At 39.0% G+C, this 72089-nt stretch overlaps 5 protein-coding genes across 5 annotated transcripts; 4 read left to right on the forward strand and 1 right to left on the reverse strand.

The window, feature by feature from the left end:
- Nucleotides 1-17478: 17478 nt before the first annotated feature.
- Nucleotides 17479-22869, forward strand: LOC139128397 (uncharacterized). Its single transcript, XM_070694173.1, has 6 exons — nucleotides 17479-17908; nucleotides 18021-18099; nucleotides 18719-18817; nucleotides 19643-19720; nucleotides 20900-20968; nucleotides 21233-22869. Exons 1-6 carry the CDS (start codon nucleotides 17868-17870, stop codon nucleotides 21320-21322), a joined length of 456 nt encoding a protein of 151 aa, XP_070550274.1. The 5' UTR covers nucleotides 17479-17867; the 3' UTR covers nucleotides 21323-22869.
- On the forward strand, nucleotides 22250-25390 carry LOC139128404 (uncharacterized). The gene is made up of 2 exons (XM_070694180.1): nucleotides 22250-22511; nucleotides 22965-25390. The coding sequence occupies exons 1-2, from the start codon at nucleotides 22250-22252 to the stop codon at nucleotides 25388-25390; spliced, it is 2688 nt and encodes an 895-aa protein (XP_070550281.1).
- Nucleotides 25391-28934: 3544 nt separating this feature from the next.
- LOC139128405 (uncharacterized) lies at nucleotides 28935-30149 on the forward strand. The gene has a single exon (XM_070694181.1). It carries the CDS (start codon nucleotides 28935-28937, stop codon nucleotides 30147-30149), a length of 1215 nt encoding a protein of 404 aa, XP_070550282.1.
- A 1751-nt stretch (nucleotides 30150-31900) lies between these two features.
- LOC139128406 (uncharacterized protein F54H12.2-like) lies at nucleotides 31901-32689 on the forward strand. Its single transcript, XM_070694182.1, has one exon. It carries the CDS (start codon nucleotides 31901-31903, stop codon nucleotides 32687-32689), a length of 789 nt encoding a protein of 262 aa, XP_070550283.1.
- An 854-nt stretch (nucleotides 32690-33543) lies between these two features.
- On the reverse strand, nucleotides 33544-34666 carry LOC139128410 (mRNA (2'-O-methyladenosine-N(6)-)-methyltransferase-like). The gene is made up of 2 exons (XM_070694185.1): nucleotides 34370-34666; nucleotides 33544-34097 (listed from the first exon to the last, which is right to left on the reverse strand). The coding sequence occupies exons 1-2, from the start codon at nucleotides 34659-34661 to the stop codon at nucleotides 33613-33615; spliced, it is 777 nt and encodes a 258-aa protein (XP_070550286.1). The 5' UTR covers nucleotides 34662-34666; the 3' UTR covers nucleotides 33544-33612.
- Nucleotides 34667-72089: the final 37423 nt, after the last annotated feature.

The following is a 72089-nucleotide window of genomic DNA, read 5'->3' on the forward strand; positions in this document are numbered from 1 at the left end:
ACATACTTATATCAGATGGAAATCTGAGGATTTGCGATTACATCAGGTTGACAACCCCCCCCCCCACACACACACACACACAAGAGCAATGAATTAAAATTACTCTTTACAAAGCATGCGGACAAATTTGTTGGTTCCACACATGTCACTTACTCTTTACAAAGCATGACAAATTAGTTGGTTCCACACATGTCACTACAAATACAACACTAACGTTCATTGGAAAGGGACAATTTGAAGCCGCCTATTAAAGCTCGTGCCCGTGTGCAGTGATATGTTCGTCGGTAACGCTGTGAATGAAACATGGGAGAATAATATATTGGTTTTAAGACTAGTTAGTTTATTGACTCCTGTCTTGTGTTTAAAATTTTCACAATTTACAGAAGTCAAATGGTCCCCTGTAGATATTGCCTATGCCATTGAAATATTGTTACAGAAATCTTGAAATATTATTTCTTGGGTCAGAAAAGGGAAGGAAAACTTTAGTGCAATGAGGTGTAAAGTAGATCTATGTAGTGCATGCTTATATCATATGTACTGGAAAAAAAACACATAAGAATTGCTTGTGGTAAAAACATTTGCGTGCCTATGGCAGCATGCCAGCAAAGAATACATGAGAATGAAGTTTCCAAAATTTTGCTCATTTCAACTGCATTGTGACATTTTTTTCACTTTTGTCTGTTGTTACATTTTTTTCTCAAGCCATTACAGGATCAATCTTTTTCCCCCTTCTATTTCACCTGGTGACAATTTTTTTTCTCAAAATCCTCCATACCCCCTTCAGAAATCAAATGGTTCTCCCCTAAGGGTGGCCCTGACCTACTACAGGCCAGTGGATTGTCTTCCTTGGTAGAACTGATATCTCTGCCGCCAAAGAAATAGATTCGCCGATACCCGGTGATTATCGCCTATGGAGGCCATCATTCTTCATACCAAAAATACATAACAGCGGCAAAAGTACAATAACTGTCAACTTCATAATTATGAAACATATTGAAATACACACTGAAAAGTTTACAACGTAAAAAATCGGGCCAGACCGAGAAACAAGATGGCATCTGTTTCGATTCTTCAACTTGGATTTTGTCCTTTATTGTTCGCATGCGCAGAAGACAGCTTTAGCAAAAGTGAGTAAAAATCAACTAAATATACAGTAAAAATGGATAAAAGTATTATTTAAAGATAATACAAGGCACTCATTACCAAACTTTATCATTTCTGATGGTATTTCAACTATACGAACACCCATACCAAACATCAAAATGGCTAAATCGGTGGTTTTGATAACAAATTGAATATACTAGTATACACAAAAAAGCTAAAAACGTGACTTTAAAATGATTCAATTAAAAAAGAAAAAAGATCGTTTGAGATATGTGCCCGACTGAGCATCAGACCAAATTTTAGAAAAAGTTACTGGAACTTTTCTGAGATACTGCCGTCCACGGCATACAGTGTACTATAGAGGGCATTACGCCGCACCGTCACATTAGGACTTTGGAACCAACAGTAGAAACCTGCATACCAAATTTCAAAGCTATCAGAGGAGCATTTTGGAAAAAACACATGCCTTGACCAAAAATGGCAAAAACTGCCCCAAAAATACAAAATCAGTGTTTGATCTAGGACTTCAAAAATAGGGGCCATCGTGGGCCCACTCCCTTGAAAAAGGGGGCCATTGGCAAAAAGGGGGCCATGCTGGGCCCCTTGCATTTTTAAAGAGGGCCCTTGTTGATCCCAACCAGCGGATAAAAGTGGTCCCCCAGAATTATTAATCAAATTCTAATTGCAATTAATTGTTTTTAAAAGGCTTATAATGGACAGATTGGGTTGCCAGGCAACATTTGCAAAGACAGATTCCACTGTGCTAAAGGAATTGACAAAAAGGTGCAGTAGCTGCAACTGTTGATATTTTTCTTTCTGTGTGTCATTCAACAACGGCAGTTTTCTATTGAGCTTGAAGTTATTTCACTAGCATTCAGTTTGTCAACTACGTTTTAGTTATTCACGTTTTAGTTGTAAAGTAAACCCTTATTGTTCACAATTTAATTTGGATTCAATTGTCAACAATACCACTGCTAGAAATAGAGTGGATACACAGACTTTGTTGACAAACTTGATTTTTTAAGAAAAACATTTTGATACTCAGAATAAAAACACTGAAAGCAGCCTATTAAAAGTGACAGCTACTGTCCCTTTAATCAAATAATATGAAGTTACTGCAGTGACTGGCAGTTCACCCGCAAGAAGGATCTCTTCAAAAAGACAGACGTACAGGTGAGTCAACATTTAATAACACACTTTTATTCGTTTTTTTTTTCTTCAATTTTGACCATTTTCTCAACTCAATATATGTACTGATGATTATGCATATGTTTTATTGCAGACATGTACCATCAGCTACCATTCATCATGTCCATAGTACAGCCAGTGCCATTGTGACAGCCACTTCACCTGAGAGAAGAAAATATGATTTTTTTATTGAGCTGTAAACACGAAATGCCAAATCTGATTTTAATAAAAATTTCACCCTAACATGTACCATTTCTGAATCAATTTCAAGTAAATAGTAAAGGAATAAAATAAAAAGAGGGGGTAAAATAAATTAAAAAATAAACTATTAAAAATGTTAAATACTAGATTTTGGTATCCAGAGAAATAATAAACTTAGATTTGAGAGTGTGTCCTTTATCTTATATTTCTTCAAAATTTCAAGTTAAGAGTAAAGGACTAAAATAAAATTGGGGGTTCACGTAAATAAGTTGAAAAAAATAATTATCAAACCTGTAAAATACTAGATTTACGTATACTAGAGAAAAATTAAACTGAGACAAAAACACTCACTCTCTTCTCTATTTGTTTGATGACAGAAATATGAAATATCTAAACCGTTTTTGTACGACTGGAAACCCCACGTGGCTACCACGCTGGTATGCGAATCACTACCAAACGAATAAATAAACAAGTGACTTGTCCTCGGAAACTTGCAGCCAGTTTACAAACATAACCATTCCCTACCACTCGGATATTTTGATCACCCCAAGAAATGTCAGAAATTAGCGTCCACGACACCATGCACTGAATACCAGTCCAGGCCACTCCATCATGTAAAATAGTTATACCGTATAAGCATTGCTTGCTATTTGATCATAACGTGCTACAGTCTAAGCTTACATATGGTAGCCTTACATATCGAAGTCAAAGGTAAAATTCCCAAAATTGTATTCACCTGCGGGGTGCGGTTGTGTTGCGAACCGGCAGCATCGGTCTGCGTGTCAGTTTCTGACACTTCCATCGTTGTACCTCCTTCATCGTTGGGCGTGGGTGAGGAGACAACCTGACAGCTTTACAGATATAGCCACGGCACATTAACCATCGTACCCCTGGCATCGTACCGCTGGCATAGCTACGCATGGCCTTCTGCCCACGTCCTGTCAAAGACGTCATGCCAACTTACGTCATTGTCGCAAAAAGTCGTGATTGAATATATACCACGTTACGGTAAATCCTTGTGTTGTCGTAGAGCAGGGGCGTAGAACTTAGTGGCCTGGCAGAAACAAACTACCAGGCGCCGGTCTTGAAATATTGCGCCCGAAATGGCGCCATGGCCTGTGAAAATAGCGCCATAGCTGATTTTTTTTGCGCAAAATGAGCAATGGCGCACTCTAGATCAAACACTGCAAAATGGTAGATATCATCATAGTTTGAATATATCACATTTTGCTCACCCCTATACACCTTTATACCAAATATCAATGCTGTCAGACAAGTGTTTTGTTGAAACAATTTTTTTAACCAAATCTGACAAAAATTGCCTTAAAAATATAAATTTGCATTTTTCTGCACAATGTCCCTAGAGACCTGTGTATCAAATATCAAAGCTATATGACCTGTAGTTTTGAAGAAGAAGATTTTTAAAATTTTTTTGACCAAAAATGACAAAAATACAGATATTCAAAATTTCATGATGATTTGAACAAATGTAGATGTATTGGAGGCAGATGTTTTTGAGGCAGAACTTCAGAGATTTAAAGGCAAATTTCACGTAGGCTAATTTATACATGTGTCAGCTTCTGGGTCACTCACTCCAGAAAAGCCATTCTCCCCACTTACTCCTGCGATTTTACAAAACAAACAAAAATAGTGTCAGAAGTTGTATTTTAGGGCATCACATCATTGTATTTTGAATCATGGGGAAAAACGCCAAGCTTTGCACTTTCATCACTGATATGGTAGAAACCATCTTCTGATGGGTATGGCTTTTTCATTCACATTCAACTTTTTAACAGTGTTCACTACAGATTATTTCCAAGGCCACTAAGTTTATGACTATATAATGAGCCGAAATAAAATACTAAATTTCTTTGACTGCTGTCATTGTATTAGCGCTTTATGTAGCAAGTGCAATTTCCCTTGGTGAAGTTCTTCAAACTATATAGGCCAAACTCTGTAGTCATTACATACACAAATTATAAATAAGCTGACATATGAATGCAAACTATCTTTCTCTTATACAACATAATTGTCTTATTAATGTACATTGTAAGTTTCATTAACTATTTTCAGGGTCCTTTAAGTCTTTTATATTCCCATTGGGGAAAGTTAGTTAAATATGCAAATGACAAGTTTTGTCATTTCGGTAATGTCGGTCCTGATATATCCTGATAACAAAAGTTTGCTAAATATGCAAATTAGGAATAAGTGTATCTTAAACTGCTAAAACAACTTATAATTGTTTTATCATTGTATCTCATAAAAATATAGCAAGTTTCGTAGCAATATTTTAACGAGTATCAAAGCTATCTGACAAGTAGTTATTTAGTAAAAGATGTTTTGACCAAATATGGCAATACTAATTATATAAGCTCTTTTTGATATTTATATAAATACCAAATCTGAGCTAAAAACGCCCTTATGTTGCCACTTAACACTGTTATAGGGGTCAACTATAGGGTTTTGTAGGCTTTGCTGTCTGATCCAATAGTCAATTATGAGAATTTCCAGTCCACCACTGGTTTTCAGTGGTCCACAACATGGTTTATTTCCAATGTTATTTCATGCTTACTTCTGCCTATGGTACCATGCATATGTGATATGGTCCCATATACAGGATGAGTGCAAAAGGAAAGGGATAGAATAAAACTGAAATGCAGTGAATACCATATTTCCACAATTTCTCTTCATAGAAAAGCAATAAATAGTGGATACATACTGTTCCTTGCCTTTTTTCAAGCATTTCAGACCTTTACTAATTGGTTGAACATCTAACACTTTACCTTTGGGATTAGTCTCCTGTTCATGTAGGAGAGCATCACATGCTGCAGAACAATATTCAGCAAATTTCTTATGACATTCAGAAATTTTGCCATTCTTTGCACTTTCAATGAGACACTTCTTCAATTTCTGAGCAACTTCCTGGCGATTGGGATATTTCTTGATGACATTCACTACAGCCTTTCTCCACTCCTCTGTGTCTGCATCTGATTGATGAAGTCCAACACGGACAATAACATGTTCAGCAAGTGAAGGAAAGTGTTCCTGCAGGAATTCAGCAAATCCACAGTTGCTTGTAATGACTGAAGGAATGCCAGCAGTACAAGCCATAAGAGGAGTTATGCCAACAGGATCAGTATTTGGTCCATGTATGAAGATGTGGCTTTGCTGCACAAGGTTACTCAAGTCACTCACTGACCCTGTATGGACATTGTTGATCTCCAAGCTTTGCGCATGGTTAGCAAGTTTATGAAAGTTGCAGAATTCTTGAAACTGGTCACAATGACACTCAGCAACAAACTTCCATTTGGAAGTTAAGTCCATAATGTCATAGCAGGAAGTGGAAACTCTCCGAATAGCATCTGCACTGCCTTATATTCATCACAATACTTTCTTAGCGACTTGCCAACATAGGACAAAAAATCAACATTCTTTCCAATGGGTCTGTCTTCAAAGTGTATGCTGCATATGCTTTCATCAACAAATGGCAAGTATCTCATATGGAGTTCTCTTTTGGTAACTTTGTTGCTGAAATACCTCCATACTTTTGGCCCTACTGATAGTACAAGACTTGCACCCTCAGCAAGTTCCAGCATATTTCTTTCAAGTTCATGAGCTGTTTGTGGATTTGATATCACATCTGGTGGGATGGTATGGAAGACTGGTACAAACTGGGCTACTTTGAAGATTTCTCTATGTATGCTTTTTGCTGCATTTGCAGTAGTATGATAGGGATCTGCAGTTACATGGCCTATAATAACTCCAATATTTAACCTGCTAATATGAGGGTATATTGATTGGTGCAGCATTAACCAGTCTATTGAGGGATCCTTGTTCACAAGTTGATCAACTTCCTTCGGGGTTACCAATGTTATTCCATGTTTCTCAGCATCAGCTTTGTCTTCCTTAGAGGCTTGCAGCACCATGAAGTACACATCCAAGCCATGTTTCCTGAGGACACAGGCACTTTCCCTTTGAACCAGAGTCACTTGCAAATCCCCATGCCTTGGTAACCATTCTGTTGCAACCACAAGTGCTGCCATTTCACTCAACTGCAAATCCTGAAATTGAAAAAAACAAATGCATCTGTTTGTAAACATCAACTTATAAGTCATAAAAATATAGTGTCAATGATACTGGGTTCCCAAATTATAAATCAAACCTAGTCTTAAACTGGTCCGCATTTTCAACAGAAACACTGTTACAATAAGAGACAAACTTTGAATATCTTCTTAGGGCAAAGTCAATATACATGTAGAAGTTATTTTGTGATAAATATGAAATATGAAGCCTAATGTTTTTGCTTAAAAGAAAATCTGTCAACCAACTTCAATACCAGAGCTAGGATTAGAAAAATGCACCTTGGACTTCACATGTTACAATGAAGGACTCACATAGTTCAGATCAATATGAACCACATGCACAGCAAATGCAATTTCTGTGTTAAGAGGGAGGAAGTTGGCTGTATTTCTATCACTGTGTGCAAAAACCGCACTACATGATTTTATATCACAATAGCTCACTACATAGTTTTATGTTCACAAAATATCACATTATATATTGTTTACGAGTGCCAGGCCTGTGTGGCCAGAGCACTACAGCAGCATTCTTTGACATACATGTGCTTTAGTGCATGTGTAAATAAAGTAACAATTATTTAGGATATAGTGATTTCATGCATTTTATTCTTTTGGTAGCGCCAGTGTCGAGTTCGTAGAATTACTGTGACAGAAAGGAAAAGATTGCAGGTATGATCGCATTTGTCAGATTACAAAGATTACATGTGTTACCCAATCATTACAATTTATAGCAATTTCATAGCTACCGGTATATAATTACCGATTGTAGGTGTGCTGATACACAATGAGGCTTGGTTGGATTTTTTTCATTTCTAAACTTTTGTTCAGAGGGGAGGGGGTTGTAGCCAAACGCATTTTATAGTATTTACTATGCACATGTTTAATTATGCAAGTCCATATAAGGCATATAGTATTTAGCATTTTCAGAGACTAAAAGTGAACTAAGGGCATACCTGTGTGATGGTAAATACAAGTCACCTGTATTATTTGAAGATTGTCTTGTATTTAAGCTCTAGTTTATTACAAAATATTCTGTGCCAAGTGCAGTTGCATTGTGCACGGTGTTTAGTTTGGTTGATGCACTTCAAATTTGCATGATAGTTTTGGTTGCAAAATTTGATACTTTTCAGTTCATCCATTTGTCATTTAATTTTCTCTAGACACGCAGAAAAAGTTGTTATAAATAACAAGATTCTTATGGTCAGGCAGTAAACAGTAGCAACACTAGAGCAGTGCAGTCTTATATGCATGTGTATAAGTGGCAATGGTGTGCAGTCAATGAGTCAGTCTGGTCAATGAGTCTTTCTAGCTGGTAATTCTATGGTGAGTGTATGTATGTAGACCACATGTGTACAGTGTGTGACAGAGAGACAGCTAGAGAAACGTATAGGCGAGCGGCAGGCACACCTATTTTTCACACTTAATGTACCCACCTTACATACGGCCACATCATACGTCATTTGAAAGCTTATTATCTCTACTTCAAGAAAATTGACGATGTGGAGCTGCCAAGTAGGGCCATAACCCCCTAATTTGCATAATTCACACCGGTATCCAATTTGCATAATGTGACATAAAATTAGAAATTTCATTGTTAACTACTGTAAACATACTTTAAACTATCGAGTGATATATCAAATTAAGGTATTTGCATGTAAAATACAAAATGGATATTCCAAGAGATGTTTAAATTGATTTCACTGAAATATTTCTATATCTATTGTGAAAAATTTATTTTCTACTTTTGAATAACAATATTTTAAAACTTTTAACAAATGCAGCCACATCATACAGCCACATCATACATCATTTGAAAGCTTATTATCTCTACTTTATGAAAATGGACAATGTTGAGCTGTCAAATAGGGCCATACCCCCTAATTTGCATAATTTACACGGGTATACAATTTGCATAAATGCGATGTAAAATCAGAAATTAATTGTTAACTACTCTAAACATACTTTTAAACTATCGAGTGATATATCAAATGAAATGTTTTGCATGTAGAATTCAACTTTGATATCCAAAGAGATATTTAAATTGATTTCACTGAAATATTTTCATATTTATATTGAAAAAATATTTTCCCCTTTTGAATAACAATATCATACAACCACATCATACAGCCACATCATACGTCATTTGAAAGCTGATTATCTATACTTCAAGAAAATTGACAATGTTGAGCTGTCAAGTACGGCAGTAGCTCCTAATTTCCATAAATCACATGGGTACGCAAAATACAAAAATGTGATATGAAATTAGGAAATTATTAACTACTCTAAGCATACTTTAAACTATCGAGTGATATATCAAATGAAAGCTATTTGCATGTAGAATACAAAATAGATACCCAAAGAGATATTAAAATGATTTTATTGAAATTTTTTCATAATTATATCGAAAAATATATTTTCTCCTTTTGAATAACGATATTTTAATAATTTTAACACGTACAACTACATCATACAGCCACATTATAGGTCACTTGAAAGCCTATTACCTCTGCTTCACGAAAATTGACGATATGCAGCTGCAAAATAGAGCCGTGATTCTTTAATTTGCATAATGCACGTGGGTACCTAATTTGCATGAGTCAGATATAAAATTATAAAAATCCATTGTTATGTACTCTTCACTTGCTTTTAAACAATCGGTGATCTCGAATGAAAGGTATTGGCATGTAGAATAGAGCTATGAATTCCAAACACGTATCTAAAATATTCTTATTGAATATTTTTATTTAAATCGCGAATATCTTGACTTATTTCTAATATTCATAAAATCGTGCAGTAAATACGAATAATGCCCACATTATGCAAAATAAGAATAAAATATACACAAAATAAGAATAATTCAGCAACACACAAAACAAATATCGCTCTGACTGAGATTTAGAGACAATGTATGATTTTTATTGGAACCCAACTCGAGCTTAATAAATTCACATCAAACATAAAAAATGCATCCTACTCTGAAATTTTCGAAAGCTCTTCTCAAACAATCACATCTTTAGACCTCATTATCTGTGAAGGTCGTCGATGCAACAAATTAACATTCTCGACTTAAGAACACACGCACAAAACCAACAGATACCAGATTCCAGTTCATGCAATCAAACAGCAACATTCAAGGATTTGTTAAAGGCAAAACATTACAATACATTAGAACATTTGCCACAACAACACGATACAAAATACAAGATTTTTCGAGATAAAAGTAATGAAGTAAAATAAAAAGTAAAAGTAATTTAGATCTTGTTGATTATTATTAACTTTAGAACAATGGATGACATTTAATTGTTATTCGATTTTCATTGAATTGCCTTCGAAACCTTGGAATCGCAAAAAGTAAAAGGGAACCAAAATATTTTCAGGTCCCCTATAGGCAGATCAAAACTTTCAAGTGCTCCTCTACTATCCCTCAAATTTTCGATTCCACCACGAATTCCTCCGCCCCTCACCACCATTATTTGTGAACGCAGCCTAATCACATACATATGAAATAGAAATATAAGCGTTACACTTATGCCAAACAAAACCTACAACAGCTCGATCTCCGAATCACATGAGCATCCACAAACACAACCAGACCGAAACGGTAGACATTCTAGCTTCCTTACTTGAACAAACTTAACTTCAGTGAAACAACGTGGTCCAGCAACGTTTCACCAACGAAAATGAATTTTAAGTGACTGATGAAGACAACTCTTTTCTCGAAAGGTAGCATCAAAGGATCGCAGTGTCACAGTAGTCTTTCAACTCCAGTGCGGCGTCAGGGCAGGATACGTAGATTAGGGGTACGTCTCGCCATGGCAAATCAACACTTTACACAAAACAGCCAAACATAACACACACAAAATTCAAACAACCATAAAATATGAACGATGTGTGGAGTTTGCTTTCTCTTATTACCTGTCACCAGTTGTGTCTGCTGCCAAATAATCTCCCATGCACAAGGCAGCTATAACTGTGGCAACCCTTTCACTCATGACAAAACTGTTTAAGAAGAGGATGACGAATTTGTAGAATTACTAGATGTACTGGAAATGCATGACACTGTATCGCCATGAATGACTTGGATTATGAATATGCCATAACTTTGACTACAGCTTACTCTCACACATTGTTTCGGCTACATAGTTACTTTTCAACAACTACAATAGTGTCGTTCATGGGGATCTTTCTTTATGTTTGGACTTGATAGTAATTAGCGAATTTTCCCGATACATCTTACGAAAAAATGTCGGCGTTAAAATCATTAACCATATATGATTATATATATATATATATATATATATATATATATATATATATATATATATATATATATATATATATATATATATATATATATATATATATATATATATATATATATATATATATATATATATATATATATATATATATATATATATATATATATATATATATATATCATTAAAAGGTATTCATATGCTGTGAGTGAGTATATTATACTCCATACAAAGTGCATGTTTGAAGAAACACTCTCTGACCTATAAAAACTTGACATCGGTATCGATAATAATGCAGACAAGACGAGGTATTCATATGTTTTGAAACATACATTAAACAAACAAAATATTCATTTCCAGACCTCATTTTCAGCTGTTTGTTCTCCGTGTTCTATGCACTTTTTGCATATCATAATGAATGTGGTTGCATTGATACTGCTGTTAAAATTTTTAAAATACCGTTATTCAAAAGGGGAAAATATAACTTTTTTCACTACAAATATGAAAATATTTCAGTAAAAACCACTTCAAGTTTGTATATCTCTTTGAATGTCAATTTTGTTTTAACATGCAAATACTTTTCATTTCATATATCACATGATAGCTTAGAAGTATGTCTAGAATAGTTAATGAGTTTTCTAATTTTATATTGCAGCTATGCAAATTGCTTACTGTGTAAATCATACAAATTTAGGGATACGGCCTTACTTGATAGTTCAACATTGTCTATTTTCTTGAATTAGAGATAATAAGCTTTAAAATGACGTATGATGTGTCTGTATGATGTGGCTGTATGTGATGAAATATTTATAATATTGTTATTGAAAAGGCGAAAATATTTTCCCATATGAATATGAAAATATTGCAGTGAAATCAATTTAAATATCTCTTTCGATATCCATTTCGTATTCTACATGCAAAACCTTTCATGTGATATATCACTCGCTGGTGTAAAAGTATGTTTAGAGTAGTTAATAATGAATTTCTAAATTTATAGTACATTTATGCAAATTGGATACCCTTGTAAATTATGCAAATTAGGGCTAGGGCCGTACTTGACAGTTCAACATTGTCGATTTTCTTATAGTAGAGATAATAAGCTTTCAAATGATGTATGATGTAGCTTATGTTGTAGCTGTATTTGTAAACATTTTAAAATATTGTTATTTAAGAGAGGAAAATATTATTTTCAATATAAATATGAAATATTTCAGTGAAATCAATTTAAATTTGTCTTTGGATATCAAAGTTGTATTCTACATGGAAATACCTTTAATTTGATATATCACTCGATAGTTTAAAAGTATGTTTACAGTAGTTAACAGTGAATTTTCTAATTTTATATCGCACTTATGCAAATTTGGTACCCGTATTAATTATGCAAATTAGGGGTTATGGCCCTACTTGGCAGCTTCACATCGTCAATATTCTTAAAGTAGAGATAATAAGCTTTCAAATGACGTATGATGTGGCCGTATGTAAGGTGGGTACATTAAACTCCTAAAATAAGGCCTTTTTGTGGATTCGCCGCTCGCCTAGTATTTGATGAATGGCAGCTTCAGTCATCGTTGAGTATATGTAACACCAATTTCTTCTCGAATCAACAACAGGAGAGTGCCTATACCGTAGAGACTGCAGCCTTGCATGTATCCTCTTTCATCAGTGAGTAGTGTTTTGAATAAAGGACTTTGTTTCATTCGTGAATCTTGTACGCAGTCAATGTTTTATAACAGGCAGTGAGACGTTGACCAAACGAGCACCACACTCTCAAAAACCGCGGACAAAAACGACAATCGCGCTGTGTTAAAAAAATCGCCGCGCTGTGTTAAAAAAATGTCAGCGCTGTGTAAAAATCACCGCACTCTGTTAAAAAAATGTCTGCGCTGTGTAAAAATCACCACGTTCTGTTAAATAAATGTCCGCGCTGTGTAAATCGTCACGCTGTGTTAAAAAAATGTCCACGCTGTGTAAAAATCGCCGCGCTTTGTTAGAAAAAGTCTGCTCAGTGAAAAAATCACTGTGCTCTGTTACAAAAATCTCTATAAATATATGTATTGTACCGGTACTTCAGGAAGAGGTAAAAGGGGGAGGGACTTTTTCCATTTAAAATCTTCTACTAAAAGGGGCAGTCTTAAATCCCTGGTTGTTGCATTGGTGGTTGTTGACATTGTCTGATTATGTGAATGTCGTGCATTCTCCTTTGTATTCTTCAATCTGCTCAGAGATAAAGTTGATAAAAAAACCTGCACCTTTAACAAGGTCATATAAAACAGCAAATTTCTTGGGATGCTTTAGACTTGGTTCAAGTCGGTGAGTTGCTCTTGTGTCTCTTCTATTTCGTACGAACCTAATTCGGAATTGGGTAGCCTAGGCCAGGTTTTCCCTGCGATTGAATGTGTTACCTTTGAGTCTGCGCAGTATGATGAGTTAGTTTCTGCGTGATTCACGGAGTCTGTGATTCCGGGTGAAACTCCCCGATCCCCTGTATAGCGTTCACCCGACTCATCGCGTCCACTCCACTCACGCGCGTGTTTCACATGAAAGCAAAAGACAAATCATTGCGTTCAAAACACTCAAACATTCACAAATCACAGACTTGAACCATGTCTAGGGATGCTTGGAAACCAAAGTGCTAACAGCAAGCAATCCGAAATGATTTTTTCTGCATATTGTTTAAATATTCAAAAAAGGCTGAGCTATTCTCAAATGAACACACTGTGTGACATTGACCTGCGTGTTGAAGCATCTACACAGGAACATCTTCAGTCTGTGAAACTCACGCAAAATCTCCACTGCCAAGCGTGCAGCAACTTTGAAAAATAGGTCAATGACACTGTAGCTCCCATCCTGGACTATTTAGTGTTTGTTCTCTGGTCAGATATTTGAACATGTGTGAAAGGGATAAAGTGCATGAAGTGAAAATACTTAAATGAAATGTACTGGAGACAGTGAAATATGTTTAATGTATTTATTCAGAATATAATATGGAAAAAATACAGAATTAGAAATATTGAATACTGTGATACAACCATTAACTCAACAAGTCATTGACAATGACATTGTCCCCACTTGTAATAGGAGCATTAGTGTTGATGGGGCAGGGAAATGTGGTCATTAAGAAGTATCACTGGAGTGTATATGTTGAGATCTATGGGCACATAAGTCTATGTCGGTGTTCCCAATTTGAAACACATGAGGTATGTCTAAGTTATGGTTCTAAATCGGCAAAAAGATCAGACCTCTAGCAGTATTGCCAGCCAAAAATACATATGCGCATAATAAATGAGGTACAAGATGTGACATCTTAAGGTCTAATATCCTATCAAAATTGGAGGGTATAGAACTTGTGGTTACTGAGATATGCATATATATGTATAAACAAGGTAAAAGGTCATCGAGGTCACATGACATTTTGAAAAAAAAATTATATTGCTAACAAATCCCTATATGCCAAAAAAATCAGACCTCTAGCTCTATTCGCTTGCCCAGAATTAGCGTGTGTTGTCATAAGGTCTCCCATCCTACTAAATACAAAGAATATAGCACTTGTGGTTACTTATTTATTGACATAAACATATATTTTAGGTAAAAGGTCATCAAGGTCACATGACACTTGGTCAAAAAATTCTCTCCTATATTTACCCCTATATACAACAAATCAGACATCCAGCTCTATTGGCTTGCTCTGAATGAGAGATGTGCATAATTAATGAGGTACAGTATGTGGTGTCATAAGGTGTCCAATCATACCAAATATGAAGGGTGTAGCACTTGTGGTTACTGAGTTATGGACAAATATGTATATTTGAGGTCAAAGGTCATTTGGTCAAAATATCCGAGATATCTGCGTGAACGGATGGACTCACGGATTGACGAACCGACGGACATGACCCAATCTAATAGCCCACTGGACTTCATCCGTGGGGACTAAAAATTGTGTCACTGCATCCTTTTTGCAATATGAATACGATGAGAAACTAAATTTTTATTTTTGTGGCCTTATACATGGGAGTCTATGGAGATCTGCCTTATACATGGGAGTCTATGGACGTGTAAACTAAAAATATGCAAATTTCACCACGATTTGCCCAAATTTGGGAAAGGTCACTCCTATGCACTTCCATACCAAGTTTTAAATCAATCAGACTTGTGGTTTCAGAGAAAAGATTTTTTGACCAAAAATGGGAGAAAATTACAAAAAAATTCATGAAAAATAGCAAGTCCAAGATACTGACCCAAGATGTGCACAATCATTTCAGGTCAGCCCAAAGTACTTACATGCTAATTTTTCATGTAATCTGCTCAGTGGTTAATGAGTTTTTTTCAATTTTGACTGTTTTACATTTTTTTCACTTAATTTGCATATTTTTGGCAATGACAACTTCATTTGAACAAAATCTCATCTACAGCCCATCATCCATGTACACACCAAATATCAAGATGAAATGTAAAGCGGTTTTGGAGTTTTTGATGTTGACGGACAGACATACAGACATACAGACATACATACATACAGTTTCCTAGCCTATAAGAATAGCTTCCATTGCCATATATACATATGGCTATGGGAGCTAAAAATCACTGGCCCAAACCGCTCTCAGGGGGCCTATAACATTTTATTGAAAAAATAAAAAACACACCACTTCAACATCCTAACATCAAACTTTTTGTGCCTTTTAATTTATTGAAAGGAAAGCAAATGATGATGACTATCAAAACCAAATTAAAGTTTGGGCAACTGATCTCAGTGCCATAAATATATGAAATCAGTGAAATGTTAAACACAAACACATAAACATTTGTATTTCTTAAAACAGCTTTCAAAACAAATATTTCAAACATTGAGAAAACGAGCACAAGCTAGGGCTTGAAGTTGAAATATGTCCCACCATGAAAAAATCTAAGCGTCCAGAACTCCAATCAGGGATGGATAATGTTTAGCACTAAACACAGGATCACACGCAAATCCAGTCACTACAATAGTTGACTCTTTCAAAATGATTCTGGCTTCTCTCCTCTTTGAGGGAAGATGACTATCATCAAATCCAAGAAAGGGAATACAAAAAATTTGGGCAAGTGATGAAAAGAAAATACCGAAGTGTCGAAACCCGCATTAAAAGACGAATCACAAAAAATTAATCTTTACAGGCGACCAAGGCAAATGGCCATCAAGTTCAAATTACAATGAAGGCGCAAATTTGCACAATGTTTAAATATCGGCCATTTACTTTCTAGTTTTGAAGTTTAGCAGTTTAAACACTATCGATTCACCGGTGTCTCGCCATGTATTCCACACAAAATAAATGCAATGATCCTTTTATTCACCATATCGTAATATTAAACAAACTTGGTAGAGCCGATGTGTGGAGTTGCCCTCATTTTCCTTTATATCCGACTCTTATTTCTATATTAGACGATACCATACTTGTCAGATTGCGGGTAAATATTAGATGTATATCTGGGATTTCACTATACCTTACAGATCTGGCCCCGCTGTCTGGCCAAGCCCGATTTCCGTAGTCCGACTCTAACTTAAATTATACGAGCCTGGACTTGTCTAAAACTGTGGGTAAATATCCTATATTGGAGATTTCACCAACTCACATATATGACCAAACAATTCTAATTTCGATATTGTGTTGTCTAGTAGCTAAATGTCAGATAAAAGTGGCCATGTCACGGTGGCGATTTTTACACAGCGCGGACATTTTTTAACAGAGCGTGGCGATTTTTACACAGCGCGCGGCGATTTTTACTCAAAGCGGTAATTATTCTAACACAGCGCGGAGATTTTTACACAGCGCAGACATTTTTCTAACACAGCGCGGCGAGTTTTTTAACACAGCGCGGCGATTGTCGTTTTCGTCCGTGGTACTCAAAATGTTCAGTACAAACCCGGAATAATTTTAAAGACGAGGTGAGCGTACAGTGATTGAGAAGAGACTAAACGTGGCGCAAGGTTAGATGATATTCAAGATGACTCATTTGAAATGGAAGGGGCATAGCTAGCGGAATATATCGAGTAACATCAAACCGATGCTAGATATTATCAGAGGACATCATCACCTTTCCGCCAAAACGACGTTCATCACTGGAGCAGCTAGCAGCTAAGAATTCATCGTCAAAGCTGATCTCTTCGGCCGGGTACGCCAACGGCTTGAGATACCTTGAAATAGGCTTTCGACACTGTCAGCAGTAGTATATGGAGATGTTCCACCAGCTAAGTAGACGATGGCTTTTTGAGGAATGACAAGGACCTACGAGTATTTTTGTTTTCACACCTTGCAGAATATATTCACTGTGCTTAGACTTTTAATAAAGCAATATTGAAGTCTAATCATTTCGCTCAATGATATGCCTATTGTATGAAAGAAAGGATAGAGTGCAAGCATCTTGCTTCACACCACGTCAAACGTATTCTTTTGCTAAAATCTAGTCTAACATGAAATTTCCACCTTCCAAACCCTTATTCTCCCAGTATCACTTAGTCCATATTCTCTCATCCTCACATAAATTTAAACTAAGAACTCGGAAACTTCATTACACAAAAGTAAACCCTAAACCAATCTTGTTTCCATTATCAATCTGTCAGAGATGGCAGATGCAATAACTTGCCAAAATTGTTGTGTCATAAATTATTATTATGAGTTGACGATAGTAGTTATGGCCGTTGGATAGTCCACACATCTCGCAAAATGCGAGAGTTCAAAGTCTCGCGAGACTTGTGGACTATAAATTTGGGAGTTGGTCCATGCATAGATGGGCCCCCCGAGGAACCTCCTGAACCCCAAGGACCCCCTGGCTCAGTGAGAATATACAACGTCAACGTACCCCACTCTGATTGGTTTATGCAAATGAGGCAAGACTATAAGAAGCAGGGCAATGCCAGGGCCACTGTCGCATTTCTGTGTGTCAGCCTCGGGTGATGCAGCACTGATCACTGTTGGATCCATTCTCCGTTGGTGGGGCTCCTCCATCAACCTTACCATGGATGATAAGGAGTGGGATGATTTGTGTTTGACCAATTCTGAGTTGGATGAGGTGTTTGGATGGGCTGACCAGTACTATGGTTATACCGTAAGTGATACATTTTTTTTTTTAAATTTTTTTCTAAATTTTCTTACCGTCCATCATATGTATGTATATCTCATATCGTTTCTGAGTGTTGTTTTTTTTTTTACCTCTACAGAATGCGTCAACTTTGCAGCCATGCTATGGTACAGCCAATGGTCAACCCCTGTATGCTCCACAGAATGACGATCCTTAATGTGAGTACCTTTATAATGATTTGAAGCAAGTACGTGTCTCCCCCCCCCCCCCCGCCGCCGCCCCGTACCCCATCCGTTTCAAAAACAAGTTAGCGATAGTCACCCGAGAGGGGAAAAAATGACATTCTCAGTTGCTCAGAGGTTGGATAGCACGTACACAGCTCATGACATGTCTCAGTGGTGCATGACTGTGCTGTCTGTAACAGTTCACGCCGATGACCTGTTTGTGTTACTTGCTACGTGATCACAACAGTCAAAGATTTCCTATGCGTAGTGTCAGGCTAGCTAGGCTAGGCAGGTCTGACCTATTGGAGTAATTAGGTCATGTACTTGGGTCGTGATCAAAAGATGTTGAAACAGTGTAGCAAATTTTTTGATTGACAGTCTCAGATTGCTGTGTGAGTCAAATGGAATTTTTTTTTACCTTTTGCTATAAATAACCGGCGACCGGCCGGCCGCAGGGCAGTAGAATGTATGGGGAAAAAAAACAAAACAAAACAACAACAACAATAAAACACTCACAGTGAGTTTGAAAGCCGTAGGCAGTTGTAAAAAATAAAATCATCACTTCTCGGGGAATGTACGTCTTTATGTGTTTTTTATTTCCCTTTCTCTGCAGAATGAGTCGACTTTGCAGCTCCCCCGAGAAACAACTCCCGTTCAATGCGAACAGACACAACCGGTACCGGGATCGCCGCGAAATTGTGATCCTGATCCTGTAAGTAATAAGTTATGATTTAATATTTGTCATTGGCTCTGTGATATTTTTTTTTCTTCCACTTGAAAAAAAAAAATTATATTGTTCATTGGAGAGGGAAAACAGGAATCAAAGTCAACATTACCGATGTTGGAATTTCTCCGCAGTAACTAATAGGCCGTCACAGTTTACGTCACTGTTCTCTCATTAATATGCAAAAATAAATATTTGTCCGCATTTTTTGATTACGCTTTTGAAAATTACGCATGTAAGAACGACGAAAAACATCTCAGTGGGCGACTGCTAGTGTAACAGTGAATACTAAAAAACATATTCACGACTCAGAGTACAAGCTGCAAAAACAGCCACGCATGCAACATTGATAAATTTGTCCGCATTTCAAGCTGCGTGTCCGATGTCGCGCGCGTACAGCTATATTTAGTAACAAACCTGTAACCGTGAACACGCTATTTCGAAACATGTAAACAATACGTGACATGTCTGCAAGGTGCATGAACTTTCTGCCGGTGCTAGTTTGTGTCATTAGCTTGGTGCGTGATCAATGCAATCGACGGACAATGTAACAATTTCTTTTTTGATTGACAGTCAGAGCTTGTGCTGGGTGAAAATGTTTGCGCGCCCTTTGTTGTATAGTCTGCTAACTGCTCTCCGCCACCCTAACCTACCGAGCAGCAAAGAAAAAAAAAAACGGATGTAAACAAATAAATGATAAAAAGGTCAAAGTGAACTTTGAAACCTGTAATTGAAAAATGACCTAAATCAATGATCACCCCCCCCCCCCGGATAAGTGTGTAATACATATTTTTTGTGTTCTTTTCTCTGCAGGATGGGCTGACTTCACAGCTCCACAGAGCAACTCAAAATCGGCAACCCATGTCTCATCGGCCGTACGGGAACTGTGATGTGAGTAATATTTACGATGTACTATTTGTCATGAGACTTATGATGTACTATTTGGCTGAGATTTCCCCCGTTCAAAAAGAAAAAAAAATTAGTTGTTCACTAAAGAGAGAAAGAATGAAATTTAAAAATCGCTGAGGCCACAGCCATTGCCTTGCTCAGAACATGTAAACAATAGGTGACTTGCAAGGTGCATGCACTTTCTGGCCGTGTGCGTGATCAATGCAGTCGACTGAATAAGGTCAACGATCTTTCCTTTCTACTCGCCACAACCTTTTGCAGTAATTGGGTCATGTTCTTCAGTCGTGCACCCGTAATCAAAAGGTAAAGGAACATTGTAGCATTTTTGATTTGATTGACAGTCAGGGTCAGAGGTCGTGTGCGTGAAAAGGAAAATTCCACCTATTGTTCTACTGCCAACTGCACAAGCAAGCTGTCTGCTGGTTCGTCGGCTTGAGTCTGACCTGAGAGCTGACAAATCTAGGGGAAACCCCCTCGCATGTAAACAAACAATCAAACTAAATGAAAAGATTGGCGTGAGATATAAACCAGCAATTTACGGAAAGGGGAAAATGATTACTTTATGCGATGTGGAGAAAGGGAGGTTTAATCGACAAACTGAATACATTTTGAAGAAAGAAAAAAAAACTGAGTGTGTATTATTTGGCGATTAATTTTTTGCATTGGAAGGGGTCATGTAAATGCAATCGTGATATCCGGCCAATTGTACTGAGGAGGTTTATAGCTTTGTGACATTATTTTTTTTTGTTGATTTGTGCAATCAAAGTATAGCCTCTACCACTATAAAATTTTAATGAATTTGCATTCACTTCTGAATCAGTAAAGTAAATGATGCATCGATGCAGGACTTTGCAAAATTGACAAACACAGATGTACAATTCTTCAGTCTGTGAGCCACTGTGCTGAATATGAAGATATACAGATTTATATAGGCAGTGCACAGTATACAAGAGTGTATAGTGCCAACAGTTCTGGCCAGTATTTTGTATTGAACTCAGCTTGTATATTTAGTGTTTTATGAAACACAACACAACCCCCCTCCCGCCCCTTTGAATGGAATATTTTTTTTTTATATTTTCCCAAACTTTTCTCTGTGTTAAAAATAAGAATATGGGTTGTTTTACTGTTTAAATATTTATTTGTTGATTTTATTCTTATCAGGACAACACTGCCTCTGAGAGTGATCATGATGATGAAGGAAGGGAAAAAGATCATCATAATGAATATTATGTAAGTGTACAATATTTCCACATTTTATTTTTTTTATTTTTTTTTTATTTTTAGGTAATACATAGCAAATACTCAGTTAACTTCATATATGATAAGAGGTCAACATGTATTTGTCTTTGACACAAAAAAGTAAAAGCAAGCACACACATATATTTTGATTTATCATGATGACATTTATTTTTTTCTAGGTTATGATTAGTATTATTTTCATTATGGTATTTCTGTGGGAGTAAATGAAGCAATTTTTTTGTCCCTTCATTTTAGGCAAAGAGCACAGCAACCAAAGAAGCAATATATCAGGCTGAGAAAAAATGTAATGATGGTGAAGAGTACATGGGATTTTCCTTGGGGTGAAGAAATTGGGGATAGTGAAGAAAACAGCCACAGCAATGTGAACTCAGATCCGTCACGCGGTAGTAGTAGTAGTAGTAGTAGTAGTAGTAGTAGTAGTAGTAGTAGTAGTGAAGAAAACAGCTGTAGCAATTTGAACTCAGATTCTTCACACGATAGTAGTAGTAGTAGTAGCTGTAGTAGTTATGACAGTAATTATTTAGGCACTCAAAGTTTCAATGACAAATTAAAAACTCTAATCAATCAATATACTCCCCATTCCCCCTTAAATACTGATGATAGTGTAAATTCAAAGGATTCTCCCACCCCCATGAATACCCAAGAATTCAATGCAAAATGGCAGATTCTTATTGCAAATAGCCGTTGCCCTCCTTCCTCTCAAAGTTCCACCACCACTACATCATCATCATCATCATCTCCATCACATCCAATAAGTCAAATTGGTCAGGGGTCAATAGATGACATGCCACCAGATGACTCGTCAGCAGATGAAGACGTCGGGGCTGAGTACTATCAAATCACTCGCGTCCGAGAACGTCAAGTACAAAAATTCAATGCTTTAGCGCATGATTATGAAATCAAATTCAATGATATTAAACCAGTTCGTGGTTTCATACAAGTCATGTCAGTACTACAAGACGTCTTTCGAAGCATCCTCGACAGGCTGACTAATGGTATCCCTGAAAGAGACCGTGTGCGAATTACTCTGGAAAGTCCATCACTTCCCTATCAAATTTGGTTACCTTTCTCACCTGTGCAAGAGCTTACAGTCGACAGGGTATTGGGTGAAATTGAACGGGTGCTGCAATCATACGAAGAGTTCACTCTTGATGAAACATCTACATCAACTTCATTCATGTACACATGCCTCAGGGGGCAGGAAAGGATTGGAGAAGGAGACCTGTCAACATTGCCCGTCGACTCCGATTGATGAGGAGTGTCATCCGCATCGCTAACAACGATGAACTGTGCTGTGCAAGGGCAATAGTGACGGCAATTGCTCACATCAATCGCAACAGTGATCCTGAATGGGACTCAGTACGAAGGGGACGGCAGGCACAGACAAGACGTGCAGCTGAACTCATCACTCAGGCAGGTATTCCACCAGGGCCATGTGGAAATGAAGAACTCGACAAGTTGCAAGCTGCCGTACCATTATACAGGATCCATGTCATTTCTGATGAGAAATCTGGTACACTTATTTATCAGGGACGTGACACTGCAGAACACAACATATACTTGTACCATCATGACAACCACTATGATGTGGTGACGTCATGCCTGCATTTTTGAAGAAAGCCCACTATTGTCACAACTGCAACACAGCATACGAACACAAGCATGACATGTTTGTGAAGTTTTCTGCAAATATTGCCGTACTCCCTCCATCTGTCCGCCTGCTGATGATAAAATCTACTGTAAAGACTGTCATCGTTACTTTCTTGGTCAGCAGTGTTTCAACAATCACAATGCAACAAGTGGTCATGCTGTAAACACTGTATGTCAGGTCATCCGTCGTTGCAAGTTGTGTGGTGTAACCATCAATTGGGAAAAGAGAAGTAAAAAGAAGAAACATCGTTGTGGTGAGAAATACTGCAGAGTCTGCAAACAATACGAAGACAGTGACCACTTGTGTTTTATCCAGCCTATTGGCAAAAAAAGAAGAAGAGGACCGGCACAGTAGATAGCAGTGATGATCAGGGTGATGTGTTCGACTTCGAAGTCCAAGAAGATGATGAAGAAGATAGTGAAGAAGAAATGAAGTATTATTTCTTCGACTTTGAATGTACCCAAGATGGTGGAGTCCATGTCCCGAATTTTTGCATCGTCCAGTCTGAGTCTTGCTCAGAGCAAGTTTTCCATGGTCCTAACACTAAACAAGAATTCTGTGATTGGGCACTTTCTGAAGAAAACTCCCCCGGCACTTTCATAGCACACAATCTTCAAGGATATGATGGTCAGTTCATTTTGCAGTACTGCCATGAGAATAATGTTCAACCTGAAGTCATTATCAATGGAACCAAAATCATCCGCATTTTCATCCCCAGTTTAAATATCAAATTCATCGACTCCTACAATTTCCTCCCAGTGGCGTTGGCTCAACTTCCCGACATGTTTGAACTGGCTGAACTGCACAAAGGTTACTTTCCCCATTTCTTCAACACAGCGGAGAATCAAGAATACATCGGACCTCTCCCAGATGCACAATACTACGGTCCTGATGGTATGAAACAACATCAGAGAGAAAAATTCCTGAGATGGTACGAAGAAGAGCGATCTAAAAACCATCCTTTCAACCTGAAACAAGAACTTGAGAACTACTGTAGAAGCGATGTAGACATCTTAAGGAGGAGTTGTTTGAAATTTCAAGATATGTTCAAACAACAGAATGGTGTGGATCCATTCAGGGATTGTGTGACCATCGCATCAGCCTGCAATGTTGTTCTACGCAGGAATTTTCTCGAGAAAGATACCATCGGGATCATTCCAGATCACGGCTACATCCACCGACGAAATCAATCTGTCATTGCACTGCAGTGGTTGGAGTGGCTTGCATATAAGAAGAATGTCAACATTCAACATGTATACAACGGGGGTGAGAAGAAAATTGATCGATATTGGCTAGATGGGTATGATGAAGCAAACAACACTGCTTATGAGATGCACGGTTGCTACTACCATGGTTGTCCGCGATGTTACGAAGACGATGATATCGTCAACACCAAACTAGAGAAGACCATGGGTGATCTCTACCAATGTACCCTCGACAAGATGCGATTTCTACGCACCAATGGCTTCAATGTGATCGAAATGTGGGAATGTGACTTTAAGAGAGATATTCACGAAAACCAAGACCTGCAAGAATTCATCAAGTCACTTGATCTACAGGAGCCTCTTTATCCACGGGATGCCTTCTATGGTGGTAGAACCAATGCAACGAGACTTTACCATGAGTGTGAGGGTAACGAAGAGATTCACTATGTCGATTTCACAAGCCTCTACCCTTATGTCAACAAGTACTGTAAGTACCCCATCAAGCATCCGGAAGTCCGCACCAAGAACATCATACTGCCTGTTCAGTGGTACTTTGGTGTTGCCAGATGTCGAGTGTTGCCACCACGGCAACTTTACTTTCCTGTTCTGCCCCTCAGAGTGGATAAGAAACTGATGTTTCCCCTATGCAGAAGCTGTGCGGATACCAAACAGCAGGCACCGTGTGAACATAGCGATGACCAACGATCCTTTGTGGGAACTTGGACAACGCCAGAGTTAGCAAAAGCTGTGGAGAAGGGGTACAAAGTCGTCAAAGTGTTTGAGGTGTGGCACTACCGAGAAAGTGAAGAGTACAACAGAGAGTCTCAAACAGGTGGGCTGTTCACCGATTACATCAATACCTTCTTAAAGTTGAAACAAGAGAGCAGTGGTTGGCCTTCATGGTGTCAGACGGAAGATGACCAAGACCGATACATCCGTGAGTACCATGAGAGAGAAGGTATCCTACTTGACAAGACTAAGATTCATCGAAATCCAGGTCAGCGAGCATTGGCAAAACTGATGCTGAATTCCATGTGGGGCAAGTTTGCTCAACGTAACAACTTTCCACAGCTTCAGTACATCCAAGAACCTGCAGAACTCTTCCGGTTACTCACAAGTGAGCAACACACCGTCAACAACTTGTCTTTTGTCAACGATAACATGGTCGCTGTACAACATTCACTTCGGGATGAATTTGTCGAAGGTGCCGTTAATACAAATGTTGTCATCGCAGCATTCACCACAGCCTATGCCCGCCTGAAGTTGTATGATCTTCTTGAAGCCATTGGTGAGCGTGTCTTGTACTTTGATACCGATTCTGTCATCTTTGTCAGCAAGTCAGACATGTATGAACCACCTCTGGGTGACTACTTAGGTGATCTCACCAGCGAACTTGAACCTCCAGGCAATTACATTACCAAGTTTGTGTCCGGTGGAGCCAAAAACTATGCCTTCTGTCTAGCACAACCCGACAGGAAGGGAAAACCGCACTCTTGTAAAGTCAGAGGGATCACCTTAAATACCGCAACAGTTTAAACATCAACTTTGATGCCATCACTCGTCTGGTCACCACTTGTCCATCATCAACCATCACAGTGAATGACCCCGCCAAAATCCGACGTGTTGGATGTGATGTTGTCACAAAAAGTGAAAGTAAAAAATATGCCCTAGTTTATGATAAGAGAGCATTAATTGAAATTACAAAACCCTTCCCTATGGATATTAAAACTGTACTTTGTCCATGAAACACTCCTCCCCCCACCAAAAAAAAAAAAAAATGAGAAACATCAATTGAGGGATGCCAACAAATGTTTGGCAAATGCTTTTCTTCATATTTTCCTCTCCCACCCAATCAAGCAGTTTCCAATACTTTGTAAGAAAAAAAAAAAAAAGGCATGGTAATTATAATTGTAATTCAATAGGCTTTGTTGATAATATCATTCAAAGAAAAAACAAATTCAAGTTATCAAGTTGTATGTTAATAATTTTGGTGAAGCTGTTTTCACAATTTAATTGGATAAATTGCAAAAAACAAAATTGAAATCTTCCTGATCAGTTTTGTGGCAATGGTATTCTGATTATTCTATCTGTTAGAGTTGTATAATTCATTCACTTTCACTTTCAAAGTCTTGGAATGTATGTATTTGATATTTGGAGAATTTGTAAATGCAAGAAAAGAGACAAGAAGTTAAATTTTATTTCCCCCCTTTTAAATTTTAAATATTGAAGACGACAGACCAACAGTTTGTTCAATTTTTCCTTTAACAGAATTATCTGTAGATTTCAACTTTCATCTTTCGAAGGTCTTTTTGTATGTTGTATGTCAACAAACAAAAACAAAACGATTATGGTTAAACCTTTTTTTTTTGTCAAGGAATGTAATAAACGCAAATCAACTTTGTTAATTTAAAAAAAAATTCAGAGGCTGGTTTGAATTCATTTGTTGATGTTTGTGTATAAACATTAGCTGAATGCGTAAACATGTATGTATGTTTGTATGTGTGTGTGTCGTCTCTTCACAAGACTTCACCCAAAGGCCAAAAAGTAGGCCCGACTGCCCCGAGGGCCAGCGAAGAAGATTGCTCTTGGTCAATGAGTTACATCACACTTCATTTGGGTATAACACCCCCCTACAAACACTTTGAGGCCCTCTTGCCCCTCGGGCCTTTTTTTTTGCCCTCCCTCTGTCAAGAAATGAGAACATCCTTAAGCTTTCCTGTATAAGTTTGTACTGTTTCAGCCTAACACTCATTTGGCGTGATGGGTCTCATTCTGCAAACACTCTTGAAGCTGATCATCAATAATCGAGATTTCTCCAATCCTATGTTCTTCCTGTATTTGTGTGTGCTGCCATACATCATCTATGATAAACTTTTCAAAAGGAAGCCAGTCTCATGTTATGAAAGCATTGATCTGAGTGGAGAGATTGACTGAAAGGAAATCAACCAAAAAGTCCCATCACAGTGAAGATCAAGTTGGTCAACTTGGTATACCATGCCACGAATGCGAAAGAACTGTCCTTACCCTGGTTGTCATGCAAAACATCTCGTAAGACTGGCAAATCATCTCACACAAGTGCATAATATTGAAGATAAAGTTGAAAGACACAGATTTTTAAAACTGGCCAGACAATCTGACACTCATCAACTGATGTGCCAGTTGATACGAATTGTTCGTCTACTGTCTGAACAACATCAATCAAGTCAATCATGGATGCAAGACTACAACATCCGTTCACTGCTCTCATATGTGGACCCACACAATCTGGCAAAACCGAATTTGTCAAACGATTGCTGAAGGAACGGGAAACTATGATTTTTCCATCTCCCGAGCGTATTGTCTGGTGCTATGGAGAATACCAACCTGCCTATACGGAACTGGCTGCCCTTATCCCTGGCATTCATTTTGTTGAAGGCATTCCTGAAGAGTTGGACAGTACGTTTTCCCCTCACCAATCCAACTTATTGATTATTGATGATCTGATGTCAGAAACTGGAAATGACAAGAGAATTACCAATCTGTTCACCAAAGGTTCTCATCATCGTAATCTCTCTGTCATGCTTATCTTACAAAATCTGTTTCATCAAGGCAGAGAGACTCGAACCATGAGTCTGAATTCACATTATCTGGTCTTGTTTAAAAATCAAGAGACGGATCACAGATCACTCACTTAGCCAAACAGATGTACCCAGGACACACCCGTTTCATCCAAGAAGCTTTCACCGATGCCTCCCGTGAACCCTATGGTTATCTCCTCATTGACCTGAAACCCAACACACCGGAAGTCCTTCGCCTGCGCACGAACATCTTTCCGGGAGAGACTGCCTTTGTGTACGTCAGGAAACATAAAATAGACATGATGAGATGAAATGCCATCATTTCATCATGTCTCAGCGAATGAGAAAACATGCTCATTTTCTCTCTGTGTTAGCCAATCCAAATCAACGGGCAATCCAAAGCAACAGAGGGGGATCATCGAGGGAGCCAGTAACGATTTAATCCATTGCCTCTGTGAATGTTGCCTGAACATTCTTCGGGGGAGTGTTCCACTGTCATCTGCTCAAAAGAAGAAATTGAGCAAATACAAACATCATCTTCGCACACTGTCAAATAAAAAGGTTTCTACATCAAAGAAGAAGAAGATACTTGTGCAAAAGGGTGGATTTCTCTCAGCCGTCCTGGGGCCTGTGCTGTCTGTGTTGGGAAGTCTCCTCTTTAAGTGAATTGTCACCATGCCCATGGAACATGCCAAGAAGATGGCACTTGTGCCACAGGAATTACTAGATACCATACAACTACAGCAGAATCAAACAACAAACCCTGTGACGAAGATGCTGTCCTCTCTGGATAGGGAGATGCAACAAATCTTGGAAAGAACAGACATCATCGATGATGAAAAGGCAAAACTGTACCAACAGACTCTTCAGCAGTACCGGGCTTACATTGATAAAAGGAAGGACCTGTTAAAATCAGCATCCTCCCCTCTGAAACTTCAACAGGTACCACTACCGCTGTGTCGTCTTCAGGGTCTCCCTTAGATAAGAACACAGAAGAGGAAGGCATAGACAAGCCAAAGCCCTCGGATAGTGTGGAGCAAGATGTGATGGAAAGTGTGCCAAAATCCCTCCGACGAAAAGCACACTTGCTCCTTCAGAAAGTGAGACAGCATGATTCCGTGGATTGGAATGAGAAAGGGGAATTAACGTATGATGGTAATCCCTTACCTGGAACTCATATGGTAGACCTCATCAACGACACTTTACGTCGGAGGAAAACATTCACTCCTAGAGGGTGGCAACAATTTGCCCGAGTGCTGTCTGACATGAATGTACCACAAGATCTGATTGGCAACAAGGAAAGATGGAACTGATTCAGTCTCAGCGAAAATCAAAAGGATTGTTTCAGCCAAGAGGTGATGATGAAGAAGGTGATCATGGACTGTTTGCTGGACAATCATCCGCTAAAAAGAAAAAGATAAGGAGGGAGATACGTCCTGTCACTTCAACCGCTGCAAGACCACGACATCGATCATCCATGACAGGGAATTGGCTCAACTTTTAAAACATCACTCTACAATTCGATGATAGTCATTCCAAAGGAGACATTTGTCATGGAGTGTTGTCCACCTTCTCTATCCCTTGGCGATGTCCTCAAACGGGTGAGGTGCCTCTGTGCTTGCTGTTCTGGATCTATAGTCATCAAACATGAAACCTGTGACCAAATTGATGGACTTGGATCAGCACCTCAGCCAGGTGTATTACGATCCAAGTCATTCTCGGCATTTGGAGGAATCGATGCTGTTTACCTTGCTGCAAAAGAGAAAGTAATAAAAGTCACCCGCCAGAAAGTGAGAGAATGGATGCAACATCAGGACACTTACACATTACACAAACCAGTGAGGTGGAAGTTTCCAAGGGCTAGAGTAATTGTCGGTGGAATGGATCAACAGTGGCAAGCTGATCTTGCTGATGTCAGTTCACTAGCAAAATACAATTCAGGGTTCCGATACATCCTCACCTGCATTGACATTTTGTCCAAGTATGCCTGGGCCATTCCCTTGAAAGACAAACGAGGGGCCACTTTGGTGGCAGCGTTTGAACAGATTTTGAAGACTGGACGAAAACCAGAAAAACTGCAAACGGATCAAGGCAAAGAATTCGTGAACCACCTATTTCAGAAATATCTGAAGAGTGAAGACATTCAATTTTTCACCACCGGAAATGAAACGAAAGCTTCTGTGGTTGAGCGTTTCAATCGTACGCTGAAAACTAAAATGTGGAAGTACTTTACCAGAAACAACACCCTAAGCTACCTATCGGTGCTTCCTCAGCTAATGCAATCTTACAACAACACTTGGCATCGCAGCATCAAGAGAAAACCAGCATCTGTCAACAAGACCAATGAAAACGAGGTGTTGGATACTCTGTACAGTGACACTGAACAGACAAAGATGAAATTCAAATTCAGTGTGGGAGAACAAGTGAGAATCAGCAAAACTAAACGTATGTTCAAGAAAGGTTATCTGCCAAATTGGACAGAAGAAATCTTCACTGTGTCGAGAAGGATCTCCAGTCGACCACCTCTTTACAAGCTGAAAGATTTTGATGAGGAGGAATTAGAAGGTACTTTCTATGAACAAGAACTACAAAAAGTTGTCAAGAAAGAGGACGATGTCTTCAGAGTGGAAAAAATACTCGAAACAAGAAAGAGAAAGGGCAAGACTGAATATCTGGTCAAGTGGTATGGTTGGCCATCCAAATTCAATAGTTGGGTCAGGGATCTGACAAAACTATAAGAGGGGTGACTCTGTCTGGACAGTCACAGTCTGACCCCACTTTCATCATGGCTGAACATCCGTTTTTCATGACGCTACCGAGCAATGCATCCATGGATGTTTTCCCAGACAATGCAGTGACAGGCTACACTGTGAAATTACCCAAACACATTTCTCTGCGGGGCAACTGGGAAGTGGCCTTGATGGACATACACTACCCTTTCTCTTGGTACAATGTGGTCGAGGGCAGAAACTTATTGGCGTACGAAATTCAAGATCATAGAAAAACACTTGTCAAAATACCTGCAGGTTATTACGATGATTTTGGAAGTATACTGGCCACTCTGAGAGAGCAAGGTTTACCGGACAACGTCCAGCTGACTTTCGACCCGGTGTCAAGAAAAGTAACCGCTGATGTGAGTGACGGTACCAGCCTCTACTTCTACCAGGTCTGGCTGAAATCATGGGATTTCATCCCAATACCATCTTGAGGCAGAAGAACAATGCACCTTTCATGTTCAGTCTTCGAAACCTCTCTTCTCTGTATGTGTATTGCGACCTAGTGGACGACCAGTTGGTGGGAGATACCTTTGCACCCCTGTTGAGAATAGAAAATGTGGAAGGGATCCATGGACAGATGATCAACCGCACCTTCCACACGCCATACTTTCTTCCCCTGAGAAACCGTGAATTTGATACGGTAGAAGTCTACATAAGAGACGACATGGGTCAGAAAGTGCCATTTCAAGGTGGGAAAGTGATCGTGACACTAGCCTTCAGAAAACGACGCCCTACACTATTGTAACCTGAACCATGCCGTATAGACGTAAAATCTATGAAAGCAACCCGGCCACATACAAGAAGTTTTATTTGGATCAGGTGGGAAATGGAGCATCTTTCCAGGGGGCAGCCGTGCAGAGAGGATATGGCTTGGGCGGTATTTTGGGAGGCCTCTTCCGTGCAGCCACACCACTGCTCAAACAAGGTGCGAAGTCCTAGGGAGACAGATGCTGAAAACGGGACTGAACATTGCAGGTGATGCACTCAGTGGACGTAACATCAACACTCGGCAAAACGACGGTTGGTGGAAGCCGGGAAACAGTTGATGACAGGCAGGGGTTCCAGATACTCAGTTCCCCAAGGCGGCGGTATAAACACTAAAGCTCCGAAACGAAGAGTCATTTCCTCGAAAGCCAAGCGAAAGAGAAGATCTCCTGACATTTTTGACTAACATGGCATTTCTTCACGAACACTCCTGCGAGTGCACCAAGAGTGAACTTGACTTGTTCACAGTTCCTCCAACGCAGACCAGTGTGGAAGAGGGACAATGGAAGAAGTGCATCCCCTGACCCACATTGTGGAATCGGGACCCATCGAATTTGTGATTTCGGGTTCAGGGGAAGACTACATCGATCTGTCCTCAACACTCCTTCTGATCAAGGCCAAGATTACAAAAGTTGATGGTACTAACCTTGGTGCAGATGCAGCAGTGGGTCCCGTCAACTTGTGGCTCCATTCACTGTTCAGCCAGGTGGATGTACACCTCAATGGCAAAATGATATCCAACCCTTCCCCTACTTACCCCTACCGAGCCTTGTTGGAGACCTTGTTGAATTATGGTAAGGAGGCCAAAGACACCCATATCGGTTCAGCCCTCTTCTTCAAGGACTATCACTTGAAAATGGATGAAGTGGACCCCACTAAAGAAGGTGGAGAAGTGAACAAGGACTGAAATCCGATATGCCTTCACGTCTGGCAGTCAAGTTGTTGATATGGTAGGACCCATCCATTCGGATCTCTTCTTTCAGCCCAAGTACCTAATGAATGGTGTCGAATTACGTCTCAAACTCAATAGAAGCAAGAATGCCTTCTCCCTTGTGAGCTCTGCAGAAAATCCAGGCTTCAAAGCTGTAGTCACCGAAGCCACACTTCTGATCAGGAAAATAAAACTCAGTCCATCGGTACAGCTGGGCCATGCAGAAGCTTTAAAGCAGGGACCGTCCAAGTATCCCATACATCGTTGTGTGATGAAGGTTCTGTCTATTCCTGGAGGCACCATGTCCTTCAACAAAGACCACATCTTTCTGGGACAGCTACCTAAACGTGTGGTCTTGGGTCTGGTGGACAACGATGCCTTCAACGGTTCATACAAGAAGAATCCTTTCAACTTCAAACATTACGACATGACGTCGCTGGTCCTTAATGTCAGTGGAAAGCAAGTTCCGAGCAAACCCCTGAAACTGGACTTCACCAAAGCAGGTGGTCAATCATTCATCATGGCCTACTATTCCCTGTTTACCGGGACGAATAAAATAGGCAGGGATGAAGGAATCAACATCAATCGCTATGAATACGACAATGGATACACACTGTTTGCATTTGATCTCACACCGGACTTGTCTGCCGACGGAGGACATTTGAACCTGGTCAAAGAAGGCAACCTGGGCATCGAACTGCAGTTCAGACAAGCCCTGCCAAATACTGTGAATTTACTCGTGTATGGCGAACTGGATAACATCATTGAAATCGACAGAGACCGCAACATCCTCTTTGATTACTGAAGTTGATTCATCGACTCCAGTGAAAGATGGACACGTTAAAGTTGAAAGAGATCTTGAGTACAGATCGATACACTGCATCATCTTTTGCCGGGGTGAAACCATCAGACCGACTGCCTAAGACCAGACTAAAGTCCTATCCTGCTGCCTTTGTGGCCAATGTGGACCCAAGTACCCAACCAGGGAAACACTGGGTGGCTACTTTGCCGATAGCAACCATGGTGAATATTTCGATTCGTACGGACGTCCACCCAACAGGACACCTTTCAAGGCATTCCTCAACAGGAACTCCCTCGACTGGATCTATAACAGACAAAGGCTCCAGGGACCTCTTTCTTCAGTGTGTGGACAATACGTCCTTTACTATCTGCTACATCGTTGCCGGGGATGGTCCATGTCGAACATTGTGAAGCAGTTTACTGAGGACTTGACTTTTAATGACTTTCTCGTGAATGATTTCATTGAAAAATTGACTGGTGTTGATTTTGACATTTATGATGTTAACTTTTTACAGACTCGTTTGACTTAGAAGTCATATTCATTACATTGTTACTAGTTCTTGTGTTGGCTTTCCTGTTGGTGTTCAATAAATTTTCAAACTTGTTCAATTGAAAATACCAAGCATCTGCGTCTGATTTTTTTTCTCAGAGATGAGGGGCCATAAAGGGGGGAAGGGGGGAGGGGGGGGGCAATTAAACATACTCATTCATCAAAACAATCATACAAAGAGTATAGACAGACAAGTTATAGATTTTCATTTTAACAATAACAGTAAATTTTATTTCTCAAAGTTAACAAAATTTAACAAGGCCAAAAAACATGAAACACAACACCTTTTTTTTATTGCAAGTGTCTCTCAGTGTCCTAGGCAAACTTGAAATGTCCGAAAAAAAAAATCATTTAGAACGTGAAGGAAATCGAAGAGATTAATTGCTTGCAGAACCAAATTTTGAACAAACTGCGGTAATCATGTCATTGCATAAAACCATTCCGTAAACAGACAGACTGTCCGATAAAGCTTGATAACATCCTTCAGGGTCTTCACTCCAGCGATAGTACAGTAACTCCAAGAGATCATCAAGATCAAGTAATCCGAGTGGAACATTATGATCCAGGGTGATGTAACACAGTTCAGCCATGGCGAGAACAGACTTCTGCACAGCCAACATGTTGACTCGTTTGGCAGCATCAGTAAAGTATTTGATGATCGCTTCCCGTTGACCTGCAGGGGCATTGCCATAGTACAGGCACTCATGGTCTCTCTGAGATGGGTAATCTTCCTTGCATCCCTCACAGTTTTGATTGATGATGGCATTGACTTCGTCCAGAATGAGCTTGGCGTAGACATATTTGGCCACTCTCCTTGCCACTTGCCTGTCCAAGTCATTTGGCATATCGCTGAAGGAAGGCTCTGAAAAAAGGACGAAAGACGGGTCTGTGAGTTCCAAGTCAATTGCTTGTCAGTGTCTTAGCAGCATCATCAATACTCTGCTGATACATTTCAGCCGATTCCACTGATCCAAATTCAATTGATTCCCTTCTTTGTTGGTATCAGTTCTCCAGTGTCGGGTTTCTTGAAGAATTCACGTATTCCAACGTACACATTTCCCTTGTACATCTGCACACTCACAATCCGAGCTGACGTCTCTGTGTCACGCAGAAGAAATCTGAATTGTCTCTCACCTGCATGACTAGTTGCGCCAGGCTTGGAAGGTTGAGGGACCAAAGCAGCAACTGATGACTGACTGGACTGAGTCTGATCAGGCATGGGCACTTCCTGAGTAGGCTCTGGCAAGTCGGGGCTCTTCCTTCCAGGAACATCAGCAAACCTCTCATCTTGGTCAGAGAGGGTTGGCATTGTCCAGACGCTGGTGTTGGTCTTTACATTAAAGTAATACGGACGTTCAGCCTTCACTGAATAACACTTGCGCCATCCCTCTTCCAGTAGTCTTGGTGATAGTATAGGAGTAGCCATAGCTTGAATAGTTGAGTTGTTTTTGTTGTTTGGATGAATGCCTGAGCTGAATTGGCCCTCAGCTGGCCCTCTTGCTACTTATATACTCTTGTTTTGCATATATTAACCAGTTAACCAATCAGAAAAGGGTATGGCCATCCCAATATCCTTTGCGGTATTTAAACTGACCAATGAGAGGGACTCGCTAATTTCATTTTACATACTAGGGGTCTTTTCTAAGGTCATGACCTCCATATAACTCCCCTAGAAGTATGACAGTTCTCAACTCTCGCGCAACACGAGAGGACACAAATCTCGCGAGATGTGTGGACTATACCACATCCATTACTACTGTTGTCATAACACTTCTGTCTACACATGCCATTGAATGGAGTTATGTACTCTGATACTTCACCCCTTCAGAGCGCAAAAGTAAAATTTGGGATTTACATATCAGATTTTCAGTCCAGAAATGCCTAGTTTGCAAGTGATTATGTAGTTACCCTACAGTGAACTCATTTTTGTTTCCGAAGATCAAGACATTAGGTGGGGGTTGGCTCAACTTCCTCCTACCAGAGCTGCTTCTTTTATAGGGACATGCGATTCTGGATTTATCAAGGTAAAAGTTGTCGGTCGCTGTACACTCTGATCAAGTACATACTGCATCTCCCAGTAGGGAATAGCAAACTGGGAAAAGGGGGAAAGAGCTGTTATTAAACCTACAACAGGCACCCCGAGAAAGGATCCTATAAATGGCAGGTATAGGCAAGGATTTTTGGTATGTGCCTCCTGTCTAAAGGAACCACTACTGGGAAATGACACAACATATCATGCATTTTACTAAAGCTTGTAATAATCTTCTGGAAGCTCGAGTCCGAGACATTTAATTTCTGGTAGAAATTTCGAAAATGTTGTGAACTTCTGTCAACATTCTTACTTTTCATTTCTACAATATATCCCCATATGCCAAATAATGCTTCAGACAAACCATTAAAACTCAGCAGTTTAAGATGTATTTTTGTCAGGTCTGAAACGGCTGTGATAAGAAGTAAACCGTATGTTGTACATTATGCTGTTTGTTGTATGCGGTGTACCAGCATATGCAGATGATGTAGACAGTGGGAGTGAGTGTAAACAGAAATACAGTCAAATTTAAGCTACAGCTGCTTGCAAAACTTGGACAGCATCATTAAATCACACAACATATTGATCACCCAGCGCAATGAGTAAAAAACTCACTGATGCATGTAAAAAACCGCATCAAGACCAATTACCCAATCCAGGGAGCTTGCCAGTCTAAATCTATAATTTATAAAGGTACTGTTACAATCGATGCCAATGAGGCGAAACATTACATTGGTTTAACTGAAAACAAATTTAGAACACAATATGCAAATCATGTCCAATCATTCCAAAGCAAGGCATAGCCAACAGCACAGAATTATCAAAGTATGTCTGTCACTTGAAATCTTAGAACAAACCATTTAATATATCATGGTCAATCCTATCGAAAGCAAGTAGTTACTCAAATGCAGATAAGTCCAGCCTTTTAACAAGCGTTCCGAGTTGCTCTCCAAGTACCTAAAACAAATTTAAACTTATATCAAATTTCAATCCAACCAATCACACCAAATTGGTTTGACCCAACCTGATATTTATATGTAAGCACCTGAAGCAAATTCATACAATAAAATCTACCTATCTGACGATCGCGTGTATATATGCTTGGAAGTCGAGTTATAGGTACCGAAAATAATTGATGTGTGCTCATATTTATTGTGTGTGTATGTATGTGTGTGTGTGTGTGTGTGTATATATATATATATTATATATATATATATATATATATATATATATATATATATATATATATATATATATATATATATATATATATATAATGTGAAATGTGTCATGTCATGTCATGTCAGTACTATTCATGAGTGCATGCATTGTTGCCCACGTGTATTCAAGTCAGTCTCTCCTGCAGCTCACCTCTATTGTACGTAGCTTAGTGTTTAGTGGAATAAAGTAACATCTTAGATTTTACAAGTACTCGCGGGCTTAAGTCTTCCTTACAATGCTTCAACATTGGAATACCAGCCTTGCTAGCATTGGTGCCACCTTTAGCGATTATAACTGACATTCTCAAGACGGGCTTGGAGAAATCCTGGTTTAACAAAGTATTAACCCATGAGTACTTATAGGTAACTTTGTGAGCCGTGTATTACTCACGCTCTGAACTTTATCAAATAACTCTGAGCTACTAAAGCTGAGAGATTCGGAACGAAAAATTCTGGTGGCTATTGTAACCTGACATTGCAACAGGCAGGAAGTTAAATATCTGGTCTTCTGGCCAGAGGTCCATATATCTTTCTTTCATGAATATGACTTTGTTTGTGTACCGTCTATTTACTGTCTGTTTTGGGCTGTATTGTGTCTATGTTTACAACTAATTTGTCTTACGAATTCTGACCTAATGTCTTTGGAGTATGGATTGGTATGATTGCGATTATTTATCTGCTGAAAGAAACTGGATAACTTTTTGAAGTTTTATCTGCAATGGAGGAGATTGTCGTCCTGAGTGTGAACACAGGCGGCCCACTCACTATTAATAAGTTTATTATTGAGTTTTTCTCAGTTTTCTCTATCAGTTCCTTTCTTTTCTTCATGCTCTGATTGATCGTAGTAAAAATAAATGACTATTTAGGCTAACCTAGCCTTTTGACTCCTTATTTATTTTACACCCCATTACAAGGACGTTTATCTCTCATATACACGTATCTTGTAATTAATTAGTCAACACAACGAATTATGCTAATCCGTGGATTTATCAGGGATTTTATGGGATGGTCAACATCACAAAAGATAGTAAAGGTTACTAAAACGGGAAGGTAAGAACCTCTCCTGAAATGTGTCCAGAAATCACCAAATTGCGGCCAGTCATGACCATTATCCGAAATGTACTGCATCCAATGTATTTTGATGGCGGAGGAGAGCCAGATACTCAAATTTAAAAGTTTAAATGGTCCAGAACAGTGAAAACCTGCAAGTGCCTTGCGTGCAGTTCATGGCATGAGGACGTCCGTAAAGCAGGAAGTAGGAAGTTGAAACCTTTGACCTTGACGTTGTTTATATGTGGGCAAACTTGTAAACATATTTCCCAGGGACGTCTGATTTTGACTGGGGTCAAAGTTTGTGTGGTTAAGGGAAACCTAAGTCCAGCGACTTTGACCGTTTATCCCTTCCAAAATCTCCCTTGAGTAAAATGCAGCTCAAATTTGCAACATAATTGCACGCGCTGACGACTACAGCCCGACGAAGAGAGACATTGAAGATGACGACATTCATGGAAATGAGCACTGAATTCCATGGGCGCGAAAGGGCTCATGGGAGAAGCGTGCGTGACGTCATCGGCGATACAGACGATTGTAGCTTGCAGCTCGAGGAGTACTGTGTACAGTTCAGCGCGTTCGTACACGACGGCCCAAAAGTATGCCTCAGTGTACGGTATTCCGCGAAGCATTCTTTCTATGGAACAGCGCTTTCAGCCGGTCGCTATTGACAACGGCGAACATTGTATCTATTTATTTTCAATAGATTATAGATCGAAAATCTGTTTGGTGCCGCTCGTGCCAGGCGCTCGTGTGTTGAGGTCACGTCATAAACTTTTCCACAATTACCCGTAAAATTGACTTATACACTTTAACATCAAGGTATCCGTTGGTTTCCTGTACTGAAAGTATATCGACGACACTTTTTTCAGTTTTGGTGATAGTTTTAGGTACGTTTCAGCACATTTTGGCGCACTTCGGCGTACTTTTGCCCAATTGTGAACGGGGAACTACACGCGAGTGAGTGAGACAACAATGTAACAATTTCGGACAAAAGAATATCGATCGATAACGTTCACTGCACGATTACAGTGGAGACTCTACGCCCGTTCGCCTCTGTTCTGTGTTATTTTTGCAGTTTACTGGAATTTTCATAGTTGATATTCGCCAAAATTTGGTGTAAATTACAACAACCTGACAGGTATTTGGTCTGTACAATTTAAGAGACGCTAACAGATTAAAATGCGTCAATATAAGACCCTGATTCTGCAAATGCAAACGCTGTAAGATCACCATTTTATTGAGGGCAAGAGCAAAAATTCAGTGATCGGAAAAATGCAAATAAAACAAGTAAAACCGCAGGAATTTTGTATATCAATCAAAGAAACACTGTGTCACTTTTCACTGTCATTGGTTCAGAATTGAGAAATTTGAACGAGCGAGAGTTGTATGGTCTGTTCAGAACATTAAACGCCATTGTTTTGTATGAGAAATCGAGCTGATTAGACACATCGTAAAATGAAAAATACATCTGAAAAAACCGTTGGTTAAACTTTTTCATTTCGCTGTTATTTTTTATAATATTTGGTATGACAGATATCATGAAGGGTAACGAAAACTCTATGGTTTTATTTTTTTGAGTTTCCCTCTTGTTTTTATGAAATGACAAGTTAACGATCGTTTGTCTGTTGACTGTGTTCTTTACCTAATTTTGCATACGACTGTTATTGCTCAGATATCTTTGGCATTCCTCTGTGATAATCTTAAAAAAATTATATATAATTGTAAGGGTAGTATATAAAGGAAATAGAATCTTTCATTAATATTTAGCAGTGCAGCAAGGAAAATACGGCGAAATTTTCAACATGACGCCGGAGGTGAAATTTACTCTGTGAGCGCGCAGTCCACGTATGTGTGGCGAAAATTCGGGACGTTAATACCGTACAAAATGGGGCGCCTTTGGGCCGTGGTGGTAAGACGACTATGGAGAGTTGGGACAGCGATATTTCTGACATCGAGTATTACTTTTCCCTGACTGAAATCAAACCATACTGATTTGAACCAAGATATGTATAATTGGAAAGCACTTTTCCCTGACTGAAATCAAACCATACTGATTTGAACCAAGATATGTAATAATTGGAAGCATCTCAAAACACCGTTCATATCTTGGTCGTTTGCGTTTGTGTATATGATTCAGCGGAGGGAGTCACTGTGCTTGTACAAACTGTACAGACCCCGAACTGGATTGGAGAGACTGAGTGACCCTGCGATCCTTCAACGCTACTTTCTAAAACAGAGTTTTCTGTATCAGTCGCTTAAAATTAATTTTTGGTTCGTGAATGATACAGAATGATTGACTGATTGTATGTGTTACCGTATAAGTCGAACTTGGCCAGATCTTTAAGGTTGCGAAATCTCCGATATGTATCAGAAAATATTTATTCGTGATTTGACAAATCTATTATAGTGTCGTCTATTTTTCGAATCTGATGTCGAACTTAGGAAGTCGGCTTACTCAGATCTACAAAGTGATGAAATCGCTGATATAATGGATATTTGCCCGCTATTTAAAAAAAAATAGTATCATCTTGTCGTTATAAGGAATGTATTTCATACAATACCAGCCCAAACTCCCGATGATTTCCGTTATGTTCTCAGTCTGTTCAAGTCCCGATCGCCAAGTAAAAATGTTTACATGTAAAGAATGCAATTTGTGCAAGGGCCTCCCGAGTCCCGATGACATCCGATCGTCCCTCTCGATGAAGTCTCGTGTGGACATTTAATGAAAAAATGCTTTACTTGTAATAAATGTATTTCGTGCATTAATAAATCTTATAATGTAAAACATACAGTATTCTTGACTACCGGCCATGGATGCTATTTTTGAACTAAGAGTCGGACAGAGGTAGTCGGGTGGTCAGATATGTTAGGTGGTGAAATCTCCGATATACATCGGATATTTACCCACAATTTGACAAAGTATCGTCCAGTATCAGAGTTAAAGTCCTAAGTCACCGATATTTATCGGATAAATATCCGTGATTTCGTAGACCCGGCGTGCCGACACCACACAGTGCAAGTAAATCTAGGATCGTCTAGTATCGATATTAGCCTAGGAGTCCCGGCGCAATTGATATTTATCGGGTAAATATAATATCGGCGATTTCTCAGACCCGGCGTGCCGAGACACAGTAGGCAAGAAGTCATTCCAGTATCTTGTAATATCAATATTACCAGGTATAGTCCCGAAATTGCCTATATTTATTGGTTATATATCGGAGATTTGGCAGACCCGGGATGTCAATATAAGATACGCTTTGTGTAGTTTCGTTTTAGAGTCCGAAAATCGCTAATATTAATATTTATCTGGTTAAAACCGGTCTTTGAAAAAGCTGTTCTGTGGGAAGACGGTAAAAGCTGACTCCGTTTGTTCTTCCTTGAGTGATATTTGCACTCAACTGAACAACAGTTAATTATTTTTATGCTACTGAGCATTAAAGAGTCGTAACGTGCAGAACTGCACTCCTGCAGTCATAGACTCCAATGCTTTGGTAGGCTGTCACACACGTTCGTGTATCGCCGATGACGTCACGCACGCTCCTCCCATGAGCCCTTTCGCGCCCATGGGATTCCGAGCTCATTTCCATAAATGTCGTCTACTTCAATGTCTCTTTTCGTCGCTCCGTAGTCGTCGGCGCGTGCAATTATGTTGCAAATTTGAGCTGCATTTTATTCAAGGGTGATTTTGGAAGGGATAAACGGTCAAAGTCGCTGGACTTAGGTTTCCCTTTAAACGTGGTTTTCTCAATCGGGTGGTGTTGCTAAGGTTTGTCTGCCATTCAGTTTAGCTGTGCGTTCTCGATAATTTAGCTGTATTTTTTCTCAGAAACATTAAAAATTCGATTAAGTTTCCAGAAACATTAATTTCTCTATGAGAGGAATATTCTAGCTCGTTGTATCCTTGAATTAAATCGGACGATTTACTTTAATACAGGTATTTATGTGGTTTGAAGAACTCTTTTGGGCGGCATCAGATAACAAGTGGAAAAAAATATTTGTTAGGAGTTAAGTCTATAGGTGCAATGGTGTTCTCCTGGCAGTTGCATTTAGAGACAGAATAATAATAATTAATATAAGTATTATATAGAAATAATAACGCGAATAATAATAGGTTCAATTTCGGTGAAAATTTCACCATAAGGGTATTTCGGGTCGAAAAGACCAAATATGATATCGATTTCACTGCCCAGGTTTCCATGGTAACCATTTTAGGGGTTGAAAATTTCAGTTTTTCTAATATCCCATGAAAAGTTACTTTGATTGATATGAAAATTATCTAGCGGGGGAGTTCGGGTCAGAGAACACAAAAACCAGACTTATTTTAATGTTTCGAGTTGCCATGGTAACTATTCTGGGATTGAAAATGTTACATATTTCCCTAATTCCTATTAAAGAACTATTGATTGATGTAAAAATTGATAATAAGGGTTTTTCTGGTTAGCACACCAAAAAAAATCAAACTCATTTTAATGTGAGATGTTTCCATGGCAACCATTCAGGAGTAAAACTTACCAGTTTTTCAAAGATTCCACCTAAAATCCAGGAATCAACAGAATGAGTTATATCAAAGGGATATTTTGGGTAAGAAAGACCAAATATCCAGTGTAAAAATCCAGTAATCAACAGAAATATTATACCAAAGGGTTATTTCGGGTTAGAAAGACAAAATATGATATCCATTTTTACTGCCTTGTGTTTCCATAGTAACCTATTTGCGTTTTAAAATTTCAATGTTTTTCCTAAGTCCATTAAAAGTAATCCCAGTTACTATGCAAATGCTCTCCTAAGTGTATTTATAACAGCATGAACTCCATGTTCATTTTTGTTTTTTGTTGCCATAGTAACCATTCCGGTAACCACAGTTGTTTTATTTAAAACCATAGACCCTCGAGAGGGTCTATGTTAAAACATAAATCACTATTTTTTTTTATTTTATGGATTTCAAAGTAACAACTTGTAACATTTGTTCTATAATAATAATAATAATAATAATAATAATAATAATAATAATTGTAATTTCTTTGCCTTCATTGTAGAATGAATAATAGAGATAATGTATATTGGGGCCATTTTTGTCAAAATTATGTTTTCTGTTAATTTTAGTGTACAGCTAGTTTTCAATCGGGTTCGAACCTACAACATACGGCATCAGTCGACTAGCGGACAGGCCACAGAGAGAACCACTCGGCTTAATCCCCACTCTCAAAAAAGAGTGTTCAATAGCCGGCTAAGTTGTTACATTTTTCTGACTGAGACCGCTCCACATGTTGTAGAGTTCGTGAAGCACTCACTCACGCATACTCACTTTCACACATCTCACATACAAACTTTATCGAAGCGAAGCAACAAATACATCGTGTGTTAGAATTAATTTTACATAGACCAGAAATAATTTTTCAAGCATTTTTAATTGTGTTTCATGCAGTCATCCCAAATAAGTGTTGTATAGTATATTACTAACTTATTATGCATTTATCGAATTAAGTTTATGCCTTCAAATTAATTTTATGTGCTCAAATTAATTCTACTAGTATCCGAACCCAATCCTCCTTATCACCCAATGTACCATTATACCGGTATTTATCGCAAGCAGTAACAGTAGCGTGCAGTTTTTTTTTGTTTAATTTAAAACATAATTCACTGGTACTTATTTATTTTATGGATTTATAATTAACAAACTATATGTTCATTTTATAATAATTTATTTGGATTTCTTTGCCTCATTCCAGGAAAAATAATGAACACAAATTATTTCTGATTGTTTAACTAAAGTAAAATTACGGCCATGTAGTGGTGCATTATTTTTTGTGTGACCTGGCGTGACCCCATAAACTCTATGATTCTGATGATTAGCTTGATCTCCCCTTTCCATGGTAGCAATGGCTAAATTTGAAAATGGACAAGGGGAATTATTACACGTTAAATGATTCATGTTTAATATTGCCCAGGGCTCGAAATTAACTTTTTTTCCCCAGGTAGTCAACTTGGGCAACCATATTCTGAAGATGGTAGCCCGGTGACACTGGCTGGTAGCCCATGCATATGTTAGATCAGGGTATCTTTTTTCGTTAACCAGACAAGAAAGAGCTATTTTACAAGGTTCTGCCCATGAAGTGAATTTTCTAGTCTTTTGATGTGTATACTTGCACACCTTTAATGCCCAATAAAACAGGTGTAATGGACGACAGTGGGACTCAAAAGTTTTGTGACCTATAAACAACCCGTTTCACTCTCACAGTTGTATGCAAATTTTAAAAGTCGCAATGACAACATGACAACAATATGGCCTTTTCAGCACTAAGACATACTGTAGCAGGGCTAAAAATAGACCATGGCCCTTGAGGCATAATTTCTGTGTCATTGTGATTGATACATATATTTATCAAAATGCAACGAGAATGCGTTTTTATTGGCCATCATTTCCTGTGCCTGTCATTCAAGTACATCAGTTCAGATATGGATACTTTGTTGCAAAGTTCCACCGCACGGCTGGTCATCTCCAGAACAAAGTCATACTATGGCCAGCTGGGTTTGACTGCATTTATCTAGCTCGTCCCAAAGTGACGGACGCATCTTTCAACCTTTCAGCTTGTTGAAAAACGTATTTATTAATTCTCTAAAGGCCCGTAGGAAAAAGTTAATGAATACTCACTGTTTCAGTGAATCTGCCATGATGAGAGTTCTCAAATCGAAAAATGTTGCCAAGCTCGAATACAAATGTCTTCTCATTAAATTACGTCATTGTTATACAAGAGTTAGCATTCCAAAGTCTGTCACAATGATTTTTTCAAAGTTTGGAGAAGGCAGACATTTCCATCTGAATGATTGAACGACGTGAAAAGCAAAATTCCATCGCACATTATCTAGCAATACCGGTATGTACAGTAGAAATACTGCATACTCCACGTACGTATAAGCTTGTACTCCACAAAATGGCCACAGGCGGCCTGAACTTTCTGAAAGGATTTCCTAAACGTCCAACTTGTTACCTTAGGGACTCACTTGTGATGTCCTGGAAAGTATTCTCTGCAGTAATTCCAGTTTCTGTCAACATGCAAAGCTCAACGACAAGATTATAGCACGAGACGTAGTGTACAGACTACACATTCACGCGCAGGTAAACTCAATTGCGCATGCTTATATTGGTAGACTACACTGGCAAACGAGTGAGCATGCGTGAAGGTATATTTGCAGCAAATACACAGGCATAGACAATGGCATAGACTCTTCACAGTCGCTGTGCCTTGTTTTGTGCGCGCCCACGACTGCCACGATGGGCCTGCGCTCGAACACCTTTTTTTCAGAATTCCCACAGCTTCAATGAACTGTTATTAGATTTCTATATAATACTTATAGCCCCTAAACTTGTAATAATAATAATAATAATAATAATAACAAGGCAGTATTGCTGAAGGCAATGAGTACTTGGGCCGTGATAGAGTAATTTTGAGGACAATATATACTACTATTCAAATATGGTCTTGAATTTCCTCCTGTCAATGAGGCATTTGATTAACTGCCGGATGCATGACTTCCCGGAGAAGGCGAGCTGTCATCAGTCCGGGTCAGCTCCAAAATTGGAGACTCATTATGATAATATATTCCGGCATTCAGCCAATCATCGACCAGATTACATCATAAATTAAGTACAGGTCACGCTGGGTCACAAATTACCCACCAAGTGTGATCGGCAGTTTGGGCCGCTTATTAAGCCCCTGTCTTGTGAATTTCGACGAATTTCGACAGTCAACATAATCCACGTGTTCTGTAGAAGGCCATGTCCAACAAGGAGTCCGATTAGTGAACAAATATTCGAAATATTGACGATTCATTTCTACCCCCAGTTTATCGATTTCGCTCAAGTACCGAGAATCATTTGTGGATGTTCGTCATCTCTATTAGAAATACTGTTATAAAGGTCATTTGTGTAGGTACGCGTATAGCATTTTGCAAAAAAGAAGAGCAAGTCAGAGCTTTAAAACGATACCTGTTTTGTAGTTGTCAAACGCAGACTAAAAATGGTACGCGATTTTGAAAATGTGTTGACAGAGTGGCCACACAACTGTTCCCCATACGGTAGAATTTGTATCGCTGCCATCTCCGATACAAATGGGGTACACCCCCTCTGCCACTTTCCGGTCACTTGAATAAAAATCAGTACTCACGGTGAAGTGGAAGTAACGTCAGACAGACGATGCAATTTTTCTTCAACCCTGGAGTAATCTATACACAAACAACCACTCATTCGGGTCATACAATCAAAGGTCAAGGATTTCTGGCTATCTGTACAAACGTGTGGTCACTTCCGGTATACGGTCACTTCGCCGTAAAACCAGTCACTTACTGTATCGCACTCTATATTATTTGAAAAGCACAAATTTTGTCGAACAGGTTTCATATTTTTGCCCCGAGATGATTATCTACAACCGGATGTTACGAAAACAGCCTAGGACCTTTACATTCTATTCTCAGGGGGCCCAATTGCCTTCCCCCTCCTCCCACGGCAGAGTTCAGTTTGCTCAATAGGTAAACAAATGAACATATGAAAGCAATGGACATCACACACTTCACTCAAGGCGGGATCAGCAAACTCTTTTACCTTAATTTTATCAAAAGCCCAGTGTATTTCTCAAAAATCAAACTACATTTATTATTAATCATTTTCAAACTAGTCACTCATACTGACATTCTGATTTATCTCTTGCAGCTGCTTTCCTTGGCCAGGATCAATTTCTCATTCAAAATCATTAAAACACACACACAGTTTTGTAAAATCATCTAACACTTTATTAACATACATTTTTCAATATATCATGTTCATGAACATGAGTTCTGTATAAATGAACTTTGCCCTCATCAGGGGTAACATAGCACCATAGAGTACTGAGCCTTAAAAAATTGTGGTTGTCAAAGTGAAAGACCAACATGAACTTCTGAAGAAAAGGTGGGTAAATTGCATATTGTGATGTAACACTCATTATGAAATTATTGCAGACACTGTACTTTTCAATGATTTAATGTAAATATGATAACATGCATTCTTTGGAAAATAAGTAATGGAACTCTTGACAAAACCCGTGAATGTAGAAATATTGCAAACTTCAAAATAAATCTATCTTCTCTGGAGCCAAATATTGACAGTAAATTTGCATTGCAAGTCATCAATAAAACAATACTGTTTCTGGCAAGAAAAAGTTCTGACATCCCTGTAAAGAGAATCCCCTCCATGAAAAATAATACTTCTTAAACAAAAACATACTTGTATTAAAGTATACATGCAGCATATGACATGTTTTAAGAATAAATAAGGTTACATATAAGAAAAAATAACAACTAAAAGCTAACATTTAAAGGCCAGATAGCTGTATCTTCTAGCATTATTTTTTGTGATTTGCTAGATGTTTTTTTTTGAATATTAAAAGGTTTTAAAAATGGTGGGAAATCAAAATAACAGTTAAAATTTAAATTTACTTGTCCAATTTTTCAGTGGTAAAAGACTATATCCTTTGAATCTGCAGAATTTAAAGAAAACCAGAGAAAATAGAAAGCTTTTTGTGGTCGACTAATTTCAAGAGTTACAGCTAAAGGGGCTTCAAGGATAAATACATAAACAAAGTAAAGCAAATCTTTTTTGTCTTTCACTGTCTGCACGCACTGTGAGTAAACTCGGATTCTTGACAATCAGTCATACCGATGTTGAAAACATGAATGAACACACCTTGGGAATCATGCATGGGCAAAAGGTTTGTATCTACGAAAATATATTTTTTCAACAATAAATAATAACTGTTTTTTGTCTAGCAAACTTCAACTTTCAGAACAGCTTTCTCTTCCATTTTGTCAATGGCTGCACAAATTAAACTCTTTGCTGCACTAAGATGTTCCTCACTGACAGATAAAACATATTCTGATGGTATTACGGCTCCACCACCCCTTTCGTCGACAGCTGGCCAAGGTGAAAGCTTTGTTGCGGCAATCCAGTCACATAACTGCGGAAGAAATGACAAAACAGAGTGGAGTACTTACTTTGCCAGTTGACCAACGATTGCATACTTGTCTACATCTTACTGTTTTACCTAATAAAATGACTCTTGTGCTCTTTATAAACCAGATATTGCTATCACTGGTATTCTTGTTTTTTAACATTTGGCCATAACGGAGAACATTTGCAAAACAGAAAAAATATTGTCATTTGAAAGTACTGTAATTTTCTGAAAACTAATGTCTCTTCCTAGCAATTTGTTGGCAAATACTGTACACAATTTTCTCTCTTTGCAGTGTATTTACATGTAACTTAAGAACACAAACATGTAGTTGTGCTATTCACTCAATCGGATTATTTACCATGTAACATTTGAGGCCAATTTGCTCTCCATGCATTTACAAATGCCTTCACTTAAGATGAAGGGTACATGACCCATGACAAGTCCTGCAACTTGATGGAGTTTCAGGTGACGCTTTTCATCTGTTTCAATGTTATGCATGGTAGGGTCAATTTCATCTAATTCTGGAAGCCAGATCAATAAGGCATACGGATCCCGTATGTTACCATACTCTTTTGTCACAGGTAGTGGTAATCCTTGTGGAGCCCTAATTTGAAAGAAATGGTACCTGTATGATTGAAACAAAAAAAAATGACTTTTGTGTTCATATTTGAAACTTAAGTATCAAAAATACAATAAGTTCAATAATCCTTGTAGAAATTCGCCATGATTGACAAAGTGTTATCATATGTTTACACATTCGAATTTGGCTCTTAAATCAAGACAATTGAAACAGTGCCATAAAAACAGGAAAGTTTGTGTCAAATCACACCAAATGTGTAGCCTTGCCCTTAATAACTGATTCTGATCTGAGGTATAGCGTTCACCTCACAACAAAATCGAAAACAAAGAGTAGGTAAAGTATTTGCCAACAGATATTAAGTTCACTATCACACCATGTTATAATATCACTATTACATGCATGTATGGCAAATAAAAGCAACATCCGGTTTATCAAGCTCACTGGAGCCATGGCTTATTTGTATACATGTGACGTGCATCCATTCGTCGCACCCTCCAGCGATTGATTTGCACTGCACCCATGTTTGGTATCATCAGTGTATGGAACATGGCAAATCTGGCATATTTCATCATACTCATCAACAGCGTCCAAATGCAGGCGTCATCTCTTTCTGGTACGTCTGGATTGATTGGTTGCTTGTTTCATCCATTATTTGTCTTTCCTAATCCTTTCTCGTTCTTTCTTTTTCTCTTCTCTCGACAGTTTTTTTTCTTACCATATTCTCTTCCCGCTCTTTCCTTTGCTCGGACCTCCTGCCTAACTTCTTTTGCTTTCTGTATATGGGGTTAGAAAGTTCAGGTGTTCCTTTTGAATCAGCTTCAGAGCACCTGGTCGATTAAAGGTTAGGAAGACGTTGGTGTGTTCTTTTTGTCGTTTCTTTTTGTTTTCTTTTCACAGTCTCTGGGTATGTGAGAATCTGTTCCAAATTGGAGATACCCTGTTTGATGATGTGCTTGAAGACACTTCATTAACACATACACTAACTGGGGAGTAGTCATACTGTTGACAGGTGGTGTTGGCATTGGTTGCCTGTTTCTCATGGATGTATCCTGGGCATCGACAGATTGATCAGGAGGTGCGAGAGTTGACTAGACGCTTGTGATTGATTCTTGATCAGTTTGACAGAGGGAAGCATCATATGTACTTTGGTTGGCTGGTTTGATTGGTACTGATGTTTGACTGGTTGTGTCGAAGTCTGGTACTGTAGCGTCATAGATGGCTTTTTCTTGTGCTGGATCAGATCTTGTAGGCTTGGATGTTTCATACGTTTTCTTCCAAATACGGAAACCAGGACTGCCCTCTAAGTCATACCCTTCATCAATCCTTTTTCTGTATTTTTCTTTTTCTGGAGTCAGCATGACCTCTTCCACCATATCGAGTAACGTACTTGTACTATTATTGTTGACCTCATCTTGGTGTCTGCTTGTACTTTCAACTTGCCTTTCTTGTGTGTTTGAACCTTCGAAGGTTGTCGAAGGAGCAGAAGGGAATCTGGAATCTGTGAGCGATCAACAGGATATATCCCTGATTTCAGGAAGCCTGTGGTGATGTTCTTCATTGTCACGCTGCGTTGCCAGGCTGGGCGAAATACTCTTGTGAAGTTCTTCTTTGTTACTTCCAGACCATAAAGTAACAGCTTGCCCCCTCAACACTGCCTGCCAGTGGGTTCCAAGATTTCGGAGCACTTTTGAGAGGGAAAAGGTAGTATGGTGGGATGGATGATCCAGCAGCACTAATACATGCCAAAACTGTTAGCTGGCTTTACTATTTGCAGTGATTTGTGGAATGGCAGTAGTACTCTTAGCAGGACCAAGTACCTTACTACCAGTTTTCACCTGCATACTGAATCCGGACTCATCACTATTCCAGATTTGACCTGGCTTATCTAGTAGTTCATGATCAGAAATGAACTGTTCATAATCAGTAAACCACTTATCAACATCAGACTTTGACACTTTTGCTCGTTTAAGGTCAAGCTTTCTGGTGCTGACAAGCTTCACTCCTGGATTTCTCTGCAGAAATTGACGGTACCATTTATCACCTGGCAGGTTTGGAGGGTTATTTTTCTTCAACATAGTCTCTCTCTGGTCCTTGTCAAGAATTAATTTGACGTTGTGAAGAAGGTGTTTTTACTTACACCAAATCCTCACTGCCCTATGTTGATGACCCACTTTGCCGGTTTTTGCTGCTCTACAGATGTCAAACTTGGGGGCGGTCCGCTACGTCTACCCATTTCAACTTTACCAGTGACCCGATCACTTAGCGTAGATCTATTTACACCCCATTTTGATGCTGCCTTTCTAAAAGACATTTTGTTATGAACCCTGTCATGCATAGCTCTGGCAAAAGCCTTCTGTCTGTCCATTTTGGAAGGCGTACCTGTCAGCTTACATCCAGTTGTTTATCTGAACTGAATTACAAAGAGAAAACTATTTTCAGAGAGTGACATCCAATAGTAAAAAAAACATAAATTATTCATGATCTTTCACGTATGCTATCAATTGTAATTGTAATTTTACTTATTGTACTTACCAGGTCAGTGTTGTTCTTTGTATAATTTCACAAACACAGCAATACTTCGCAGTAAAAATTATGACTGTGAGAATGAAAGTGATAAATATTGAATGGCTATTAAATATGATATGATAATGAATTGATAAAAGTTCAGTAATAACATACTGTTCTATTCATTCTTACCAATCATTAAGTTAAATTGTTATTTTCATGTTTATTCCTATGTTATATGGGCCAATCAAATGAAAGTTAATTGTGTCAGGTAACCCGACAGGCCCAAAAAAACCACCGTCCCTTGACTGGCCTCTTTTTCAAAGATTTTATTACATTAAATTTTGCTAAATTTCGGCCGTTTTGCAAGTTTTTGCAACTAAAAGTCGATTCATAAAGTTTTCGCCGACCTGTAACAGTTCTGGACAAAACTGGGCAAGACATTCATACGGTAAATATACGTGACAATCGCGCCACTTCTTTTGACCGATTATTGGGCAACGATGGCACTTACGGTAAACTGATATTGAAGTAAAGAAAGGGCGCCAATCCAAGAAAGAGACATGCGTTTACGTTGACAAGAAAGTAAAAAACAACTTGCAAGTAGTTTTGGCGGTGAAACTTAACAAACGTTTTAAAACGACAATCTGAAAGGGGCCTCATCATCCTAACTACCGTAAAATGCGCAGTAAGAATGCAAAACTATTGTGTACGCACCTCACAAATCTCCCGATTGTCCGCTCACAAAAGCAGCTAGCCGGCTGAAACAAGGTCACACGCTGGATGGAAATACCCATGAGACATTGCGAATCTGAAATTACACTTCCGTATCGCGAGAAATGTTTGAGACGCGTGAAGACGGAACGAGACCGGATAGTGGTACTGACCGAAAACTAGCGAAGGGGGTGTATTCTGAACGATCTGTGTAGGTACACGATTTATATTTCGCTGGACTTCAAGCCAGAGTCTAGGAATCACAGCGATATATGGGGTTTGGTTGTCTTAGCCAGAATAAACTGGTACGCGATTTTGAAATTGTGTTTTGACAGAGTGGCCACACAACTGTTCGACATTATGACAGAATACAGCGCGGGAGTTTGACACAGAATGGCGTACGTAACGAAGGACGCATGTGGAGGTTGCCAGGAAATACAATTTTACTGATGGCGCGCTGGCCGCTGATTGGCTAATGAGAGGAGGAAAAATATTATGGTTTAGCGTCTCCATTTTTGGAGCTGACCCGGACTGGTCATGTTCAAGCTCAGGATTATTTGTCGATCAAATTTCAGTAAATTTACCTTACCTAGATGAAATTTTGTCTATAGGCTGAAATTTCGCCGAAGTTTGACAAAATTACATCGATTTTTCAGGTTCATATGCGACATTTTTTAGTTTTGAGTGCAGACAGAAATAAGTTTTGAGGCAACATGGCTGCGACCCCATGTTGACCCCCAGCCCTGCGTACGATGCTATGTGCTACAGCTAACACACAGCATCGTACGCAGGGCCAGCGAGAGAGTTGCCGACATCGACGGTTATTTACGAGAAGTGAATAAAAGACTGTCATTTTTGGAAGCGATCGAGTAGCTGAGGTAGGCTGGATACGACTTGGGCCCAAGAACGCTGAATTTCGGCAGTAATTTGGCTTTTTACGTCAAGTCCCAAAATGGATTTGAAGTCACCGACCCAACGTACGGGTCTTTGCAGGGCTGTGGTGAGCGGAGGCGGTTAGCTGTAGCGGAACACACAGCATCGTACGCAGGGCTAGTTGACCCCCAAGTGAAAATGTGTTCGCGATCAAATCTTCCTATATTTTTTTCAGAATTTTCAACAAAATCATTGCTTCTTACATCTTTTGTAAAATATAAAATACTAAAATAAAACTGCGATGTGCCATGTCTCCAGATTTCTAAAATATCGTTCGTTGACCTCACAAAACTTCGTGCACCATCCAGGACCAAACGCACTACAAATCTGTCTTGACGTCATCATCTCCTTACATGGTAATCGGCATACCGTATTTTTTAGCAAAGGGGACACAGAATACGTCGGAGTATTCAGTTTCAAAACGTATTACATTGTGTGATGTTGTCAAAAAAAAGTCATGTTACTGCAGTGGTATAAATTACAAAACACAAAAGTTCAAATCAGTTTATTTTGGACTGGCTTTACCCAACATTTCATATTGTTTCTTATGCCAGATTTGACCACGTGCTTACTGGCGACCCCTTTTCATGCAAATTTTGTGTCAAATGATGTGTTCCCTGGAAAAACAAACGTACGATTTCTAAATGAAGGAGGCGAAATTTGCCCTCAAGACTCGAAACCACCCCTTTTGGGGTGTACCTAGCTATTTTTAACGAGCTTCTCGAATCTGCAGCTCTATTTCGAAATGATGGTCTGGTTTTTCTCAGCTCAAGGATAAGTGTTCTCCATCGCTGTGGGCATTACTATTCTCAACCTGGGGTACAGTTTCCAGTCGTAATGTTTTTCATTGTGTCCGGATATAAAACCTTTCCTTTTCAAACTTTCTCTTTGATTAACACTAATCCACATCTTGTCAGTGATTAAACATGTTTCAAGTTTAAATGTTAAATTCTGGTCTCGAGCCCTCCTGTTCGACCAAACCGAAATTACCCCTCTCACTTTGGCTCGTCCTGTGGGTGTAGCAAGGGTCGTGCCATCGCCTAGTAAACGGAGGGTGCATTAATTGTTGCATTTCGATGCACATTTTGATTATATTCAGAAGATTTTGTGGCAAAAACTCAGATAGAGAAGCATTTATATCCACATCTCACTTATTCAAGACTGGCTGAGAGCAGCACTTCCATTCAGTTAACATCATTACGCCATTTATTATGCCAAGAAAGATGAAGCCAATACATTTTGCCCTCCGGTCCGAGTCCGACATGCTATACCTTACAGTTTTTTCCCACGGAATGAAAACAAATGTACTTGGGCTGAGGCCCAAGTACAATAATAATAATAATAATAATAACAGAACAGTTCCTAGAGGCTTTCGGACCTGTGGTCTCGGAACCCTAATGAGACAACAACATTTCGTTCGTTTCTAAGGAAATCATATAGCAAGTATTTCTTTCGCTGGTGCAAACTCTACGAAATATTATGATATCAAAGATGTTTGCAATGATAGTTTACAAGGTTCCCTGTCTAAATTCGCGAACATTATCAAGAATATCTAAAAAATGTTCGTTTCCAACACCTGTTCTACACGTACGCGACGTCTGGTTATCACGTAAAGAAGCTATCGTACTGAAGTTGGAACGTAATTACGTGTAAGTAAACTTCTCTATAACGATCAATTTCCACACAGAGATCGAAGCGCAATGGGGAAGCAGTGCTGCGCGGATAAGTTGAACCAAGCTAGAGGTTTCCGAGTCGTTGACCACGCGCCCACCCAACTCTGCTACAGGCAAATTTTAATATTCCAAACTGGGACTTCTTTCAGTCCTGCACGTGCCAAACTGGCTCAACAAACATTGCGGAAATAGCAGATTTTGATAGGAGCTATCTAGCTATCTAGATCAAAATTTCCGTACACTCGTAAAATTAATACATTATACACAAGTAAATATAATAAATATTCTGTTAAAACTTTGATAATTGCGTCTGCAAAGCAGACAGCCATTGGGGTATACATTTTGAATCATCGATTCACATCCATGTAACCTAGAGCAAGATCTATATTTTGCAAGTGTTTACGTATTCGACTATCGATATTGAAAACTAGTGTATAATCTTTTTTTTTCCAAGTACCGGTATTATATATTAAAAATGTATATCATGGAAAACGCGCAATACCCAAAAAGTTGGTGTAATCCGTCGCCTGTGGCAGAGATTAGTGTAGCTACTGCTGAGACTCCCTAGCGATGTTTTAATTTTCCACACCGCTACAATCTCTGTGTGGAGACTGTATAACGATATGTTACCGGCAGACATGGAGATAATAGCGAGTGAATAGAAATGACGGTGACAGGTTTAAAAAATTCACAGTACTGGCAAAAAATCTCCAGTGCGTGCTGCTGCTGCTAATGTGTCACCAATCTGCCACGACGCGGTTTGTAAATTATACTTGGTATATACACTCCCAGAAAACAACGTTGACGATGTGAAATATACAATTTTGTTGAAAAGCTCATAAAACGGCCACTCCGGCGATCTTTTTCTACTTGGTCGGTCGATACTATTTGGGTGGCATTTGTTAAATGGAGCAGGAGCATGTCTGCTTGGTTATGTTTGAATTTGGAGCTTGGCAACGAAAAGCATGCGCGTATTCAGCGTTCCATTCGATCCAACTTCCCGTTTATTTTAAATAATGAGCAGTGTTTGTTTGCCCATATCATGAATATATAAGCGTCCACTACGTTACGGACGTCCTCGAGACATGTTTTCCAAGATCTTCATACCTTCTCCTTTTTCATTTACATCTCTATCTTTCCGATGTTGACCAACCCTTGGTAATCCACGGATTAGCATAATTAGTTGTGTTGACTAATTAATTACAAGATGTATATATGACAGATAAGCGTCCATGTAAGGGGGTAAAATGAATAAAGAGTCAAGAGGCTTGGTTAGGTTATACGTATAAGTATACCCATTTATTTATTTACTCCGATCAGTCAGAGCATGAAGACACAGTCTCTCTATCCATAGAGGGACTGTACGAAGAAAAGGAGAGGAATTGATAGAGAAAAACAGTGAAAAAAAAACTCAACAATAAGCTTATCAATAGTGTCTGGGCCGCCTGTGGTGTGTATTGGCGTGTGCCAGCATAGCAGAGTCCCTGGTCCACTGAGATACAGTTTTAGCAGAACTGAATTTGCTGATCAACTTAATATTGGTTCAGACGTTGCCGTGTGTACAGAGTTGATAAACCAGAGATGGGAAGTTTGACTGTCAGCACTGTCAAGGAGCAGACTTCCAGTGGATAAAAGTCAACCATCGCCAGTAGAAGACCAGTTCACAGTCAATGGTGGACAATTAAGAAGACAAAAGAACTTTTGTGGGAAGTGAACTTAATTGAACTTTGCCGTGGACACTATCATTGTAAAGAGAGAGCTAGCTGAAAGCTCAAAACCTTTATATGACTTTAACATTTCTAGAAAATGTCTGTGTGCAGAAAATTTTCATTCTTTTTGTTTCAGTGTCCAATTAATCTTTAATTTTGCATGGGAAGATACACCCTGTTAAAGCAAAAGACTGTAAGTACTAATATCAAAACCTTTTGAAACTAAATCTTAAAGATCTATAGATGGCTTGTTATCCCCGAGTTAACGACTCTTAACTAAGTACCAGTACCTTTGTAAATCGTACGACAGGAAATCTGCATTCCTGCGATTGTGCAATTGTGTATCTTTTCATTAGAGGTAAAAGTCAAAAGCAAGAAGCCGTTGGTAACACTCGCATTAAATTACGAAATTTACACTAGTTTGTGTGGGGTTCAGCATAACAGGTGGTTGATACCATTACATTGTAGGGGTGACCAAGTAAATGTATATCATTTACTACAGCTGTGTGCGAGGGGAGCTATTGAGTGATCTTCTGTCCGATAGCGATACTGAAGTATGTTTTCCCAGTATGTCAGAAGTCAATGATGAACCGAAAGTTAAGACAGAGCCTAATGATAACTAGAAAGCATTTGCAAGCAAAAGCGAAGTTCCAGAGACCAGAGCAGCGGAAGTAAAGAGATGTGTGACGAAGATTGGTGCAGACTGAAAGAGTGCTTGGGATTATAATATGCAAGCACGTACCTATAGTGAGGGCTGATATGACAACAGAATACAACTAAAAGCAAGGCAGTCCAGGGAAATAGAGTACACAGATTACAAATGCCTACATGCACGGTAAAAACACAACAGAAACATACGGGGGCGACAACGCACGGAAATGTATATCAGACGAGAGGAGACATCGGACCTAGGCCATTGAACTTAAAAACCAAGGCAACATGTATTTTCACTTGATTAAAAGCAATTAAAGCTTCATCTGTTAAGAGTTTTTACCAGTGACAAAACAATTTTCATTGCTATGTCGCTGTTTTCACAAGATACTGACTGTTTGATCTTGGAAAGTTTAGTTTTTTTACCATGCCTTTACATGCAGCCAACGCATGCCGGTGCGGTGATAGACAGTTCACTATGAATGCCTTGCTCTGCATGGCAGGGCTGTGTGTTACCAGCGTTAAACGCCTCCTCCCACCACAGCCCTGCAGACTGATATAAAAAAAATGCTGGCAGCTCCTCAGAAATACGGCCGACGGTTTCTGCGCCGAAACAGCCAATTTTGAATACAAATTTTGCATTGATCTTCGTTTTCGAGCACACCAACCTCGCCTAGGTACACGATGTGCCCAGCCGCGCTTGTAAACTTACGCAAAGCCTCTTTTTTCTATGCGTTTGTATCCGCCGCCATTTGTTAATCTCATTCAACCCATGAGCACTCGGGCGAAAACCAGCGTGACAGTATAGCGCCACGTAAAGCGAGTATTTAGAGAAAATAAAAAGCAAAAAGCAACAAAAAAAAAGTGAAAGAAAGCTAGCATTATTAATAGCTGAACGCAATTTGATATTTGTCCAAGGCAAAATAAAAAATAAATACTAAACAAACAAGAAATGCCCGTAAAACCTGTCCGAGCTGAGCGATGACGTCATTAGCGTATCGCAATGCATTCTGGGTAATGAAGGTAAAATTTGTATATAGCATGTTCTATGGTAGTAATACGAGAAAGAAAGAAAGAAAGAAAAAAGAAAGAAAGAAAAGAAAGAAAGAAAGAAAGAAAGAAAGAAAGAAAGAAAGAAAGAAAGGAAAGAAAGAAAGAAAGAAGAAGAAAGAAAGAAAGAAAGCAAGAAGGAAAGTGAGCAAAAACTAACAGTTCCAGAGCTGGTCTCTGGAACTAATTATGGTGCGACAAGTGGTTTAAGTGGAAGAGAGTTAAATGAATACCTCCAGCATAAAAAAGAAATTCTTCAGGTCAAATTGACTATGTTTATACAAGAACGGGTAAATCATGATCAGCATTTATAATTAGAATGCATACGTATAAATGCAGAAAAACAAAAACATGAACAGGAAAAAGAAAAGCATCGTTGAGAACTGCATGCAGAAAAGGAAAACGCAAGCAGAAAAAAGAAAGTCGCAAACAGAAAAAAGAAAGTCACAAGCAGGAACTGCAGGATAAAAGAGAAAGAACGAACACAATTTGAAAATTCAAGAAATGGACTTGAGAGCAAAGGAAAAGTCGCATGACAACGATCATAAGTTCAACGATTGGTCTGCTAAACTCCCCAGTTCAAAAGACGACGATGTTGACACACAATTGCACACACTCGAGAGGTAGACGAGGGTACAGTTGGCCTAAAAGGATTTGGCCAAAGAAATTAGCTCCGACTGTAGTTGGTAAGGCCCAGGAGGCACATTCTTGTTTGAAGAAGAGTAAGCCCTTGATTATGACAAGATCAAGGTGGCCATACTTAGGAAATTTAGAGTTTGCAAACCTACAGATGAAGAGACATTTTGTCTATGGAATGATATTGTTTGCCGTTACTTTTGACTGTTGGATAGAAACAAGTAGGATTCTATCCTAAGTGGTGACAAAAAAGTATAAAAGGGTGCGTAAACTATTTATAATTGAGCAATTAGTTGAGAGCCTGCCCAAACAAATGCAAACAAGGTTGAAGAGAAGGGATCCTGAAAACCTTAAAGAATTGGTAAAATTTGGTGACACAGATATATCTGCTCATTCTTGCACTGCTAGCGATCAGACCCAGTTGAAGAGGGGTTTCAAAAGTTTTAACAATAAAAGTAAGCAGCAAGGGTGAGGGAAAGAAGTCTGATAACTCATTCCAGAGCAGTAAGAAGTCCTCAGCCCTCAGCCGCATGTTATGCTCGTGGGAAAACTGGTCATTTGGCAAGAAATTGTTCTGAACAAAATCGGATAAAAAGAAGGTTCAACAAAGACAAAGGTCGTCGGCCATGTCAGAAGTCAGGATGACAAGGGCTATGACATTTGGGCTGAATTTGGCAATGAGTTTCTACTCGGGAGAAATACTTACATCAGTTGTTGAGACTGGAAACAAGTGAGTATTCAGAGGGACACTGGTTGTTGTTAAACTTTGGTAAAGCCAGAGGTCGTACAACGATCTAACTATTTGCCTGGCGAGACTCGCAATATTAGTTTTGCAGAAGAAACAGTGCACAAGGCGCCTGTTGTCAAAGCCCAGATTAAAAGTTAGATTTTCACTAGACCTTAACGTATGGGGTATGGAAAGGTCTACCCAAGGACGTTCTGCCAGGTATGGATGCACTTGCCTTGCAGGATTACCGTGCGTTAGTGGTTACAAGGCATCAAAAGAAAGTGCAAGATGAGCACGATGCTATTGTTAAACAAAATGAAATGGCTTCTGGCGTGAGAGCAATACCTGTTGAGGAATTGCCAACTCTCAGTAAAGCGGCACAAAGTAGTGATGAATTCGATGAGGAAGTAGAATCATCTGATGAAAAGTAACAGCAGTTCAGAACATATTGACAAGGTCAATACAATCCAAGAGGCAAATGGGTCATGTGACAAACATGATGATTCACTAGGTATCTCCAGATTTTTTATGAGGACAATTCAAACAATTGTGAAGTGGATGTTGTAAACAGATGGAGTGACTCCCATGATGCATCAGCCCTTGACGAATCATTTGATGAGAATTCAAACTAGTGATAACTGACCTTTCTCTGGTTTTCTGCTTTTACAAAAAGCTTCCACTCTTTCTTTGAGGACTGCTTTACCCATCTTGTTAAATAGAGTATCGAGAAGTTTCAAGTTGTCCGCTGAAATGAACCCTCTATCTTCCAAGTGATAAAATACATCCATTGCACTTTCTAACTTTTCTGCAGGTTTTTTGTAGATTTGTTTGTCCAACAGCAACTGTTTCATTTCTTTCACATCATCCTTTATTAGGTCCTTGTCCAGGTCATAGTATAATGAAGTCAATGGGCGAATGCCCTCCTTCAATTTTGCAATTGCTGCCATGTCATGCCAATTCAAACGACAAATCTTCTTTATCAAGTTGTAGACAGGTCAAATTCCTCCAAGGCGATTCAAATATAGAATCCCTGTCAACAGATTCAGAAAGCCTATTTTAGATTTGTGAGTAATGGCTTTGGACATCAAATACGCGTCAAGCAAAAACACCCCTGATTTCAAATTTTCAGATTTTGAGTTTTTACTAAATTTTGGTTCTGGACCATAAGTAGTTTGTACTCTTAAAACAGATTTGCTCAATTCATCCTATAAGTATGGATAAGAGGTCTGTTTTGTTTGACCTTTGACCCACTCAGGGTATAGATGGGACAGTTCATTGGTGCAAAATAACACAAAATCACATGGATGAAAAACAATCACTCAATGAAAATAAGAATAAAAAGTAACCAGTGAAACTAAAAGAAAATGATGTAAATTGTTGTATACAAGATAATTTTGCATTGGATTGTACCATTATTTGATAGGGGTGCTGGTATCAGTTTTAGTGTTGGATGATGGGACTGAATACTAAGGACTCACATTTTTTTCAATTTTTGGATGTGTCAATGTAATAGATTCATACAGTAATACACAATTTTAATTCAATGTGACCAATTTTTATAAGTTTGAACATTTTGATGTTGTTTTTAGATAAGTTTACATGCTCCCATCATAATTACTTGTAGATGACCTTTGACCTTCATAACCAATATGATTGCATATTTTATATTAAAACACATCTAAGCAATATTAAATAATTAATGAAAGCTTTTAAACTTTTTGGCGTGTATGAAATATATACTAAGGCAATACGGATCACTACATTTTCAAAAGGGGGTGGGTGGGGTAGCCAATGAAATTAAAGAGGCAAAACACCTACAGCATACACTTGCCACACAAATATCATACTTAACAACACAATCACTTCAACAAGAATAAAGATCTTCACAAACAAATACTTTCTATAAAATAAATCTGTAATTTTATTGCTGTCCTGTTAACACAAAACAATTCATGGACATATATCCCTATACCTTTACAAAGTGTGACCACAATAAGATCATGACCTTAAACATGACCTCAAAAACTATACAGTTCTTAAATTTCTTGACAAAAGATGCACATTCATTATTGAACATTCCTTAAGCTGGTGTCAAGATACACTTTTCTGCTTAGCAGATAAATGGTATGTGTAACATGTGCAGATCAACAAGATTAAAATAATGTACTCAGGAATTGCTTAAGTATAAATAACTGATTGAAAATATTCTACCTTATGTGATAGGACTGTTGAATGAGATAGATTGAAGATATCCTACAAAGAGCTAGAGATGAAATAAAGATATTTTACCCAGTGTGAGGGACTGACATGTTTGGGATGAAATAAAGGGTCAGCTATGTGTGAGATGAATGAAGATATCTTTCTCAGTGTCAGGGGCTGCCATGTGTGAGATAAAATGAAGATACTTGACCAAGTGTGAGGGGCTGCCATGTGTGAGATGAAATGGTGGTACTTTATCAAGTGTGATGGTCTGGCATGTGTGAGATGGAATGAAGATTTTACCCCATGTGAGGGTCTGACATGTGTGAGATGAAATGAAAATATTTTACCCAGTGTGAGGTTCTGACATGTGTGAGATGAAGATATTTTAACCCATGTGAGGGTCTGACATGTGTGAGATGAAATGAAAATATTTTACCCAGGTGAGGGTCTGACATGTGTGAGATGAAGATATTTTAAAAATTGTGAAGGTCTGACGTGTGAGATGAAATGAAAATATTTTACCTAGGTGAGGGTCTGACATGTGTGAGATGAAATGAAAATATTTTACCCAGTGTGAGGTTCTGACATGTGTGAGATGAAATGAAAATATTTTACCCAGTATTAGGGTCTGACATGTGTGAGATGAAGATATCTTACCCCATGTGAGGGTCTGACATGTGTGAGATGAAATGAAAATATTTTACCCAGGTGAGGGTCTGACATGTGTGAGATGAAGATATTTTACGAATTGTGAAGGTCTGACATGTGAGATGAAATGAAAATATTTTACCTATGTGAGGGTCTGACATGTGTGAGATGAAATGAAAATATTTTACCCAGTGTGAGGTTCTGACATGTGTGAGATGAAATGAAAATATTTTACCCAGGTGAGGGTCTGACATGTGTGAGATGAAATGAAAATATTTTACCCAGGTGAGGGTCTGACATGTGTGAGATGAACATATTTTAACATGTCTGAAGGTCTGACGTGTGAGATGAATGAAAATATTTACTTAGATGAGGGTCTAACATGTGTGAGATGAAGATTTTTACCACATGTGATGGACTGCCATATGTGAGATGAGTGAATATTGATATTTTACCAGCATGTGTTAGATGAATTGAAGATATTTGGCTCAGTGTAAGGGTCTGCCATATGTGAGATGAAATGAAGATATTTGAGGCCAGTTCAGGGGAGTTGATATGAGAATTTTTCCTTCAAGGCTATTAAACAATTCAAGAATATTACAGATTTGAAAAAAGGGACATTTTACAGTGTGAGGTCAAGTAAATAAAGGAAATGTATATTACACACAGGGGACATCATGTGACATAGATGTGATATCTTCACTCTCTTCAAGTATTACTGTAAATGACTTTGAAACTGGAAGTTGTTAAACACAGAACTTTGATTTGAAACTTTCCTTGAATGGTGGCCTTACAAATTGAAATATGTGCAGATCATGTAAATCTTTCTTTCTTGCTGCACTCAAACCTGCTGCCGTAATCTATCAGGGAGAGAATCATCAGGTGGAGGCCATGATTTACCAGAGAGGAGCAAACTGATTCTTTGCTTCCTCATCATTGACACTTTTCTTTACATACACTGCCCCAGCATCTGCCTTTACAAATCTAAAATGGTGATACTTTCTGATACCTTTGAGTGGGCGCATAAATGAAGATAGCTATCCCATGAATACCACTGAACAATTTCCTCACAAGTTGCAGAATTACTATGCATTTGTACCTTGTTGACCCGAGCACTGGCATTAACAAGATCACCTAGCTGGTCAGGTAAGTCAACATCTGACCTACGATAAAGCTGATGCATCTTACCAAAGCATGCATCACAAATGCATTTTGTATGACCAGGCTCCATAAAATATAAACTTATTTATTCGTGTAAACCCTTAGCACATCTATAACAAAAATAATGGATCATGCTCTTATTCTTATTTTGTCCCCCACAGTTGTCTGCATGAAGTTTACATTCCATCTCACCTAAACTATAATGGCTGAAAAAGTGGTCTAACATGCTTATCACATTATTTGGTCCATGACTCTTTTTCCCATCAACTGAAATCGAATCTGCCTATAATCAAATAAATAATTGATCTGAAACTTAAGGGCTTAATTGCACACTCCAAAACAGTGTACCTTCAAAGGTGACAAAAAATACAATGGACTTACTTGTCTAGTTTGATGAGGAAGAAGAAAACTTTGTGCAAAATCAAAAGTATATGGACATCAAATAAATTATTAGAACATGGCTCAGAACCAATTTTAACATCAGATACAGCACTGACCTCTACTGATGACTTACTGACACATTCATTGTAAAATTCTCTCCTAGCTTTTGCACAGCAAACATGGTCATTGTATTCTGAAGTCAGACATAACTTTTCTTCCTCACTTACAGCATACATAATTTTTTGTCTGAACTTTTCACACTTAGAACAAACATCTGTACCAATATTCATTTTTTGAATATGCGGAGCACAGGAGCTCCATACAGCATTGAATGTTGTCAAGCCAACATACTGCTTACTAGGACTACAAGCTTTGCTGCTTATAAATGTCCTCTTTGCGTACACTTGATGGCAGGTAAATTGGTGGGACACCGTCACGACCACGAGGTGCAGCTGGCATGGGAATACCATTCTCCTGTGCATATTGCTCCAGGAATTTTATAACATCAGCAATAACCTGAAAATTCAAAAATATAATTTTAAATATGTTAAAATCAATGAAAAATTAAATGTTGCCTTAATCTGTAAAAATATATCAGAACTTTGTAAATAACTGTAAAAAGTAAAAATTAATGTAGTTTATTAGCCAACTTATTTGAACTTTACATACAGTAAAAATATTCATTTGAATAATTTTAAAGGCAATACTGTCAAATTGTACATAATACTGACCAATGATGCCAAAATATTTTTCATTCATTTTCTGTTTTTTAATGATTATAAAATTGTAAATTACTGCAATGATTGCAGGCACTCGTTAATAATTTTATAAAAAGCTACAGTAACATGAATGAACAACATGAATTCATAATACAAAGGAGAGCACAAAATAATTTGTTTAGATCATTTACCTCAAATGAATAAGCATTATGACCTTTCTTCCCCTTTAATCCGTGAACTCTTGGAAGAACTCCCTTATCCTTGTAATGGGCCTTTAGGTTTTTGAATGACTGAGAACCTGAAAAAAGGAAAATGAAACAAGGTGATTTACCTTACCAGAAGATTCTCAGCACAACATAGACAACTCCTACCTACTCCCCCTCCTAACTAATGCTGACGTCCCACCATTTTCATACAAAATACAAGGCACCATTGTTGATACATCACGGTACGTCTGAGTAATAATTGGCAAAACTTCAGCTGACCTCTATGAAATCAGATAAATGCGAGTGAAAATTTGATAGAAACGGCGATATCATATAAATTTTTTAAAGTCGTTGAAATACATGTGTATCGGTAACACTCTTCTGTACATTGTCGACATCTCCGAAGGAAACGATCCGATTACACTAGGATTCGTACGAATGAAAAGTAGCCTATGACAGGACATTTGACAATAAAAATTTCACCTGAACTTGAGCATGCGTTTTTCGTTATCGCACTGGAAAGTCATTGGATTAGCGTAAACAAAAATTAAAGCGTGTTGCATTTACGTATGAATGAATTTTACATTTATGATGAGGACATTGAGAAAAACTTACCGACGAAATGAACAAATCGAAAAGCTTTTTCACAAATTTCTTCGCCATCAAATGTGTAACGGAAGCGTTGACACGACCTCTTCTCCCCTCTAGCGGTGTCTCCAGACACCTCCATAGACTGAAGCTTGGCAAGCAACAGAATGTCCTTTTCCTGCCGTGAAAATTCAGCGAGATCGAGACGGTACCCATGAACACGATCGAAGTCCAGCCGTTGGTAGCATTTGCGGTTACATCCGCAGCCAGCCTCCATTATGCGACGAGCTGTAGCTTCATCCAGGGGATCAAGAGTATCTACATTCTCAGGACCACTCTCGTTCGGCATTGTCTGGGAACGGCTCGATGTAGACGCTACGAAATCCCTTGAGCGTTGACTGATCTCACCCTGGGTTAGCTGGTGAAAGCCTTCTTTGTCATCGGCATCAACATCGTCGACAGTTTGGCCGGACTCCGAGTGACTTAGAACCGCGGCTGGATGGCTGACAATGGGTTCTCGTTCTGGAACTACTTCGGTGTGTTCTCGATCACCTAAAACGTCATGTCGCCGAGCAATGCTTGGTCCAATCCGGACATATTATCGGATAAGCTTGCATAAATACTTGGAAACAAACACAAGTTTGCAGACGTAGTAGCACACTGACTCGGCTTTGCGAGTCAATGATTTTTAGCAGCTGATCTGTGTAAGGCGGGAAACGACGTTCCATGCGTAAACGGTTCTTTTCGTAATTTCACGCTAAATATAATTTTAAAGTTATGTTGTTTTTTCTGTCATTTACATAAACCTGGACATTCCTGTGAGAAACATGTTATCCGCGATCACTTCAGACCGAAGTAAAAGCGGCTTCGCTTGTTTATTGTCAGCAAAATTAAGTGTTTTCGATGGATCTTCAAACAAAATAGAACAATCAATTTGCAATTTTGTATATCAATTTTTGCAACAGTGTTTCTCGAAATCATGTGACCTAACATCAGGTTTGTTTTTGCTTGACGCGGCCCATTTAAGTCTTAGTCACGTTATCTGAAAACCCTAGAAAAATACGGAAAATAATCATTCTAAAATCAATAACTCTCGATGGAATCCTCCAATCAACTTCATTTGAACAAATCCCCATCTTCGTGTACCAAGTTAGACCGTCACAAACTTTCGATGCCAAATGTTAAGCGGTTTGTCAGTTTAAACGGTTTACGGACACCAAATGTCTACATCCATCCATCCACACAGACAGACAGCCTACTCTACGGAATTCGACACCACAACTATAGCCCTGCTGACTACGTCACCCGTGCTAAAAATGGTAATAAAATGGCCGCATTTGGATTGTATCACAAAAAAATAGTGACAACATCACTGTTCGCTCCTATATAGTTATCAAAACAAGTCAACAATTGTATGAAACATGGACATACATATACAGATAGACTGACATACACAGACTGGCACGAGTGATGACATTGACCCAAAGTGTGCCTTGGCCCATGGAGAGTGATAAAGATATAACAACAGCTGAATGTTATGATAAAATAGTTAAGTATAGGCCTATACAGGCACTGAGAGTGAATATGTTACAGCAATTTGATTAGTTTCTTTTCCTTTTCTACTTCTGTGATAATCTTTAAATCTGCCAGGATTTTTTTAACGCATTTCAACACCAAATACAGTTTACCATATTAAATGCTTACTAAATCACCATATTATATACTCTTAGTTCCAGTAGGTATAAAATTACCAAAAAAATCTAAAAAAAACAAAATGAAAGATATCCCAGTAAAACTCACAGTTTCGAAAAGTTGCCCAAAAAATTCTAAATTCTGGATTTCAACTTAATTTCAATATATCTTATCAACAAAAACCCTAAGAACCGGTTTACTAAATATCAAAGCAATCAGACTGGTAAATTTTGAGAAACAAATTTTTTGACCAAAAATGAGAAAAATTGCCCCCCAAAATACAAAATTGCAGATTTCATCCTAATTTTGAATATATCTAATTAACATAAACCCTAGGAACCTGTACACTAGATATCAAAGCTACCAGATCAGAAGTTTTAGGAGAAAAAGTTTTTGACCAAAATAGGCAAAAATTACCCCAAAAAAAAAATTGCCAGTTTCAACATACCTTCAATACATTATATTGAGATTAATCTTAGATACCTGTATACCAAATATCAAAGCTATCAAATCAGTAGTTTTTGGATAAAAATTTTTTTCATCAAAAATTGGGAAAATTGCCCCAAAATTACAAATATGACAATATCAATACAATTTGTACAAGCATGACTGAGGTCATCCTGACGAACATGAATTTCAGTTTCATAGCAATCAGACGAGCGATTTCAGAGAACAAGATTTTTTGACTAAATTTTTTCCTTTTTTTCCCCTCATTTGCATATTTTTGGCACTGATATGTTCATTTGAACAAATTCACATCTCCACCCCTAGGTGCACCTCTACACCAAATACTAAGACAGTAGGTGCTACGGTTTAGGATTTTTGATGTGGACGGACATACATACATACATACATACATACATACATACATACATACATACATACATACATACATTAGATGCCTATACTGACAACATACAGACAGACACAAGTGTTGGGGGTCAAGGTCAACAACTTTATTCCAATGTTGACAGGCTATGAGCCAATTTCCGCCACTCTAGGTATATAAGATACATATTCAAAGACGAAAGCAGAAAGAAAGAAGAAGAAAAAAAAATTCAATTGCAAGCTAGTAGGATAGGGAGGGAGGGTGGGGGAACGCTCTGAGGGCGAAGCCAATACTGATTAACTATTAAGTGGCCTCGTCCGGAGACCGTCCCACTCACAGCCTCGAACCCGGCCCATTTAAACTACAATAAAACAAGTATTATTGTTCACTTAAATGATGCCTATACTGACAACATACAGACAGACACAAGTGTTGGGGGTCAAGGTCAACAACTTTATTCCAATGTTGACAGGCTATGAGCCGATTTCCGCCAAAAGCCCCCAACACTAGTAGTAGGCGCTAGCCCTCCGGCGCCCTGGAAATAGCGTCATTGTCGCTAAATGAGTCCATGCATGTTACTTAGTTTGTAAAGTTCTTACTACAAAGGTCCTGGAGCAATAAGGAGTGTGTGGAACCAGACATATGGTAGTGCCATTCCTGTAAAGGGTGTGCCTCGCGACTTTGCAGGGTGTCTAAAGCTCTGAAGTAGTGTTTAATTTCGTGCAGGCGCGATAAGGAGTCCGCGTCGTTATCATTAGTTCTGATGTATCTGGCGGTAATCTGAAAGTTGGAGATTGCCGACAGCCAGAAGAGTTTGCTGTTGCATTATGTGACGTGCCAGAGTTTATTATATACATGGTGGTGGTATTGTCCATGTATACCACTATGTGGCATTTGTCCCAGAAACGATGCCACCGCCTGCACGCAAGCAGGACGGTGTAAAGTTCCTTGAGGTTGATATGCGCATCCGCAGTAGTTGGGTGGTCCGCTGACCATCGCGTGTAGAACCAGTCGTTCGCGTAAATGCCCGCTCCCGCTGCTGAGCATGCGTCAGTGGTGAAAATCTGCTGGGGCAACGGAGTTTCCTCTATGAAGAATGCCGTACCATTAAAAGATTTGCTGAGATTCGCCCACCAGCTGATGTCCGCTCTCGCTTGCCTGTTAAGGCGTATGTGATGAGACTGTCGTGAGACCGAATTTGTCACATCGATGAGTCGCTGCAAAAATGTGCGCCTGCCGCGAATAACTCTTGCCGCCCAGTTGAGTTTGCCAATTAATTGCTGAAGCTCGCGTTTCGTCGCTCGCCGCTTTGGAAGCCAATATTCCAGGAGGTCGCTTACTTCTTGTAGCTTGGTATCGTCTAGGGACAGAGTCCGTGTCTGCGCGTTTATCTCGATCCCTAGGAATGTTAAGCATTGCGTAGGCTCGACCACCTTATCCCAGTTTATGGAAAAGCCAAGTTGCTGAAGTAGTTGTTGCAAGGCGTTAAATGCTTGTTCGCACGCTAGTTTAGAGTCCGCGATGATTAGGAAATCGTCGAGATACACGATGACGACATCATACCCTTTCCTGCGCATCATTCTAGTTATACTTTGCGTGATGCGAGTGAAAATTTCCGGGCTCTTCGCTGCACCGAATGGAAGGCGTGTGTCGACCATGTATGTCCAAGTTTTATGCTGCGTGAATTTGTAACGTAGGCCCGTAGCACGCTGTGAGTCAATACTTATGGGTACAGAGCGATAAGCGGATTTCAGGTCGACTTTGGCCAGATACGATCCTGGCTTGCACATAGCGACAGCGTGATCGATAGTTTCATATTTGAACGAGTTTGTAGATGCATATGAGTTCACGCTTTTGCCGGTAGGTTGGCTGCAATCGTGAATGAGTCTAACCTTGTTTGATTGTTTCTTGGGTATAGCACCGAGGCTGCTTATAATGTGCGGTTTACTGTTCGTGATCTTGTAATTTCCTGCTGATATCTCGTGTAAAATTTGTTGTTCAACCGCCTCGCAGTAAGCTGGATCGGTGCATGATGCATAGTTCGATCGTTCCACTTTTTGAAGGGGGGTGCCAGGGTCGATGATGTCGAAACCGTATTTTATGCCGTTTAGAATGAAGTCGCGATCCATGTCGTATTTGAGTTCGTTTTCCCATTTTTCCAGGCAATCAGTCAGAGGGCTAGCTACCTTATGCTAGGCTTGACCACCCAGTTCTTGGCTGAGCAGCGAATTGTGGCGGTGTTGTGGGTGGTCTTTGCGGTAGCCGTCCTCTATGCACACGTGCGCGAAACGGCAGGAAGTGCGGTTGCAGCCGGCTGGTTTTTGGAAATCAAAGCAGATTTCGGTTTCTCGTGTGACAAAGTTGTGGCGCACGGTGTCCTTTGTAGTGTTTTTCTTGGGAGTATTTCCGTTTGCCTGTCGTTTATCAGGTGATACAGTGATAAATGGAGGTCCACGGAACCCCATGTGATTGAGTCCGTCGCCTGTTTCTTGCGATACTCGTGATCATACGATAAAACTGATGATGTCGTAAAAGATTGCGCGTAATCCCCGATGTTAATTGTGTGATCGAGGTACGCCAATGTGTCCTTCGTGGACATGCCGCGTTAATCAATGTCTTTAAGATTCGGGCGTTGGCTGATATCCACTGAGGAAGGGAAACTTGGTCAGGTTTCGGTCTACGCTTGGCGGTACGCATAACTAGCTTCATGTCCCCTTCCGCTGCTAGTTCCGTCTCGTCGGAAGAGTCCAGTGAAGCAGTCTTTGTGGTTATATGGTCCGGAATCAGTAATGGTTTACGCTCATCCTTCGTTAGATTTTGGGATGTGGTGCGCTGGTCCGATACAATGTCTTTTAGCGCGTCGTTGCTGAAAGCTTCGAGGAGTTTGTTCAGCTCTTCATCTTTGGCGAGGGACTTTGTAGTCGCCCCTGATGTTTCTGTCTCGTGTGTAGGTTGGTCTTGAGGTGCCTGTTGTTTTGCCGGTTTCGCGTCTAAGTTTTCCATGCCCAGCGGAGCAGTCCGCGTTGGCCTATAGGCAGTTTAAGTCCGATGATGTCTTGATTGTTGAGCCGCTTCAGGACATCGGTTGATGGGATGCCTTGTGTAGTTAGCACGTCATGTGTATCCTCCGTTAGGCCTGCTGCCTCACACCATTCGCGGAAACTTTGTGCTTTGTCTGACATTGTTGCTATTCGTTGGCGGGAACAATAGCTTTGTGGACAAACGTTATCCACATGTGAACGCTCTGAGGGCGAAGCCAATACTGATTAACTATTAAGTGGCCTCGTCCGGAGACCGTCCCACTCACAGCCTCGAACCCGGCCCATTTAAACTACAATAAAACAAGTATTATTGTTCACTACATACATACGTACATACATACATACATACAGACGACATTTTTCCACCTTATACGAATACCCCCATTTGCATATATATATGCATATATGGGAGCTAAAAATTCAATGTGTATATGTATGACATGGGTCATGTGCTTGTACCAAGTTTGAATAAAATCAGTCAAGACGTGCCTGACTTTTAGCTAAGGACAAGAACAAATCGTAACAAAATGGCTGCATGGCAGCCATATTGGATCATATCACAAAACAAATTGACATGCATATGTATGACATAGGTCAATGTTGTACCAATTTTGAATAAAGTATGTTGAAACATGTCTGAGTTATGGCTCTGTACATGAAAAAATCGTAATAAAATGGCTGCATTGTGGCCATATTGGATCATATCACAAAACAAATCAATGTGCATATGTATGAAATAGGTCAATGTCCTTATACAAAGTTTGAATAAAATTGGTTGAGAGTTTTGGCAAAGGACATGAAAAATTGTAACAAAATGGCCACCATGCGGCAATATTGGATAATATCATGAAACAAATGACGTGTATATGTATGACATAGGTCAATGTCCTTGTACCAATTTTGAATAAAATCGGTTGAAACATGTCTGAGTTATGGCTCTGTACATGAAAAAAATTAATAAAATGGCCGCATATTGGATGGTATCACAAAACAAATTGACATGCATATGTATGACATAGGTCAATGTCCTTGTACCAATTTTGAATAAAATCGGTTGAAACATGTCTGAGTTACGGCACGTAATAAAACATGTGAAAATCATAATAAAATGGCCGCCTGGCAGCCATATCGGATCGTATCACAAAAAAAATCAATGTGCATCTTTATGTTGTATGATGTAATCCTTGTACCAAGTTTGAGTGAAATCGATCCAGATATTTTTGCGATATCTGCGTTAACGGACGGTCGGATGGATGCATGCATAGACGGACGCACGGACTTGACTAAACCTACAAGTCACCCAGACGGTGTCCATGGGGACTAAAAACATCTGCCAGACGTTTCATAAATTTTGGCACAGTCGTACCAGAAACAGCACTCTAATCCCGAATTATGCAAATTAGCACTATTGTGCATGTCACACAAATATAAATGGACCTGCATATGTATGCTATAGTGTAGTATCCTTGTACCAAGTTTAAAAAGAATAGGCAAAGGCATATCTCAGATATCTGCAATCATCAGCCCCTATGCATGGACATAGCGCTAATTAATACCATCCTGGAACCCCTGTGGATCATTCCTGGCACCCCTGTGGATGGATATCAACTACAGGAAAGAAAACAACCGTCACTCAGCCATTTTTGATCAAATCATTACAAAAATCGGCGTGCATATATATGACATAAGAAATAATATATGTACCAACTTTCGATGCCATCGCACCCGGCATCGCTGAGAAATTCACGTGAACGAACACAAAGTCATCAAACATAGGAAACAAAATGGCCGCCACTCAGCCATTTTAGACTGGATCAAAACAAAAATCAATGTGCATATGTGTAACACATAAAGTAATATATGTATCAAGTTTGAATGGAATCGCTTCAGGTGTCTTTGAGATATCTGCATAAAAGGAAGG

The sequence above is a fragment of the Ptychodera flava genome, unplaced genomic scaffold (assembly GCF_041260155.1).
Source record: "Ptychodera flava strain L36383 unplaced genomic scaffold, AS_Pfla_20210202 Scaffold_52__1_contigs__length_894533_pilon, whole genome shotgun sequence".
Classification (NCBI taxonomy): Eukaryota; Metazoa; Hemichordata; class Enteropneusta; family Ptychoderidae; genus Ptychodera; species Ptychodera flava.

What these genes read in the sequence shown, in the direction of transcription:
- LOC139128397 (XM_070694173.1), top strand. Translation starts at nt 17,868, where the DNA reads ATGAGGTGTTTGGATGGGCTGACCAGTACTATGGTTATACC. An exon ending in ACCAGTACTATGGTTATACC is followed by an intron (nt 17,909 to 18,020) that starts GTAAGTGATACA and finishes TTACCTCTACAG; the next exon opens with AATGCGTCAACTTTGCAGCC. An exon ending in GGCCGTACGGGAACTGTGAT is followed by an intron (nt 19,721 to 20,899) that starts GTGAGTAATATT and finishes TATTCTTATCAG; the next exon opens with GACAACACTGCCTCTGAGAG.
- LOC139128404 (XM_070694180.1), top strand. Translation starts at nt 22,250, where the DNA reads ATGAGGAGTGTCATCCGCATCGCTAACAACGATGAACTGTGCTGTGCA. An exon ending in CATTTCTGATGAGAAATCTG is followed by an intron (nt 22,512 to 22,964) that starts GTACACTTATTT and finishes TGTTTTATCCAG; the next exon opens with CCTATTGGCAAAAAAAGAAG.
- LOC139128405 (XM_070694181.1), top strand. Translation starts at nt 28,935, where the DNA reads ATGATAGTCATTCCAAAGGAGACATTTGTCATGGAGTGTTGTCCACCT.
- LOC139128406 (XM_070694182.1), top strand. Translation starts at nt 31,901, where the DNA reads ATGGTAGGACCCATCCATTCGGATCTCTTCTTTCAGCCCAAGTACCTA.
- LOC139128410 (XM_070694185.1), bottom strand. Translation starts at nt 34,661, where the DNA reads ATGGCTACTCCTATACTATCACCAAGACTACTGGAAGAGGGATGGCGC. An exon ending in TGGCGCAACTAGTCATGCAG is followed by an intron (nt 34,098 to 34,369) that starts GTGAGAGACAAT and finishes TCCTTTTTTCAG; the next exon opens with AGCCTTCCTTCAGCGATATG.